This window comes from Trichosurus vulpecula, chromosome 7 (assembly GCF_011100635.1).
Source record: "Trichosurus vulpecula isolate mTriVul1 chromosome 7, mTriVul1.pri, whole genome shotgun sequence".
Classification (NCBI taxonomy): domain Eukaryota; kingdom Metazoa; phylum Chordata; class Mammalia; order Diprotodontia; family Phalangeridae; genus Trichosurus; species Trichosurus vulpecula.
The window spans coordinates 82,252,163-82,324,251 of NC_050579.1; the positions used below are offsets into that span (position 1 = coordinate 82,252,163).

Consider the following 72,089-nt stretch of genomic DNA (forward strand, 5'->3'; position numbering starts at 1 on the left):
CTTCCCTGGCCACCAATCTTCCATCTGTGTATCCCCCTATTAGAATAGAAGGTCCTTGAGAGACAGGACTGTAAGGGCTTAATAGATGCTTCTTCAGTCATGTGTTCATTCATTCATTCATTCATTCAATACCATAAAGTCATGAGAAGCAGGTAATAAAGGAAGTATTGGGTCAGTTTCACCAGGGAGACATTGAAGACTTTTATGCTTTGATAAAGCCCCCTTTTATGCTTTTATGCTATGGTAAAGCCTCCTTCCTGTTCAAAGTCAAGTTGAACCCTTTGGCCTCAGTGGCTTCTTCATTCATACTCCCCAAGACACCCATGAAACAGTAGCAGCCCACGTTTGCATAGCTCCATGAGAGTTATGGAGTACCTTTATCACAACAACCCTATGAGGTAGGTAGTCAATTATTCTTAACCTGACTTCATAGATGAGGAGGAAAAAACCATGGAACAAAGTCTAGCACTCTCCTCATTGTACCACATTGTCTCCTACCTGTCTCATGTAACCACAGCTATCCCTTCTACATCATGGCGGGGTGGGGCTTAGGGGTGTGGTTTCCCCACAATCTGGAAAAGTCAAGTAAAATTTTTTGGCCCTCCCTTTGTACCAGAGAAGAAGTCTGGATTTTTTCTTTTCCTTTTATGAGGTGTTTACAATATTAAAGTTAAAATATTTTGGTATTACACAATACTATACATATATTTTATGAATTTCTGAGTTCCTAAACTTTTTCTGTGTTATCTGCCAGTCTTCACATGTTATCTGCAGCTTCTGCAAAACTCCCCCATTTAATGTCTTATGCCAATCTGCCATATATGGAAACCATGATGGGCAAAGCTGTGATGTGGAAGGGATGACTGTAGACAGTGCCAAGTATCTCTGATGTTTCTGCGTACGTTTGCATTTGAGAGGCATCATGGCATAGTGGAAAGAATCTGGACCGGAAGTCAGGAATACCTGGCCTTCAAATCCTACTTCAAACACTTACCAGGGACACTCAGTCCCTTTGAGACTCAGTTCCTTCTCGGTGTGTCACTCACAAGGTAACTGTGAGGCTCATAGGAGACTATATGGAAGGTACTTTGTAAACTTTTAAGTGCTAATGTTAATGTCAGCCATTTCCATTGTTTATTGTGAAGAAGCCTATTACATCCTGCTTTAAAGTTTTTTTGAAACCTCTTTGTTGTTTTCTGTTGTGTCTTGCTTTTAATACAAAATACATGAACAAACAAACAGCCCACCAGTCCACATGTGCCCTTTTCTAAATTTAGTGTTCCCTTGTAACATTTGGTGCGTACTTTGCTGGAGAGCAGGGACTCGGATTTGGTCTTCCTGGCTGAAGCTACAATGCTTACCAAACTAGAATCATCTCAGTGGAGCCTGGAAGAGATCAGAGGAATGGAAAATAAGTTAAAAGAACAAAGTTGAACAACAAACATAGGAAAGATAATCTAGAAAGTCCAGGATGGATGAATGTGCTCCCTAAGGGATGTCTGGGGCCTAAAATAACAAGGTGGTTTTTGTTCCTGTAGCAGATCACATCAGTTTGCTTTACATTAATTATCCTTGCAAATTACCAGCCTTCTGGATGAGGAAAGTGATGCACTATGGTAAAGCAACCAGTCCACTGTCATGCTGTAGTCCCAATCGCAGAACCCATTGGCTAAGTACTATGTAACAATCGATTAAAATGATATTTTCCTGTTCTAATTATGATTGACAGCTCAACCAACCAGTGACACTGGTGTGACCTATAACTCACTAGAGTCTGGCTAGCTTAAATAATTTACTGGAACTATAACTAAGGTAGGAGGACCAGAATTTTTTTTCAGTGTGACAAAATTTAAAGGGTGCTCAAACTTCTTTGGCAAGCAGAAACAAGCAGCCTTAGCACTTAGTCAATAAGAATGATTAATGAAAATAGGAAATTACTTTATGGTTTGTTTTCTACTTCAGTGGATGCATCCCTGGCTGGTCCCATCTTATTTCCTCACTTGGCCACAGGCTCCCCAGCAGTGGCCTAGTTTAGGGAAGTAGTTCAGGGTCTCTCTCTCCTACTACCATGTGGCTGAGTCCTCAGATATCTCTTGTCATAGGGTCTTGTATCCTGAGGGACAAGACCTTTCCCCAAAGTCTCCCTACCCCAAATTGAACATGTGCCGGGCATCATGCTTGCTTGACACTTGTTACTCTGAGTTTCCTGACCAGACTGTGAATTCCTCGAGGACAGTGGCCCTAACACTGTACCTAGAACACTATGGGGTGTACCATAGGAGCTCATTCTTCTAGTTTCATTATTAGTTGTAGAGGCACTACCACACAGCAGAAAGAGAGATGTCTTAGAAACAGAAAGTCTGTAGGTCAAGGCCCACTTCTTGTCACCCTGGGTAAGTCTTTTGATCTCCCTGGTCTAAGGGAGCTCTCTGAGCCTGTGAATTGCAGAGAAAGTACTGATCTTCATTGGGTACCAGTAGCATGCTAATCTGCATTTGCACTGTTTAGGTTATCAGACTGATTGTCACCTGACATAGAAAAAGGCCTCAAAGATACTGGGTGAATGGAAGGGAAATGTTTGTACTAAAGGCAGATATATTTGTTAGAACTTAGGGTAGGAGTCGCCAACGTATGGCCATTGGGTTAAATCTGCCCTACCCCCTGTTTTTGTATGACCTACAAGCTAAGAATACTTTTCACATCTTAAAATACTTAATTTAATATTCCATATTAACATATCTAATTATTTTAATTATGCATAAGCTATTTTAAAATGTGAAAGTCATTCTTAGCTTGCAGGATATAAAAAAATGGTGGTAGACTGGATTTGATCTCAGGCTGTATTTGCCAACCCTTGACTTTGAACTTTGCTTACATGTGCATGCCTAGGTAGAGTACAGCTATAGGGAGTCTTGGGTAGCCAGGGATCAATCTATCAATTAATCAAAAAGCACTTATTAAGAACCTACTGTATACAACAATATTGTTTTAAGAACAATTTTGAGTGACTGAGTAATTTTGACTATTATAAATACCCAAATTAACTACAAAGAACATACGAAGGGATTTGCTATCTGCATCCAGAGAAAGAACTGATAAATGGAAGTATGTATAGAATGGTTTTACACACACACACACACACACACACACACACACATACGTTTGTGTCTAATGGTAGCCGTTTCTAGGGTAGAGGGAGAGGGAAGAAAAAGAAGGAAAAAAAGGAAGTTACATGATAACTTTATTATATATTTAAAAGGAGTAGCAAGTTATATATGCAATAGATTTGCAGTTTCATGTACAATTATCTTTTTTTCCTATTCTACTATGTCATGGAAATGTTTGTTTTATTTCCCAATTTCAGAATAAAATAAAAAAAGAACCTACCACGTACTGAGCACTGCGCTAGACCAACAACAATACTCATAATAATAATAACAGCACTTTAAAGTTTGCAAAATGCTTTTCAAATATTACTTCACTTTATTGTTACAACCTCTTTGGGAGGTAGGTGCTCTAAGGATAAAGGCACCAGAACTGAAACCATTTCTACTCTCAAGGAGTTCAGCTTCTATCAAGGGAGACAGCACATACGTCCATAAATATATATGGAATAAACATAAATAGAATAAACACAAAATAAATAAAAACTGGCTAAAAACTTTTAGTTAAGGAGGATGAATGCTAGCCATTGGCATCAGGAAAGGCTCCTGTAGGTGACAGCTGTGAAGGCTGTGTCTTGAAGGAAGAGAGGAGCTATATGAGGTAGATGGAACAGGAAGTATATTCTAAGCATGAAGGTAAGTGGTGTAAAAATGTGGACATGAGAGATGGAGGAAGGAACAGAGGAAGCATTTTGGTTGGGCCATAGAGTGTAGGAAGGGGAGTAATGTTTGATGAGGCTGGGGGGAAAAAGGTTATTAAAGGCTATTAAAATCCAAATAAACTTGTTTACATTTTTATCCTAGAGCCAATCAGGAGTCAGTGGGGTTGAGTAGGAGAGTGAAACGGTTGGCTCCCTGGCTCTCTTAATGCCAAGCTGCTGGGCAGTAATATCCCTGCCCATACTCACTTCTGGCTCTGGCAACAATAATCAAATCAAACCTACCACTTGACAATGGGGCAAAGTCGATCCATAGTCCTATGACCAGAGGTGGGCTGTAGCTACCTTTTACAGGCCTAACCCAATTGCTAAATTTTCAATGTAAGAACTTACACATGAGAAATTAGCAAACGTTACAAATCAGGGCTTGATTTATTGTTTCCTTGATTGTCTAGTCTTAATAAAATGGTAGAGAAAATGTTAAGAAAATAGATTAAACTTAAAAGTGCATCCTGGGCTATTTTTGGAAAGCTGGTTGTCAAACATTTACCAGCACACCCATGCCTTATGACTCTACTCACAGGGATACTGTGATTTCCCAGACAAAATTATCCCTTGCTGGCTCCACTTCCCCCTATATTTTGTCTTTTCCTATGACTTTCTGAAGGGATAGGGTTATTTTACTTTAATTTAGCATAGAGGAGCTGATGGTACAGTGAAGAGTATTAGGCTTGGAGTTAGGAAGACCTGAGTTCCAATCCAACCTCAGGCACTTCCTAGCTGTGTGGGTAAGTCACTGAATTTCTGTTTGTTTCTTCAACTCTAAAGTGAGCATAATAATAGCACCTACCTCTAAGTGAGGAACAAATGAGATGATATTTGTAAAAAGTTCTTAGCAAAATGCTTTGCACATAGTAGGCACTATATAAATGCTTATTCCTTTCCCTTAGCACAGGGCCAGGAATATAGTAAGCACTTAATGCTTGCCATTTTCATTCACTCATTCCAGACGAGTTGAGTGGAAGGAGTTTTCCCACTAGTAGTTCTCTAATTGATGAAATCAAAGGTCTAGACACACATTCCATCCCTCTCCAAGTACTTGTAGCATGGAAGCCATCTCTAGTCATCATGACCTACATCTTGCCATTGGACCCAGACAACTCCGGAGGAGAGAGTGAGGCTGGTGACTTTGCACAGCCCTGCCTCATTTAAATCCAATTCACTTGCAAGTCATGGCATCATCTTCCTGATGTCATGGTCCTCTTTGAGAACAAACAACTTTTAGCCTATACTACCTCTTGGCACAACAGATTTCCTGTCGATTACTGCCATGCAATGCAGCATTTTCCTCTGGTCGTTCTTAGCTTGTCTCTCTGAAGCTTCAAGGAATGATCAGTATTCCAACTAGATATGCATACGTTTTTAGATTGTGAGGATAAGCCTTACCACCTTCATCTTTGCAAAGTGACTAGTACTTATCTTTTATCTTTATCTTTCAATGGCCTCACCCCCAGCTGTGATGGGTTTATTTGTCCCTCCTTGTATTTTCTCTATCTCTGTTAAATACCTTAAGAGGTATGGTAATGAAAGCCTGTACACGGCTGCATTCCAGGTATATGTGTACATAGCAGCACCCATGTTGGAACTACTGAGAGTAAGTGTGGTGTTCTATATAAAGCACAGGACTGAGGGCCTGTGATGGTTTTGAGTCTTAGCTCTGCCATTTACAAATTGTTTCGCCTAAGTTAGTAACAGGATATAATGCTCTATACTTCGAATTTTTAAAAAAATTAATTTCTCAAGTAAGGGTGGGGGAGATGAAGCCAGACTATAATTCCTAGGAAAAATGATCTGTGGGTTTTGTAAACTGAGTAGGAATCAGCAGCGTGATGTGGAAGCCAAAAAACCTGGAGCAATATTAGGTTGCAAAAAGGATAAGTCCAGAGTGAGGGAGGCAAGAGTTCAATTATACTTGGCCCTGTCAGACCACATTTGAAATGCTGGAGACCAAATTTAAGGAAGGAAATTGTCGAAATGGAGACCAGAGGAGGGTGACAGCTGGTGAGAGGAGATTAAACCATGCCACACGTAGATGGTTGAAGAAACTGGGACTTTTTCACCTGGAGTAGAAAAGACAGAGTTCTGTTCATTTAAAACATTTGAATGATGGTCATGTAGGACAGGATCGTACTTGTTCTGCTTAGCTCCGGGAGGTGGAATGAAGACCAATGGATGAAAGTTGCAGGGACAGATTTCAGCTTACTATAAGGAAAAAACTTTTTTGAAAAGAACTGCTTCCAAATGGAATGAGCTGCCTTGGAAGGCAGCATGGTTCCCTAACATTGGAGGTCTTCAAGGAGAAACTGAATGCCTATTTATGGGGAATCCTCACAAAGGCAATTCCAGTGAAGTGTTGGATTGGCTGACCTCTGAAGTGCCTGTAAACTCTGGGATTTCATGATTTTATAATATACAAAATTTAGAGAAGCTGGGCAAAGAAAGACTGAGAGCTGAGGAGGAAATAAAGGCTGAGCAAATTGATGCCTTCCCCATGCTTTTGTCCAATTTGAGTCATTCAGAATTATTTTCTCATCCATCGGCAGCAACAAAGTGCCAGGCACTTTGATCTAAGTACAAAGAATGAAACAATCCCTACTTGAAACGAGTTTACAACCCAATAGGCAACAGAAGCACGTAAAATATATAGCAGAAATAGCAAATTAACAAATAGAAATATGTATGGTGTATACAAGATAGTTTGAAAAGGAAGGCACTAACACCTGGGAACATCAGGAAAGATTTCATTCCGAAGATAGAATTTGAGCAGTATCTTCATGGAAGAGAAGGATTCTATGAAGCAGAGGTTGGGCAGGAGTGTACTCTAGGCATTGCAAAGGTGTGGAGGCAGGAGATGTAATGTCCTGTGTGTAAGGAACAGGAAATAGGGCAGTTTGCCTGTCTAATGTGGTGAGTTACCATTCAGCCTTGACTTGAAGTAGAGCCCAGTACTTCCCAAGGTGACTGTTTCCACTTTGGGATTCCTTTGATTTTAAGGACGTTTCCCCTGTCATTAATACTAAATTTGCCTCTCAGACACACCCAAACTTTCTGCTCCTAATTCTATCTCCTGTGGAAAAGCAGAACAAGTTTAATCCCCCTTCCATATGACAGCCCTATAAATACTTGAAAACAGCTGTCACATCCTTCCTAAACCTTTTCTTCCTTAGTTCCTTCAGCTGATACTCATAAGACATGAACTTAAGGCCCTTCACCCTCCTGATTACTCTTGTCTGGGTGCCCTTTAGTCCCTCAATGTCTTTCCCAAAATGTAGGGCCCAGAATTTAACTGAGCCCGGGCTCTTATGCCTCATGAAGCAACAAGAAGCCCACCACATGAACTTCATACAGAAAACTCCGGTTTGATTGCTATTAAACAGACCACCTTATAGCTAGACTGCCCAGCAGGTACAGAGAGGTTCAGGGGAAGGAAAGGCTTTTGGTGATGTGCAAGTGAAACTCCACTGGCCAGGGGGCATCCAGCTCAGATTACAGGAATAGAAAAGTAGGCAGTTTCCTCAGGACCTGAGGTCTGGCAATTTGCCATAACCATCATTGGACTTTGACTTATGTTGGATATGATGATAAAGGTGGCATCAAAAGCTATTCTTCAGAAAGGCTTTTCTTAATACCTTCTACTCCTTGGGCCTAGCAACCTAACTTGGTGCTCCAGCCAGGTGATTACATTCAGTGCGACAATATGGCAGTATGGACACATGGAAGCTTTGCTATGATGAGTTGGGACGGTAGAGCGGAGGGAGTATCAGCCAGTGTCTTGCACATGGTAGGTGATGAAGAACTATTTGTCAGACACAAATGAAAGAATGAATGTTGTATTATGAGATAGACCTCTGACATCATATACTTCTTTACATTGTTGGTGAACTTTTTATACTTCTCTGACATATCCCCTTAAAAGTTTTATTGAAGTGCTTAAAAAAATTGTTGACAAAGGATCATTGGTTTAAAGTTGGAAAGGACCTTGCAGGCCATTTAATTCAATGTCCTCATGTTATAGATGAGGAAAGTGAGAAAGTGTCAGAGGTGGGAACTTGCACCATCTAGCCTGATTCCCTCAATTTTTAGACAAAGAAATTGAAGGCTGGGGACTTGCTCAATGTCACATAGATAGTCAGTGGCAGAGTAAGTTTATAAATCCATGTCTTCTGACTCCAAATGCAATGTTTTGTTTTTTTCCACCATATTGTATGACTGCTCATATTCCAATAAATCCCCCCAACACACACAAATATACATCAACTAAAACCCTTCCCTGTTTAAAAAAGTACAGCAAAACAAACCAACCCATTGACCATGTTCGATATATACCTCATACTACACCTGTGTTCTACCCTCTTTCTACTCAGAAGGGCCCACACACATAAATCACAATTTGTCTCTACGTTGACTTGCAGTTTATGCTTTTCAATGCTGCTGTTCTTTTTACACTCTTGTAGTCTTCCTGTGAATTACCTTCTAGGCTCTTCTTACTTGCCTCTGCCCTCAGTTCAGACAAGTCTTCCCAAGTTTCTCTGAATTTTTCACTTTACTTGTTTCTTACAAATACCTCATTTCCACATCTAGAAGGTGAGTTCCTTAGGGATAGAACTCTTCCTGAAACTAGCACAGTGTCTCAGTGATAGAAGATGTTCAACATATATTTGTTGATTGGTCATGGCAACAAATGGGAGAAAGAGGAGTAGGAGTGGACCAATCAGGACAAGGTTCAATGCCTGGAACCCTTGTTGCCAAAGAAGGAAAGAGGAAGATGCATCCCTGGGAGTCACCTTTGGAACCCCAAAGCTGTGTAGCGATGTGCTGACCTTTAAAAAATGGGAAAAGGGGAAAGTTCTGCCCCCTCTCAGGCTCTTTGCTTACTCCCTTCCCCCTCTCAACTATGGGGAGCTACTGTGTTCAGGGAAGGATCCATTACAATGCTACCAGTGGGCGAGCTCAGAACAAGACTGCCTTTAATAGCTCTGGTCATTTGTCTTTCACAACAAACTGCACATCCGCAAGAGGGTGATTGGAAAAAGGCTTGGTGTAACTGAGGGTGCAGGAATGGGGCCGCCCAGTTTCAGAGGATGCCCACATGAAAGGGAGCTTTCACAATGGGTGTACAGTAACATTTGCACGCCTGGGCCTAACCTGACAGTTATTTATGGTCCCGGGTTAGATAAAACCACCATGCAGAAAGGAATCAAGGCTTGAACTCAAGATGTGCCAAAATTCACAGATGGCCCTTTTTCTCATTCTAACTGATTTCAGGAGAACAAGCAAAGCCTCCAGAGAGGGGTTGCATAGGAATTCAATTATCAATACTTTCCATTCTGCAGCACCTGCTAGGGTGACCACCCACCCACAGGCACCTTCCTATCTGAGCCCAAGCTACCTAAGGTAACATGTGCAGACTTAGTGACCTAAGTAAGTTGGTCATGTTTAAGAAAGAAGACAAGGAGTGAAGGAAGGAGTTTGGAAGAGCTGATGGAAAAGTGGGTGGTAGTGTGCATGACTGTGGTGAGCCAGATTACTTTCGGCTTCCCTTACTTAGATGGATCTTGGACTTGGAGAAGGTCAGTCCGGGTGCAGGCCCTGAGGTTGGGGAGGCAGTGGCTGACAGTGTAAAAAGTGTTGGGCTTGGAATCAAAAGTCCTAGCTCTGCCACTAACTTCCTGACCTTGGACTTAATTTCCTTAAAATTCCTTTTCCTGAAAAATGAAGGAATGCAACCAGGTGATCATCCAACTCTAACGAGATTCTATGACTAAGGTATGGCTTAATCTCCCATCTGGGTCCCTGGCAAAAGAAAAGTAAAAACCTATTGCTAAGGAGCAACCCATGCTTGCAAAGGCATACTCCCTGACACCATGATCCTTGTACAACCTTGTAGTCTGGGTTCCTAAGAAGGAATGCACTTGTATATGTCCCTATGCTTATGCTAACTCCCTGGAACAAAAAGTGAGATTAATGTATATTGTTATTACCCTCATGCAATGTTAAAACCAGAATGTTGGGATCTCTGTAAAAGTTAGAACTTTGGTGCGACAAGGCAAATAATGTGGAATTAGTTTGGGGGCAAAACATAGGCTGTATCAAGAGCCTCTGAGCTCTCACATAGAGCCTCAGGGTAACACTGAAGCCAAAGGCACAAGTTCAAAGGAAAAAAAAAGTCTGTGTGTGTGTGTGTGTGTGTGTGTGCGCGCGCGCGTGCGCACACACACACATGCACGAGCATGCATGTGTGTACATAAATAAGAAAGCCAGCCCATTGGGTCATAATTTTAAATCACTCCAGATGTGCAGATGAAATCACCACCAGCTAATCGTAGAAGCCTGTCCCTGCCCAGCAGTTGGAGACTATTAGTACAGGAAAATAATTATTCATTATCATCTTATGCAAATCTCTTCCTCATCAAGTTACCGCCTGATGAGGGGGTAGAAAAGCCAGGATAACAATTCAGGGAATTCGCCAGAAGATCTTTTATTTTCTGAGTTCCGAGAAGTTTTCAGAAGAAATCTCTTATCTAGGGGCCTGTGAACATCTGTGGGCAGGGTTCTCTCTTTTCCTTTGTAAAGACTATTTAGTTGTCTAACAATATCACATGACCCTATTGTTTTATAACAAGCAAAGGCAAAACGCCATTGATACAAAAAGCATAAAAATTGGGATGCTTTGAAAGCTGAATGCAGTTTTTTTGCAGGCATTGATTAGCATTTGAGAGCTTTTCAACGATGCTGAGGCAGAGGATGATAGAGACATCTTGTTTCTTCTCAAAGCTGAGAGCTAGAAAGAAGATGCTTCTTGGAGCATGCTATACCATCTCATCTAAGGAAAATGGGTGATGTTCCAGAAGAGATTCCTGTGGGGTTGGGGATTGGACCAGATGAATTTTAGAGTTGCTTCTAGCTCAAAGATTTTGTAATTTGTTTCAGAAATCAGAGGTGGGGAGGGGAGGTAGGGAAGCCACTTAGAGTAATTACTGCTTTATCCTTGGGAATTATTCCAGGGAAACCAAGAAAAGCCTTTAACATGGGCAAAATCTAGAGGAAATGGGCCGTGTTTGCTGAAAAAGAAGCTGCCTTGATTTGCATAATGCACAAACAGATGTGGTCTATCTGAAAATGTAAACAGCTCTTTTTGCAGTATTTATACAATCCAGTCAGGATTTTGGATGAATCACATCAGCCGAGAACTTGGGAAGCAGCGCTTCTCTGTGTGTTCTCGGGAGATGATTGGTTGGCGGTCCCATCAGTCAATCAATGCATGTTCTATCCCTCAAGCTTTAGCTTTTATCATTAGTATGTGGGTATTAAAGAGGAGATTCCCCAATACTGGCAGGAAGTCAAGGCCAATTTGTATTCTGCAGTGCAATGCTATCTCTCAGTTGAACTACCCATGTGCTTATTGTAAAGCAACTGTTGAGATTTTAATCAGCAAGCTTTCTCAGTTTCTTCCACATTAAGTCATTTTACCTTAAAACTATGGATGTAAGGTGATTGTGTCATACCAGTTAGTGAAGGGGTAAGGGTGTCTTCTATTTATGAGATCCTGAACTAAGTTCCTTCCTTCCTTCCTTCCTTCCTTCCTTCCTTCCTTCCTTCCTTCCTTCCTTCCTTCCTTCCTTCCTTCTTTCCTTCCTTGACAACCTTTCTTTGCACTTAGTATACATGCTAGAGGAGATATATTTGCAAGACCAGCTCTGCCATTTATCACCTGTGTGACCTTGGACAAAAATCAGGTTACCTCTCTGGGCCTCAGTTTCTTCACCTGAAAAATGAAGCAGCTAGAGTATATGACCTCTACCTTTAAGTCAATGCACCTATGAAGCCAGCCCCCATGGGGCTTCCATTCTACACATACATCTATTCTGACAAACTCTTTACTAATCAAAGCAGACTTAAGATCCTCTTATTTTTTGCTTTCTTCATAAATAATAATTTCCTTTGAAGTCGGGTGCCACATTTTTTTCATTTGTGTAAGCCCTTTAAGTAAGTGCCCATTACATTGACCAGCACACACAATGTATTGGTAAGTGCATCTTGACTAAAGTGATAAAAGCTTAGGATTTTCCTTAAATCTTTGCTTATCATCTAATCCAACCAAATCCTGGTGGTTTTTTTTAGTAATGTAGAACATTAGGATTAGTAAAGACTTAAAAAGTATATACCCCCACCTCTATCCTATCTTATAGAATCTCTGCCAGATGAGCTTTCCTTGTATGTTGAAGGATGCATCACAGACTTCATTCCAATATTAATTACTGTCAAGAAATTCCTTCTTACATCCAATCTAAATCTCCTTTGCTGTAATATAAGCCATTTCCTCTTATTCTTACCTCATTGGATATATGAAAACAGCTTGCAACCATCCTCTAGGTAAACAAGTTGAGTCACTTCTTAATAACTAAGCAACATGAAACAGGAATAGCCAAAAGGACAGATGATCCATTTCTCATCTTGAAAACCCATATGTGTGGCATGGGGGGAAATGATGGCTGTGTCTATTTTACACAACAAAGACACTCTGACTCATTACTCCCAGTGTGAAGCCTTTATTTCCAGAATTCCTTACTATTCATTCTGAAGTCCACTGTGAGATTTTTGTTTTGTTTTCTTTCATTCGGGTATAATCCTGGCATTTTACCAGCAAAGGGAACTGCTAAGGTACAAACTTCTTCTACTGATGAAGATTAGTGACTACTGTGTAATTTATACTCAGTCAACCAATCATTCGAAAAGCATTTCTTAAGCACCTACTATGTGCCACACACTGGGAATATGAACAGAAATGGAAGGGCAGTCCCTGCTCTCAAGGAGCTTCCATTCTAATGGGGGAAGACAACATATGGAAAGCTGAAAAGATGTGGGAGATGGTACACAGTATGGGCAGCTAGGTTGTGCCATGGTGCATAGAGCACTGGGTCTGGAGTCAGGAAGACTCATCTTTCTGAGTTCCAATCTAGCCTTAGACACTTACTAGTTGAGTGACCCTGGGCAAGTCACTTATCCCTGCTTGCCTCAGTTTCCTCATCTGTAAAATGAGCTGGAGAAGGAAATAGCAAACCACTTCAGTATATTTGTCAAGAAAACCCCAATTAGGGTCATGAAGTGTTGGACATGACTGAAAAATGACTCAACAATAACAACAACAAAGGACGAGAAGGTATCTAATTGAGAGACAGCATAGTAGAGAAAGTCTTGTGGAAATGAGTCATCAGTACAGTCCAGATAGAGATGAAGATATCTTTGACCTGGGCCTTCTCCTGAAGTTGGAGGTACTAGGATGAACATGCCAATTAGAAGGTGAGGCCATGGAGGGAAGGATCCTTCCAATGTGAGAAGTAGTATCTGCCCTCATTTATTTCCTATTTATCCCATACATAGTTTACTTTGTACATATTTGTTTGCAGGTTTACATGTATCCTCCATTAGACTGAAGTTCCTTGAGGGCAGGCAATGTCTTTCGCCTCTTTTGGTATCCCCAGCACTTAGCAGAGTGCCTGGCACATGGTAGGTGCTTAATAAATGTTTATTGAATGATTGAAAGGAACTCACATTATAATGGGGGAGAAACATACCTATAACTAGGCATGTACAAGATGTGTACAGATCAGAAGAGAGAAGTTCAAAGGGGAAGGCATTAACATTTGAGGGCACCAGGAAAAGACTCCTTAAAGAAAGTTGGATTGGAGCTTAGAACTTCCCACTCCAGATTCAGGGCTTTTACCACTTTCCATCAATACCTGGAGTACTCAGTATAATTTCCACCCTGAGGAAATATACCAAGGATTTAGAAATGCTTCAGCAGCCCATGAGCAACAGCTCATGCTTATACAATTTGGATTCTGCTCTTCAGGGGTAACTAGCCCATTACAAACAAGCCCTGAGGGTTTCTTGTTTTTCGTTTGTTTTTGTTTTTTGAGGTGATTGGGGTGAAGTGACTTTCCCAGGGTCACAGGGCTAGTAAGTATCCATAATGGTAATTTAATTTTGAAGATCTTTCCCACTCATTAATAGGCTGCGTGACCTGCTTATGTCACAGGAAGCCTAAGTCACATGTGGTGGGAGGAGCTTGCTGAGAAGAAAAGGGAAGGGTGTCACAGGAAATGCTGAGAGAGCAGTTAGAGCGAAGGAGAGAGCAGATGTGTGCTGTGCTGTGAGTGTGTTTGTGGGAAGGCCCCAGCAGGGGGCCAGAAGGTTATGGGATGGAGCGGTTCTTTGCTATGATACTGTGTATTGAATTCTTTGCTGCTGTGATGGATTGGGCTTATCGGTTTTGGAATCTGGTTCTCTGGTGTCTGAATAAATGGTTTACTTCTTCTACCTTCTATATAGAGAGTTTCCTTTATTTTGCGATAGAGAACTACTATTGTCAATGTTGTGTTTATTGCCTTGCTACTACAGAATCTGAGGTTGGATTTGAACTCAAGTCCTCCTGACTCCACAGTTTCTAAGGGTGTAATCCAAGAAAGTCTTGATTATCTATAGTTCCTTGAATCTATTTGAAACAGTCTTGAGGGCTCTCACTATCCTGGTCATCCTTCTTGGATGCTCTCCAAATTGTCAATATCTTTCTTAAAATGTGGTTCCCCAAATGGAACACAGTAGAACATAGTATCTCCAAATGTGACGTCTGATCAGGGCAGAACACATCAAGGCTATCAGCTCCAATTTGCTGTTCACTTGGTTCCTTTTCATGTAGCCTAATAGCATATCAGGGTTTTTATTGCTTTTTTTTTAACGTATTTATATATTATATTTATTTTAGTATATAGTATATATTTTATTATATTGGTTTTCATGTCATATGGCTGATTCATGTTGAATTTGCTGTTCACCAAAGCCTACATATTTTTACATGAACTACATTGGCTAGCCATCTTTTCCTCATCTTATACTTGTCAAATTTTTAAATCAAAGTATAGCACCTTTTATTAATCTATTAAATTATATGTTATTAATTTCCATGCATTCTTTTGGAAAGTAGAGACATCTTGGATCATTTCCTTTCCAATGAACTTGTTAACTATCTCTCCATCTTTGTTCCTATAGCTACACATTTGGGAAAATGTCCTACCCATGTCATCTAAATTATTGATATAAAATATTAAACAGAATGAAAGCTGACATTGGCCCATCAATGACAACTTTTTGGGTCTGGTCATTCATGTTTTGGTGTTGCATTTTCAAAATTGCAATACCTACAAGGGTACAGGGATCTCTGCCTTCTAAAGGTAGATAAAAAGATGACCAGATCAAAACGTTGCTACATTTTGTTCTGGGAAAACTGAGATTAGATAGTCATATCTATTTTGGTAATTTTTATCTTCAGTTATAAGGAAATTGTAAAATATCAGATCTGACTTTATTTACTTATTAACTGCATGACCCTGTGCAAGTCACTTAACCTCTTTTTGCCTTAGTTTCTTCAATTGTAAAATGGAGATATTAACAACAGCTCCCTCACAGGGTTTTGTGAGGGAAAAATGAAATAATATTTGTAAAGCACCTAGCACAGTGCTTGGCACATAATAAGTACTATGTAAATGCTTATTCCCTTCTCTTTCCCTTTCTGCCACTGCTAGGACAGGATAAGAGGCAAGGAAGGGGGTGGTTTGGGGAAGGTCTTTATCATTCATGACTATGGAAGGAAAGCTGAAAACTTAGGAAATCTTGCATTCGCGTCCTTTCCAATCCAACCTTCAGGTTTGTAGCATTTTACTACTAGGTATTAGTTTATTTTTTTTTTAAAAAGGGACTCCACAGTTTCTCTGCATAACAGGAAAATCCAGTTCTGCCCCAACATACTGTCCTGTTGTTCTGTATGTTATTATAAGAACTCAAGATCTTGATCTCCTTGTTAACTGAGCTATTGTATCCAACACTTACTGATTTGGGGATTGTTTGCTCATTCTTTGCTGATTGTTAGGAAAACATCGAGGAAAAGCAAGAACTTACTGGCAAAAAGTGTCATCGTCTTAGTCATGAGTAAAGAAGGCCAGTGTTAGATTAGCAAAGTCATCAGTATGTTGCCTCAGTTTTAAAATATTATCTATGTTTTACTGTTTTTATTTATTTTGTTAGCCACATTGGGGTGTGTTGTGGGCTGCATGCAGTCCATGGGCTGCTGCTTCTTCATTACATGTTCCTCCAATAATTTCCAAATCCAGAGGTCTTGAACACAAAGTGTAGAATTGAATGAACAGCATACGGCAATCAGACTCACTATTCTTCAGCCAGGAAAAGCTGGCAAGCAAGGTGAAGAAAGGGCAACATATTGGTGTCGTGGCCACAGCATGGCAGGGCCTGAGGTTTGTTTCCCTGAGTATAGAGCAGCTCAGGCCAGTTTCCCTATTCTGAAATGAGTTTTGTAGGGGGTCAGAGTAGGAAGGAGGGGCATGGTAGTACCTTCCTTTGAACCTGCTGATTCTGTCCAGCTTATGTCAGCAGTGCTAGGAATATAATACTGAACATTGTGTTTGTGCTACCAAAGAGAACACATTGTCTGCATCAGGCTAGAAAAGAGGATATTGGGACATGAGCTGTGAGTTGTTTTTTTTTTAGATGAGATGATAGATTTGTGTTGATTGCCTTAATCACGTTCCCTTGCTTTTTCCTCACCAACTGAGGGTCAGCCACATAAGGGCTGCAGCTATGGAACAAAAAGAAGCCAACTGGCTTCTGAAGGGATCAACTTTTGACCTTGGCCTCATTAGAGCAGCATTCTGACCCACTGAACTTAACCTACTGAAACTTTAACCAATGAGAACTTATAGAATTGAAGCCATTTACATTCATATTATTATTGCAATTTTTTTATCCCTTTTGTCCTTGCCAAGGAGCCAGTGGGTGGTTTTGCCAAGGACTGGTCCCTGTATTCACTCCTGCCCTTTATGCTCCCATGCCACAACCTTTGCTTCTCATCGTAAAGAACTCCCTGATAAAAGGGATCACCAGGCTAAGTCTGCACTGTATTATTAGGGATGTGCTAGTATTTTCCACAGTGATCCATTCAATTTGAACAAATACATTCCCCCAATGGCAATTTTCCAAAGGTAAGGAAACATTTTAGTTGAAGGGACACAGCTGTTAAGGTAAGATTTGAAAAGTGAAAATCAGGGCATGGAATGAAAGAAGAAAACTTAAAGTTTTCAGAAAAATAGATCTTTCTTAATGTTTCTTGAATGGATCAAACACTGGAGCACATTCAAAAAGTTTTACCTACTCTTTCACTTGCAACCCCTAAGGGTCTTTTCTTTGGTTACTCAATGTTCTTATCTAGTTAAAAAAAAAAACAACAAAAAACTTGAGTCTCTGTTTCAGCCTGATTTCCTACCCAGCACCAGCTTACTTGTTTCATTAGAAATGCAGGAAGAAGTTGAGTGAATTTGATAAAATTAGCTGCAGTGGGGAAGTAGATTAAAATTCTTCTCAAGTTCAATTTGTGATACAATGGTTATCTTGAAGCAAAATGGTGGCTGAAGATTTCATATGGACATATCTTCTGTAATTTGTAAGGGATTTCAAAAGTTCAGGTGTGTAATGGTCCAAAGGTTAAAGTCAGGGATCTATATGAGTGTGCTGATTAAGGTCTATGGTCTTGAAAATCAGGACAATCACAAAAAGTTTTGATGTGACAAGACAATCAATGAAAAAACTGAATTAAATAACCTCTAAAGCTGTTATGTCTGATGTCCTTTGGGGAACATTAAACACTGGAGGTTCCAACTGGAGTATGGCTAGGGAGAATATCTAATAAAAACATGTTATCTCATTGCATTGCTACCACTGTTGTATACATTGTGATTCAATTTACTTGGGATTTGCTTAAACTTGAACTAAAATTTTTAAGTGCAACACCTTGCTCTATAATTGGAAATTTTATCTTCCACATCAAACTTTGTAGATGAGGTAGAGCTGAGATTAGAAAATGAGCTGTGGAATAACAGATTTCCTGCTGAGCTTGTGACACCCTCTATTGAAGCTGTGCCTGGTCCAATTGACATCTCCCAAAATGATAAAATTCCTACCAAGAAAACAACTCTCCTTCCCAGAAGACTTGTTCTTACTAATCCTATTCAATGATTTTTTTTTATTTTATAGCTTATTATATTTTTTACATTTATATTATTTTATATTAAATTTTATTTTATATTTATTTTATATTAAATTTCACACTAGTGCCATTAGTATAAATTCCATATTTTGAAGCAAAAACAAAATTTTAAAAAGCAGAAAATAGTCCCTTTGCTCCTTGTTGATTGTAATATAAATATCTTTGCTTTGATTCAGAAATCCATCCTTTCCCTCTCAACACACCCTTTCCTGGACCTCATAGCCCCAGTACAAATATGTGAATTTGACATTTTGGTGGAATGGCTGACTCAGTTTTTACCAAAAACCATAAATTTGTTTCTTTCTTTCCCTGCAGCAATAGCCTAACAACTCTAAATCTTTTTCTCCTTTTCCCTCCCACCTAATTATAGGATGAGATTTTGACTCCATCCAAACTCAAATAAGTAAGGCTCAATCAATCAATCAAAAGAATAAACTATGTGTGAACAATTCTCTCATAAATTTGGGAGATGTGAAGGGCTTTGATCATTGGATAAGACCAGAAGGATGTGCAGGAAATAGTTGTGATTGGCTGTAGAAAATTAGTTAGGCCCAGTGGGGCTATGGATAACATAGCAAATCAGTTTAAAGTCCAGCAGCAAAGAAGTCAAAGGTTGGGAGGTTTCAGGCTTGAGAACACCTTGAGCAGACAGACCCCTTTTGCCTATAGCAAAATACAACAAGGCGGAGAGAGAATTTTACTCCTTCCTTTTTTTCCACTTTCCTTTTTTTTTTTTTTTTTTTACTACTTTACTTTTTTCCTATGATCATGTTATAAAAGACTGAATGAGTAAGAGACAACACACCTGGGAGCTGAGACATGTTAAGGATAGTCAGTTTTAGGACTCTATAAGGGTCCTAAAACCTCACAGTTCAATAGCAAGTTACACCTAAGAGGAACTTTATCAGGATTTCAAGAATGGAGAAAAAAGTCTTCCAGCATCCAGAAGCTGCTAGTTTACCTTTTAGCCACATATGCTTGTTTCAACAATCCAGCTAGCAGCTTCTGTGGGGGTGTAAGATCCACCCATAGCCAGCACCCAGAAAGCTGCCAACAGCACAGGTTCTTTTGATCTGCTTAACTAAGGAAAGCAAGGTGAAGGGGTTGACAAGCTTACTTTAATTCAGCATACAAATATCATTCACTTAGTTCAGGGGAAGAAACCAGCACACTGAACTTCAGAGCAAGTTACAAATTACAAACATCAACAGACAGACCAAATACAGATTCATAGTTACCAACATCTAGGTTCAGCCCGGGAGCTCAGAACAAGGGCTGGCCCAGAGTCATACGCGCCACCATGGCTGTGGGTAAGAGTTCCAAAGAAGAGACAGCCAACCCCTGGTTTTATATCTTTTTCAGGGTCAGGGGTGAGTCACACATGCATCTCACCCATGTGACCTAGAATCGTCACAAAGAGGTGGACTTAAACCCACGTGGTCTAAAAGCCTCTGCTGTCCCAGACACATAAACTAGGCCCTCCCTGGAGTTAGCCCCACCTTGGGCCCCACCTTAGTTGCCAATCCACACCCACATAGGTTTTACACCTAATAGGGGTTTGGGCCTGGGGCTTAGCACTTAGTAAGACTCAATGAAATACACTGAATTACTCAAAGCAAACAAAAGCCAAACTCTTCAAGGGCACTTGTTGAACTAAGCACTAACGAGCCCATTTTGCTTACCAACACAATGCTAAGTTCAAGCCTATACTCCCCAAGGCACAAGTGTGCCTCTGGTTTTGGTGGGGGGGATGTTTTATACCAATTGTTCTTTAGATACATTATAAAATACCTTAATGCAGTGCCAGTAACATAATGTTTAATGAATGCTTTATTTCTTTATATACTAGGATGATAATTAGTGGGGAGCACTCTAGATGGGGGCTCTTGACTAGCACTAGAAACCTCAACTCTTAGAATCCTAAAAGGAGAAGTACTTATTATCTTTTAAGGATACAACTTGCCAGTGCTTATTGGAGTTGAGGAAGAGACCTCGAACAAGGTGCCCCTCACTAAATGTGTATATCATTGCAACATGGGAAAAATGGTTGGAGTGCTAGCTTCAAATCTAGAAACAACTGGATTTAGGTCTTGCTTCTGAAACAGGCTGTGTGACCTGGGGCAAGTCATTTCAATTCCATTTTCCTGAAGTTTTTTCAATGGATAATAAAATCATCTACCTTCCAGGGTTGTTGGGAACATTAAATGAGACAATATTTGTAGAGCACTTAATGCAACGCCTGGCACATAGTAGGAGCTATACTAATGCTAATTATTGTTATCACCCTTTCTTCATACCACATAACCAGATGCTTATATCCATAAGCATATCTATATAACTACATATTATATATCTATAATATATGCATGTATATAATATGTATGTATATGGCAGTGTAACAGTAGATATAGTGCTAAATTCAATGTCAGGAAGACCTGAGTTCAAATCTCACCTCTGACACTTAAGCATCTATGCAACAATGGACAAGTCACATAACTTCTCTCAGTCTCTGTTAATTCTCTAAGACTGGTTTACTAAGTTATAGATGGATTGTGAGCTGCGTTGTTGGAAGGAATTCCTGCACCCAGTAAAATAATAGATCTTTCATATCCGTGTATGTGTGTGTGTGTGTGTGTGTGTGAAATATGGATCTGTGTTTTCATCAAAGATTATCCTCTCTAGTGATGGGGTTCACAGCTCATTTACACATGCCAAGCCTGTGTTCCTCTTGTCCAAGCCACATGATCATAGGATCATAGATTTTGAGCTGGAAGAGATCTAGAGCACATCCAGTCATCTGTCTCATTATTAAGATGAAGAAACTCAGGTCAAGAACTTGCCTGTGGTATCACAGGTAATAATCAAGAGAGGCAAGATTTGAATCCTCTACTCCAAATACAATGCATTTTCCCACTGTTCTATGTCCTCCCTTATGTTCAACATTGATGTCATGTTCCTCTTCAAGAACGACGGACAAGCCACAACCTGTGAGCAGTCCGAGCTGCCCAAATGAGGACCCAACTGGCCAGTTTCAGTTGGGCAACTTAGCTCATCCTCTCCTCTCCTCACATGGGGTATCATGCCTTACCTGAGGGTGTTCTGCCCAAAGGAAGGTTAGTTTTGGTGGCTGAAACCTACCTAGATAACTTGGGGTTTACTGGCTAGACTTACTTCTCAAAGACTAAGCCTTAAATCCAATTCACCCTGGATCTCATCAATTGGACAACAATAGGTTGCTGCCCAAGCACCACTTAATACTTATTTTTTGGGCCCTCCTGGCTCAGAGTGAATGTAAATAGCAACTGTTTCTCTTTTGGCCAACAACCCTTGAAGGTCTTCCTTTCCCAGTTTGATTTTTTTCTATTAAAGGGGCCATCCCATGACTCAGTTTGTAAAGAGTCCTATTTACTGAATGGGTGTGGCATTACTCTAAGTGAAAACTTGAAAAGAACTTAGCTTAAAAAGGCCAGGGTCTTCCATTGCATCCTGGGCCATCTCTAGTCATCCTGATCTATATCTGGCCATGGGACCCAGATGGCTCTGGAGGAGAAAATGAGGCTGGTGACTTTGCACAGTCCTCCCTCCCTCAAATCCAATTTCATTGCAAGTCATGTCATCAACTCCCTGATGTCATGGTCCTCTTCAAGAATGAAGGACGAATCACAACCTGTTTTGGAGATGGACAATGGAGTTATCCTTGAACTCCTCTTGCAATATAACATGGAAGATTTCAGTTAGCTTTTTTATGAGCAGGGGTCTCCTTCTATCCCCCTTGCCTTGTAAATCTCAGTTGGAAAAGATACCTACTGAGTTTTCTTGCAACAAAAGCTATTCATCTTTCAGGTCTACTAGATTTTGTGTTGTCCATAGGGTGCACACATTCCATGTACCAGAGGTGAGTGGAATCATTTTTGCAATTTTTTTGTACTTTTTTTGGTGTTTTGACCACATGGTAGGATGCCTGCTGGCCGTGGTAAGCACCTCAGGGTTAGCTTGGATGATATAATTTTTAGGGTACATTTTCTAGCCCCCTCTTCACACCAGGAGGTGAGCAGTGTGGTCCTTAAAAATGCTTCTCAGAGGAGGGAATACCATACACACTCAATTGGGTATTTTACCCCACAGGAAAGAAGGAGGAAGAAGATAAAAAGGGGGAATGATAGAAGGGAGGGCAGACGGGGGGAGGAGGTAATCAAAAACAAACATTTTCGAAAAGGGACAGGGTCAAGGGAGAAAATTCAATAAAGGGGGATAGGTTAGGAAGGAGCAAAACATAGTTAATCTTTCACAACATAAGTATTGTGGAAGGGTTTTACATAATGATACGCATGTGGCCTATGTTGACTTGCTTGCCTTCTTAGGGATGGCGGATGGGGAGGGAAGAGGGGAGAGAATCTGGAACTCAAAGTTTTAAAGACAGACGTTCAAAAACAACAATAACAAAAAAAAAGTTTTTTCATGCAACTAGGAAATAAGATACACATGCAATGGGGCATAGAAATTTATCTTGCCCTACAAGAGAAAAAGGGAAAGGGGGATGGGAGGGGAGTGGGGTGACGGATGGGAGAGCTGACTGGGGAATGGGGCAACCAGAATATATGCCATCTTGGAGTGGGGGGAGGATAGAAATAGGGGAAAAAATTTGTAATTCAAACTTTCGTGAAAATCAATGCTGAAAACTAAATATATTAAATAAATTTAAAAAAAAGAAAAAAAAGAAGTGAGCAGCAACACAAAAAAAATGCTTCTCAGACACTTAGGAGGCTGCTAAATCCCTTTACGGCTTCAATCTAGTGGGAAGACAGCCTTATAGTCTATGGGCTAGGCTGTTTGTGTGCCAGGTTGTGACTACAGCTCCTAGTGTATATGTATCTGCTACTTAGCTTTGGATTTTAAGGCAGGTTAAAAAAAGTGAAATGGCATGGGTGACATCTTTTGACTCACCCATAAATTGGATTTAAATGAGGAAGAGTTGTGCAAAGTCATCTGCCTTACTCTCTCTTTCACAGTCATTGAACTCCAGTGGCAAGACAAAAGTAAAGATGACTGGTGATGGCTCAGGGATGCAGTGGATGACCTTGTCATCTTCAATGTCTACTCAAGCTCTAAGTATTCCACAGCACCTGCTTCAGCCACCTTTCTGGCCATTGGAACAAATTGTTCTCATCCACCCATTCCACTGGGCATAGACACCCTGCTAACTCACTGATGGGTTTAAGGCCTGTTGGTTACCCTCAATGTAGTTGAGTCCATATGCTGAAATGGTTTACTGAGATGTAGATAGCACATGATATAACTTCTTGCAGTCACAGGCGAGAGTTAGGTGACCAATTGAGCACCAAAAAGCAGCCTTTAAAAGGACTCAGCAGCCCTCACGCCAGAGGTAATAATCTTCCTTGAACACCTGTACACCCCAAGTTCATTTTTAGGGATCCATCCAATGAATAGGGGCCTTCCTTATTTTCTCTTCACATTCAAAGGATACCAGTGGATCACACTGTCAGTCCACTGGGTTGTCCCACATTCTTGCCACATAATCATTTCATTTTCTTTTTCTATGAAATTGCATGCCTTTAAATATAAATGCCGTGGAATTGGACTGGATTACAACATTTGATATGTCCAAGTCGCATTAACATGGCTGTACTGTACAGAAAGATCCAGGAAATTAACATCGGATATCAGATCTGATCCTTATATGGTGTTCTGGCGTGGGCCTGACTGAGCAAGTTCCCTGGTAGTTTAGGTTCTGTACTGGAACAAAATAAGACACTCACAAGTCATTCAACAGTTAGATATTCAACGAGGTCAGACATTGAGGACAACTTGAGGTGATTCAGTTGAGCAAACTTCCCTTGCTTGAGTTAGCCATTGTGACCCACCCGCCAAGCCTCAGAAACTCCTCTACCCCCAAGGTCATAATGGCTGCTTTGGACTCAGATGGTAAAAGACATCAAAAATCTTAGCTCTTAGTCCCCTAGGCCAGTGAAATCTCAAATAATGTGTCATTATCTTCTAAGAAAAAAACTTTCCAATTTGTATGGAAGTGTGGTGCTACTATATTACTCTTACCACATATGGGATTAAGAAACTCGTCCAAGAATCATATTGAGTGAATGTTTTTGTCCAACACTAAATAGGCAGCACTATGGCCAAGAGGATTAAGTGTTATACTTAGGAAGCTGTGAATTCAAATCTTGCCTCAGATACTTCCTAGATGTGGGACTCTAAGCAAGTCAATTAACCTGTCTCAGGCTGTTTCCTTCTCCATAAAATGGGGATAATAATAAAACCTATCTCATAGGGTTGTTGTAAGGGTCAAAGGAGATAACTTTTACAAAATGCTTTACAAATTTAAAGATGCTATATAAATTCTATTATTACTATTGCATATATTTAATGCTCTTCTCGCTAATTTTCCTTCTTTTTCCCAGTTTCATTAACTTAGGTTTTTATTGAACAAACAAAACCTAAGGGCTTGAAGAAGTTTTCTTTTCTGTAAACATGGATTTTCCATCCTTCATTTCTAGAAACTTTGCATTATTTATAGGAACTGATTGAGTCATGCCTTCTTTAACTTCTCTGGGGAATGGCATGAGTCCAACATTAAAATCTTCCTTGCTCATTATCTGTGAGGAAATCTCAACTACCCTATTTCTAGTTATACCAAATTAGAGATGAATTAATTTATTTGGTATGGGGTAGGGGGACTGTTTTTCAAACTAAGGACACCACGTTATTTCTCATGGTTCAGAACACAATTAATTTTGAGGAATCATAGAGCTGGAGGCAACCTTGGAGGTTACTATGTTCACCTCCTTATTTTACAGAGGTGGAAACTGAGTCTTAAAAAGCAGTAAATGATCACCCCAAGTTTGAACAGAAATAAGCACACAGAAAAGATATATTAGAGTATATATTTATCTTAAAAAGGTACAGTATATGTTTGATACTTTAAAAAAAAGCTTACATAAAATAGGCTCTAGAATTGGAAGGGGTTTTCATGTTCATCCCCCTCATTTTACAAATGAAGAAATTGAGGTCGAGAGAGGTGGAGTAAAGTAACACAATCAGAATCTGAATTCAGGTTCTTTGCTTTGAAATCGGTGCTCTTTTCACTCATTATAATAGTCAGTTGATGGAGAACTAAAAGAAGCATTTTTCTATTTCAGTGGTAAAAGAAACAAAGAAAGTAAAACAAAATAATCACAATGGTGAGGATATTTGATATTAATCTAGAACTTTATAGTTTACAAAGCTGCTTATATTTATTACAAGTGTGGCCTTCTTTAAATAACCATTATATAAACATCCAAACTCACTGAGAGAGACACACTAAAATCTTCGGTCGCTATTGTGTTGTGGTCTATTTTATGGCTCATGTGGGGTGTAGGGTGTGTTTAAGGAAGACTAGTACTTCTGCTGTGAGTGCTGCTGAGCCCTTTTCAGGGCTGCTTTCTACCCTTAGTGTCCACCTCATCCACCCAACTCTCACCTGTGACTCCAAGAATCTGTAGCACGCACAGTGGCCACACCCCAGTAAACTATTTTGGCAGACTGGCTAAACCAGGTTGAGGGTAACTGATGGTTCTCAAACCCGTCAGTGAGTTGGGGGGGGGTGTCTATCTCAAGCATGTGAAGACTTTCCCTCGTGGAATGGGCGGATGAGAACAATTTGTTCCAACAGCCATGAAGGCAGCTGAAGCAGGTGCTGTCGAGCCCTTAGAGCTTGGTTAGACATCAAAGATGCCGAGGTCACCTATTTCATCTTGAGCCATCACCAGTCACCTTGACTCTGTCTTGCCACTGGACTGTAATGACTCTGGAAGAGAGAGTGAGGCAGATGACTTTGCACAACTCTGCTTCACTTAAATCCGATTTACCCACAGATCAAAAGACATCACCCATATCATTTTATCATTTTTACCTATCTTGAAGTCCTGTGGCAACAGGCAAATGATGAAACAGCAGGTGCAGATTCGCTGGGAGCTGTGGTCACACCCTGCACACAGGCGGCCCAGTCCATAGGGTCATTTTCTCACTGCCCTCATCGGACACACTGTAACTTGACCCTAACATAGTGATATCATTTTGGTCTTCTTCAAGAATGAAGGACAACAACCATTGTCTACGTAATTCTTATAGCCCAGTTAATATTTCTTTATGAATTTAGATGCTAAGGCATTTGAAACATATAAGTTCAATATTGAAATAGGTTTGTTGTCTGTGGTTCTTTTCAGCATAACATAGTTTCCTTGTTTATCCTTTTTTATGTTTTGAATGTTTGTTTTACTTTGTCTGGTAGCATGACTTCAATTCCTGCTTTTTTTGGTTTTTCTTGGTGTACAGTAAATTTTTTCTAGCCCCTAATTTTTACTCTGCATATGTCTTGGTTTATTAAATATGTAAGCAACAGCTTGCGAGATTTTTTTTTCTTATCTAATCTGTCACTTTTTCATTTTATTGGTTTGTTTAATCCATTCACATTTAAAGTTATGGTAATTAGGTTTATATTTTCCTTTATATTTAAAGGTCTTTCTTCTGATTGTTTGTAGAATTTATTGTTTTTAAATGGAATTGTTAAATTTAACTACTATATCAGAATTTGCAACCTATTTTTTTTACCCTGGAAATGATCTATGAATTCTTTAGTTTGGCACTTTTTTCTGTGTCCAGAAGTTCTGGACAGTTTTCTTATATTATTTTTTGCATTACAGAATTCAAGCCATTTTTTTGCTCCCTGTGCTCTGCTGGGAGACCTAGAACCCTTAAATTGTCTCCTGACTTCAAGATCTTTATTCACACACACACACACACACACACACACACATGTATACACACACATACACATGCACACACACACACCCTATCTACTGTGAACAGTTCAAATTTTCCAGAACATATCTATTGTGCCTACCTCTAAAAACAAAGTCTCAACCTTGCACACTGTTGTAGGGGAAGCCATCTTGGAACTGGAGTCCTAAGACCTAGGTTTGAATCATGCCTTTGCTACTTAGTACCTATGTGACCTCCATCACTTTACCTCTTTCCTCACCTGCAATATAAAGGTGTAGGGCTAGATCTGTCAATCAATGAGTATTTGTTAAGTACTTACTATGTACCAGGCACTATACTTAATACTGTGGGTATAGATAAAAAGCAAAACAAATACTCCTTCCCTTCTAATGGGAGAGGCAACTAATGTAAATTATAACATGTAGAATAACACAGAGTAGATGGAAGGTAACTTTAAATGATGTAGCAGTAGTAGCTGAGGGATGGGGCATGAAAGATTTCCTGGAGTAGGTGGTACTTAAACTGAGTATTAAGGAAAGCAAAGGATTCCACAAGTCCGAAGTTAGGAGTTAGAGCCTTCCAGGCACGAGGAACAACCAGTGCAGAAAGACATGAGATGGAGAAACAGGAAGAAGTCTAGCGTGGCTGGATTATAAAATGTGTGAAAGGGAATGGAGTGTATGTGCTACAGTGGGTAGAGCACCAGTCCTGGAGTCAGGAAGACCTGAGCTCAAATCCATCCTTGGTTACTAGATGTGTGACCCTGGGCAAGTCACTTAAACCTCTGTTTGTTTTCTCATGTGTAAAATGGGGGTGATAACAATAGCACCTACTTCCTAAGGTTGCTGTAAGGATCAAATAAAATAATCATTGTCAAGTGCTTAGCACAGTGTGGGGTCCATAGTAAACACTATGTAAATGTTAGCTATTACTAAAATAGGAAGGGGTCAGGTTGTAAAGACCTTTAAATGCAAACCAAAAGACTGGATGTTTGATTCTGGTGATAATAGGGAGCTATTATGGAATTATGGAAATAGTCTATCTGCGGGCCATTAATGAGAACAGGGACTGTCTTACCAGCTGTTTCATGCAACCATGATATGGAATGTATTAAGAAAGGGGGGGGCATGATCAGGACTGTGCAATAGAAAAATAACTTTGGAAGCTGAAAGGAGAATAGAGAGATCTTTTTTTTTTTGGTGGCATGGACTCCTCTGACAAAGCCCATGAATATCTTCTCAATTCATCATTGAAGGAAATGCTAAATTTCAGTTAGAGGTTAATGAGAATAAAGATATATTTTTCCCATCCGTGTTAATTGATCCCTTAGGTGTCCTTGGATCTGATCTGATTCTACCTATAAATCCTGTGGAATTGACCTGAAAAATGTCATTTTTGTTTCTTTGTTTTGCATGTTTGTTCCTCTTCCTTCTCTCTACCCGGCCCCAATACTACATGTTCCCTTTAATACACTGTTGCTTCTTCTGTTTGCCATACAAGTCCCCAAAGCAACAAGTCTACAAAATATTTTGAGAATTTTGCTCATGCAGTTGAACTATCATATCGTTCGTTGAATTGAATCCTCCAACTCATTGAGAGGCCAATCCATCACTCGAAGTACACAGTGTGTATGGTTTTCCTCCCTCGGAATATTTCCCAGCAGTTAATGACTGGGGGGCACTGACCTGGGCATCTGTCAGAGACAACTGATGTATTTGGGATGAAGAACTTTATGAACATTCTATCCAAAGGCCACCATCAGTCTTGGTTGGGGGGCCCTGAGTTCTAGTTCATTCAGAGGACAACTTGAGCAGAGTTGATACTAAACTCATCTGGAACTTCTCCAGGCACTAAAATGTCAGGAAATAGCCTCTCTATGGGCCATTAAGGAGAACAGGGACTGTCTTACCAGCTGTTTCATGCAACCATGAGTATGGCAGAGAGAAGGTGCCAAAGTCTGGGTCATACTTTTGGAACATAATGTTTGAATTGGGGAAAAACCACATTGGAATGAGTGAGGATTTTCATGAAGATTTAGCTGTTGGAAAGTTATGAGGATGAAAGGCGTGGTAGACGGAAAGCCTAAAAGAAATGCAGACATGGAGCTGAAAATTAAATGAGCTTAATCAAGGAGGAGCTGACAAGAAAGAGAAAAATTTCCAACAATTGCCTAGTTTCAAATTCCTTTTTTGTATGTAGAATATTTATGTTAATGTGTATGTACTGTATATATGTGTATGTATGTATGTATATATGTATATATATTTGATGTCAGAAAATTGGAATGCTCTCTGTGGTAATTTCTCATCCTTTGCTAAAATTCTTTGCCCCATAAATATGGTCAGAGAATGATTAGTCCTTCAAAGATGAAAAGATAACTATGTTCAACATTAATCATAAAGTCAGGATAACAAGAGAACAGGGCAGAGAATCCCACAAGCACATAAAGTATTTTTGCTTATTGGAAATAGCTACAACCCTTAAGATGTATAACTGGTGTCCTATTAGGCAAGGGCTAATTTTGTGTTTTGGCAAAGTAGAACAAAGTCTATGTGGTATTATTTTTAGAGATACCAGGAAGGAATTTCACTCCCCTCTTCTCAAATTCCTCCTCCTCCCTATGTGTGATGGGGTCTGAAATTCCCCTCCTGACACCCAGGGGTAGCTAGTTGGCTCAATGGACAGAGCACAGGACCTGGAGTCAGAAAGACCTGACTTTCAATCTGCCTTCAGATACTTATTACCCTGGGCAAGTCACTTAACTGCTGTCTGCCTCAGTTTCCCCAACAATAAATTGGGGATAATAATAGCATCTACCTTTCAGAGTTGTTGTGAAGATCAAATGAGATAATATTGGCAAAGCGCTTCACATAGTGTTTTGCCCACAGTAGGTGCTTAATAATTGCTTATTTCCTTCCTTCCATAGCTAGATTGGGAGGAAGTGGGATCAGGGTTAGAAAGCCATCTATCTGCTTGTAATCAGGATACACAAAAGCTCACCTTTGGACGGGGAGAAGGGAAAACTCATTCTGTGAAGTTCATGAAGAAAAACCTAGAGTTAATAGATGGAAATTATGGGGTAAGAGATTTGGGCTCAGTATAAGGAAAATCTTCTTGAATATTAGGGCTATCTCAAAATGGAATGATCTGCTTAATGAATGAGGTGGTAATTTTCCTCAAACTGGATTTTTTCAGTAGTTCAACTAAATGTGACTTTATTATTTTAGTACATAAATCTGGATTTATGCAAGCAGTGCACAAAGCTTTGAATGACTTATATTTCCAATTGGCTGGACGTCTGCTCTTGGCCTTTAGTGCCCAGCCACTGCCTGTGAATGCTGATCTTATTTAGAATGAGGTGGCATGTACAATCTATATCCTTCGTATTTTTCTCGAGATGCTTCTGAACAGCAACAAGTGATAAAAATCCTCAGGAAGATTAGGGGCAAGTCCCTCAAACATCGAGATTCTCAGAACTTTGTTGCCAGTTACAAAATGTGCTTGTGCCACACCATGGAAATCCTTCAGCATCATGTGAACCTATGAGGGAGTCAGAGCCTTCTTGGACAGCTTGTGATTCTGCTCCATCATATGGACCATAGGGAGCCTCCTCCATGTGGACTGCTATGGTATGGCAGAGGGGCCTGAGACGGGCATGCATGCAACCTATGATGGTGATGGTTGGACAGTGAGAGAGAGAGGAAGGGAAGAAGCAGTTCAGGAAGTCACTCAAAGTCATAACTAAGTCACTCAAAGCATTATCAAAAACGCAAAATTTCTTGGGAAAGAAAGCATGTTAATCTGAAAAGAACCATGAAACATGGAATTAAGGGACTAGAATTCTAGTCACAGCTCTGCCAGGGAAGACTTGTGGTGACCCCTGGATAAGTAACTTAACCTCTCTGGGCCTCAGTTTCTCATCTAAAAAAAGGGTGGATTAGATGACTTCTGAGGTCCCTTCTATCTCTAAATCTATTTTATTGTTTTTTAGTCATTTTCAGTTGTGTCTGACTCTTCATGGCCCCATGTAGGGTTTTCTTGGCAAAGATACCGGAACAGATTGCCATTTCCTTCTCTAGCTCATTTTACAGATGAGGAAACTAAGGCAGAACTGAAACAGATGTCTTAGTCTCCTGATTCCCCACCGGTGGCTCTTTCCACAACTCCTTACACTCCTTTTGCTTCTCTTTGTCCTTGATCCCCATCTGTAATGCTCACTATCTACTCAAAGACACATTTTCAAGATTAGCAAGACCCTGATGTGATGAGAGGCTGGTTATCCTTCACACAGACTTCTAAAAAGCTTTTAGCATAACTTTCACTGATTTGCCATTAGTAAGTAGCATATGATTACATCATTTGAGTGAAGTTATAGCAGGCCTGGATGAATTGTGAGAATGCCACATGTAAAGTTATCAGCCCATTGTTTCCTCCTCTATGAAAGGAGGCGCTTAGATTAAATGGTCTCTGAGTGCCATTCCAGGTCTGGATCTTGTCCCCAGTTATTTGGAGCTGGATATGAGCTCTGTCTCAGTGAGAACTCTGAGAAAACCAAAATTCTGCCTGGGCCTCCAATGAAAGGGCGAATTAATGCTTCTCTGAAAATAAAATTTGCCTCTGTGTGAAGCAAACTAAAGCTTTTGGGTTCAGTCAGTCATTTATTATTCCAGGGGACCAGAATCCTCTTGAGTCAGCTACTTCTTTAATGATGTTGCTGTGTTTTAGTTTATTAATCAAATAATCCAAATGTTGTAAGCCTGGTTTGCTGACCTTGTATATCGGGTCATTCAATCCACCAGTGGGTCTCTTTATCAGTCTTGATTAATGCTGTCAGATGCAGAATGGGCTCAGGAGGAGAGCTAAATAGAACCTCACCCTTCTGTAATGCAGGGGTTGTGGGCCCCGAATTACATGTCAGGGAGAACCATATTAGAGTCAGGTTTTCATGGCATGGAGGGAATATGATTTTGCCCTCAGAAAATAGAAATTTAACATTTAATTTAACATTAATATAAAATTTAATTTAACATTGAATTTAGAAATCTGGCATTTAGAAATAAGAGGCACAATATCAGGGTTCACTTCAAACCTTGTGATGAAAACCTCAAGTCAGCATGTATAGCCATAGACATTTAGACCTCAGAGATAATCTAGGACAACACATTCATTTTACACATAGGAAGCTGAGGGCCAGGGAATAATTGTATAAGGGTATTAGTGGATGGAAGTAGCTTGGAGGAGAACTCTGATCTCCTTTTTCCAAATGTAATTCTCCTCCCTGGCCTGGGTGCTAGTTTTCTGCTTAGGTAAAGCTCTGAGACTATGTAAGATGCTGAATAGTTGCAGATTTGCACCAAAGGTAGAAGCTTCCTCACCTGGGCTTCCTTATATTAATGACACCACAGAGCCAGCATCTCATGCCCCCTGAAAAACGAAACAGAAGAGAAATGAAAACAATTTCTTTCTCCAATCCCACTTTGTGGCTCATTTGTTTTATCACAATGTTGTGCGCCTGTCCAGCCCCCAACTATGCAGAACAATAGCCTTATTTGTCACAAAACCAGGACATTTACAACATAACACTGGACAGTCTTCAATGGTTATGACAGCTGGGGTAGTTTTTGGAGCCAGCTTAGATTTTGAGGCCAGGGGCATCATTAAAATTAAAAGATGTATATATGTATATGTATATATATATAATATATATATGTATATGTATATATATATATTATATATATATATATATCAATATCACTGTCGACATATTGAGTGTAGAACCTTGTATATAACATAGCCTTCATGAAATGGTTTTTGAAGTCATTTCAATCTAATCCAACCTCTCCATTTTATAGATGAGGAAAACCAAGGTGGTGAGAATATGTGTCTTGTTTAGGGTTGCTCAACAGGTTGTCAGCAGACTAGCATAGTCTAGTGGTGAACACGCAGGACCAAGGTTTAGGAGACCAATATTCTATTCTAGAGTCAGAAAGACCTGAATTCAAATTCAGCCTCAGTCAATTGGTAACTGTGTGACCCTGGGCAAGTCTCTTGATCTCTGTTTGCCTCAATTTCCTTATGGGGGTAATAATAGCACCTACTACAGGGTTGTTGTGACGATCAAATCAGATATGCATAAAGCACTTGGAAAACCCTGAAACACTATATAAACGGTAGTAGTAGCAGTTGTTCTTATTGTATTCTAGCCTCCAAATCTGATGTTAGCTCATTAGGGGAGCTTGAGCAGATCTCTGGATCTCAATTTCCTCTTCTGAGAAAATCAAGTATTGATGCTTTGCAGACGCTGCCACCGGGAGTCCTTGTCTTGGTTCTGCCCACTGGACACCAATCCCCTCCACTGTCACACCCAGCTCAGGCATCTGTGGCCATGGCCAACCCCAACATGTACTTCCAGATTGCCTTTGATAACAGGCCCCTGGGCCGGATTACTTTTGAGCTCTTTGCAGACAAGATTCCAAAGACAGCAGAAAACTTCCATGCTGTGAGCACCGGAGAGAGGCGATTTGGTTACGAGGGATCCTGCTTCCACAGAAACATTCCTGAGTTCATGTGCCAGGGTGGTGATTTCATATGCCATAATGGCACTGGTGTCAAGTCCACCTATGGGGAGAAATTCGCTGATGAGAATTTCATCCTGAAGCATACTGGTCCTGGCATCTTGTCCATGGCAAATGCTGGACCCAACACAAATGGCTCCTGGTTTTTCATCTGTACTGCTAAGACTGATAGGTCGGATGGCAAGCATATGGTCTTTGGCCAAGTGAAAGAAGGCATGAACATTGTGGAAGCCATGGAGCATTTCTGTTCTCGGGGTGGCAAGACCAGCAACAAGATTACTATCGCTGACTGCGGACAGCTCTCCTAAGTTTTTCCTCTGCAGCTGGAGAGAGCACCCCCAAACCCCATCTGCTCCTATACCCCATAATCTTCGTGCTCTCACTGACTGCAATTCCCTTTGGATTTCATTTCCTTTTTCCTTCCGCAAGTCTGGCTAGACAACAGAGTTAAGTTTATGATTATGAAATAAAAGTTAAACTGCATTTTAAAAAAGAAAAGAAAAGCAAGTATTGTCTAGATCTAGATCATTGAAATGATTTTTTTTCAATCCCTTCCAGCTTAAAAATTCACTGTTTCTAGGACTGTGAAGCAGTATGGCACATTGGATAGAGGGCTGGCCTTAGCTTTAGAGTGATTTATGTCCTGGTCTTGCCTCTGATACCTACTAGCTATGTGATCGTGGACAATTTGCTTAAACTCAAAGTGCCCCAGTCAACTCTCGAAGACCCTAAGTTGCAGAAGAGTTGTGATCTGCATTGGTGAAAGGAGTTTCCACACTGGATATTCACTATACCATTTATAGGTCTGGACTTACAACTTTTCCTCCTCTCCCCTTGCCCCAGTGAGAAAAAAAAATTACACTAGAACTCAGGCCTATATAACGAGTATTTAATAAATCTGTGATTTTGTTTGATTTTTAAAAAAAATCTGAGCCTAAAAAGACTTATATTCTCTGTTCACTGATTAGTATTGCAATCACGGCACTGCAGCAGTCTATAAATGAGGAAAAAAGTCAGAAGAGGATTGCCCAGAAGAGGGAAAACATGTAATGCTCCTGTCTCCTATTGGGGGAAGGGTAGCTGAATAAGACTGAGGCATCCCTGAATAGAGATCAAGTAGGCAACTGTGAGACAAGCTTAGACCTGTGCTGTCTGTAAAGCCTGCAAACTTTCCTAAAGGAGAGGTGTGTGTGTGTGTGTGTGTGTGTGTGTGTGTGTGTGTGTGTGTGTGTGTGTGTTTTGGTGCATCAAGGAAATTAGAAATCCAAAGTTTTGGAAACTATGAAGAAAATACTTTACCCTTTAGAAACGCTTCAGTCTTGCCCTTTCTCTCCCTTTCTCTCCTCCCAAGGTCTCTGCATACATCTAGAAAACTGGTATGAACTGATTATAAAAGAAAACCAAAAGCTGGCTAACTTTTCTATAATTTCCCATTTTCTTTCAACTCCTTAAGTACTCCTGACTTCATACCCTCCCCCCAGTCAGCAGGTACATATCTTTCAGTCTTGTCCGAAGTGTCCCAAATCAGATACACAGAGACAGGCCTTTTCTTCCTCCAGGTTCTTTTCATGAATATATGATGAAGCAGGTACTTTCAACCCCATACCTTAAAGTAACATTAACCCTTTTGTCCTCTGATCTCACTTGAACATGTACTAGGGTGGATTTTGAGGTCGAGGCAAAATGACCTAGCACGTAGAATACTGGACTGGATCTCAGGAATGCCTGGTTTCAAATTCTGCTTCTGATTCCTAGATCTGTGACCCTGGACAAGTCATTTAAGCTCTCTAAGTCTCAATTTGCTTGCCTGTAAAATGGGGATAATAATAGGACCTGCCTCACATGGTTGTAATGAGGATCATATACTACAAGGTATGTAAGGAATTTTGAAAACTTCAAAGAAATATATAACTGTGAATAATAATTATTATTGTTATTTTTATTAATATAAGAAAGTTGTCATATATGTACCAGCTTAAAAATTATATTTACTTAGAAGTTGACATTTATATTCCATTTCTTTACTTTTTGTTGGTGCAAACTAAGAAAGTTATTCCAAACTCTCAAAACTAGCTCTGTTGGTTATCGGTTTCTACTAAATCTGATTTTTTAGGGTAGAATCCAACACAATCTTAAATGCCTGAATAATCATTGAGGAAGAGAATTTGGAATTCAAAATTTTAATTTTAAATTAAATACCTGAATAATCATTGTAATGAAAACCCTCCACTAGAGTTGTCCTTCAATCTCTCATCATGGCACCAAGGTGACTGGATTCTTGAAGTCTAAGACAGATGAATATGAGCTACTGCCAGTCCTAGGGAACTGGAAAGACTTTGGGGAGGGGCTTGATGAGTGATGATGTGCCTCATGCCCCAAAGGGGATGGGGGTGGTGGTGCAGGAAACTTAGCTAAATTTAGAAAGGCTCATCATCAAGCAACCTGAAGAGTGATAGAATCCTACTTCTGACACCTACTACCTGGGTAATCCACTAGAAGCCTTTTTGAGACTCAGTTTTCTCATCCATATGTGTTTATCTCACAATAGTTGCAATTTCCTACCTATTTCCCACACCAGTGTTGCTCTGATGGACTTAACTCATGCCTCAAAGTGAACACACTGTAGACCTTCATTACAAAAGTACCTCCCTACCCCATAGCTCCAGTTATTCTTTGGGTGCAATTGAAGAGGCAGAGGGATGCAGCAGAAAGCACCCTAGATTGGGAGTTACGAGACCTGGGTTTTAATTCTAGACATCATTAACTGTCACCAGGGATAAATTACTTCTCCCGTTTTTAAAGACCTTCACAATCTGGCTCCCATCTTCCTTTCCAAGTTTATTGGTGCTCGTGTTTCACTTCCACATACTCTGCTGTTCAGCCAAACTCACCTTCTTGCTGTTCTTTATACATAACTTTCCATCTTCCATCTCTGTGCTTTTGTCCAGGCTATCTTCCCTTCCTGGAAGGCCCTCTCTTTATCTTTGTCTTAGAATCTTTAGCTTCTTTCAAAGCTCAACTGGATCATGGCATGAGGCTTTCCTGATCCCTTTGCTGTCAGTGCCACCTGGCCAAAATTACCTAGTATCTAGTCATTAATAGTGACAGATAGTTAAGCACCTACTATGTGTCAGGCACTGTGGTAAAAGCATCAGCAACATAACTACAAATAAAAACAAAGAAAGTTCCTGCCCCCAAGGAGTTTACAATCTATTCTCGGTCTCTCTCTCTCTCTCTTCTCTCTCTCTCTCTTTCTCTCTCTCTTATACACACACACACACATATATATGCATACACATATGTATAATTATATGAATGTTATTTCCTCTGATACAGTACTGCCTGACATTTAATTGTAATGTAACTGCTTATTGGTTGATTCATTTCTGACTCAACCAGATTGATCATCCCTGGTTCTTCATCTGTTATAATAGAGTTAGACACAGTCATCTCTAATTAAGCTCCCTTCTAGTTCTAATATTCTATGTTCCTTGCATCTCATGGTGATATGTTACAACTGAGTCCCTAGTAGTGTGAACAATGAATTCCCCTGGAGTGGTGGCATTGTTCACATTCACACTATGTATTTCCATTGGGCTGGAACCAATTACTATATTTTACATAACTTCGAATAGTTCAAAGTCAAATGCATGCTACCACTTCAGGAGATTTGTTATTTGTGCTAATTGGAACCTGGCTGTATTATACACTATATCTCTCACATAGTTAAAGGGCCAGCCTGCATCATATGGATGGGATGCTTATCCTGGTATGTTATAATGGCATTCCAGTCTTCTTAACAGTTGCTTATAGTTCATTGTGCTTGCACCTTCGCTCCAGCCTAAGCCCTAGCCCTCTGCAGATATCCTCATATTACAAAAAAAAAGCATGGCATTAAAATAATAATAAATATCTAGCAATTATATTATTCTTTAATATATGTATGTACATACGTTAAAAGTCAACTTTGAATTTAGAAATATGGCATTTAGAAATACGTGGCACAATATCATGGTTCACTTCAATACTTGTAATGAAAACCTCAAGTCAACATTCAGAATTCAATGTATGTATAAATATAAAATATATTAAGTTATATAATGCTTTAAAGTTTATAATGCATTTTACACGTGTTTTCTCATTTACTCCTCAGTCCAGTGTGGTAGAGCCCATCGGACCGCTACAAAACTGCATTCCCCAACTACCCCTCCTGAACCCTATCAGCTCAGATCTGACCATGATGTCCCTTTGCCAATGGGGCACCCTAAGGGCACCTGGGCTGTGTCACCTTCTTAGCAGCTGAGCTCTCCTATAAGTGTTATTGACCCCAATTAGAATGTGAGCTGGTTGAGAGCAGAGACTGTATGGCTTTCAATTTGTATTCCTAGCACTTAGAACAGAGCTTGGCATACTCCATCTAATTCTCCCACCTGCTTCCTCCACAATATGTGTGATCAGTCTTTAATCTGTACCCATTGCCCTATCCCCAAACATTGGATAACTATATGCTCTTGCCAGTCAAGCCATGATTCACAGTTTCCAGGTCTTCTTGGCAAATGCATATCACCCAACCATATTTCCTTATCAATAGCCATGATTGTACACGTGTGTGGTCTACAGACCGTGTCACTCTTCAGGGATGGTGTACTTCCTCCCAGTGGCTCATTACCACCCCATTTTCCCCCTTGTCATAGCCTGTGGAAATTGCCAAGGATAAGTCTCCTCTGAAAGGAGAAGTCTAAAAGTCCATTACCATTTAAGCCTTGTGTCACATAGTGTTAGAGAAAGCAAAGAGGTCTCTAAAGGTAGACAGGTCCACCTTCCCATGTCAGTGATGTGATTATGTAGTTCTGGTCAATTCACAGGAGGCAGCACTGGCCTGCAAATTAGGATACCTGGGTTCCACTTCCAGCTGTGCACTGAGCTTCCTAATCTGTTCATTAATTATTGAAGTGCTCTTCCTAATTCTTCCTGGACTGTAACCCCTTTGAGGACAGGCACTAGGTTTTCTACTATTTTTGTATTGAACATAACATATAGCACCATGCTGAGAACACATCGATAAATGCTTATTAAATGAATTAATTCTACAGAGGGTTGACAGCTGTCAAGGTGAGGAGGGCATCTGCTCCAAATTCACTCAAGCAAAGCCTGAAGACTGAGGATTGTAGACTTTTGAGGCTAAATCCTTTGTTCCCTCTCATTCTGTTCCCTCTGACCCTTAGGCATAACACTCATGTGGTGGGAGATAATAATACTGCTCCAGCCCTCTTCTCCTTCCTATATTCCAAAGCTTTGCTGACATGTATACTGGAAAATATTAAGTAATAAGTATCTTTTTACTATCATTATCAATAATAATTAAACAATAACTATTATTTATAATTAAGGTGTATATATAAAGCATATTTATACATATATTTAATATAAGAATCAAAATGTATTTGATAATTATAAATAATATTATATTAAACATATTTAATGATTACATTAAATATAACATTTAATGATTGTATTATATATTTAACAATTATGTTGAATACAAACATGTGATGATAATATTAAACATAAATATATTTAATAATTATAACAAATGTGTTATTATAAGTACCTTTATTAATTATTTATGATAATTATCAAAACATTATTGATAATGCTGATGAGAGCCAAAAAATATTTCATGGTGGGACTAAAACAGGAAGGTACCAGAGACCTGTTTCTAATTGCAGAGTGACTGAGCCTGTGTTTTTTGACTTCACAAAAATCATGTTTTGGTCATTTTAAAGAACCATATGCCCATTTACTATGATCTACAAAGAAAGGAGTTTATTTGTTACTTTTGGTGCCTTTATAAAGAGGAGAGAAATCAGGGATGGCATGAGGGAACTATTTCTAAATGCAAAACCACTAAGCCAGAGCCAGCTGCTGGCTGCACAAAGATAGGGCAGCCCTAGCCTCTAGCAAACAAAATTCAGGGGCTTTAAACCGAGGCCTCTAAAGACGGCTATTGAGTTTATGCTCTCTGTAGCTTGAAAGCCACCAATTTTGAAAGAGCCATCTGTATTGAGCTGTGGCCGGGATCAGGTTCATTAGCTGGTTGGCTCTTAATACAGTGTCTCCCCCTCCTCTTTCCCTCCCCTCCACCACCACCATGGGCACAAAGGGGGATGCATGTCAGCTCCTACCATCAGCAGCAGGTTTGTGTAAATATTTACTGGGCTGTTCAGGCGGCTGTAATTTGAGGCTGTTGCCACATCACAAAACAAGTTAGAAAATGAGCTGGCAAGTTCCCGAAAATTTAGCATCCAAAGGGAGTTCTATAGTGGAGCTATGGTGTGGGGTAGAGAATGCCGTTCCTCATTGTCTTTTCTTCATCACTGCAAAGAGGAGGGAGGAAGTCATGGGGGTGCCATGGGCTCAGTCAAGTTTGGACAGAGCCTCCTAGATCCCAGAGTGATTGCCCCCTGGCCAGGGAAGAATTCACTTTGGTACAGAGGACAGAGTGCTGGATTCGTGGTCAGGGGATCTTGATTTAGTCTCTAGGGGACCTGAATTCAGTCTCTGTTCTGACACTTGCTACCTATGTGGCCTCAGGAACGTCACCTGACCACTTTGGGTCTCAGTTTCTTCATCTGTGAAATAAGGAGGAACTTAGCCTAGATGACCCAGTAAGCCATTACTTCCAGCCATTAATATATGAGCCTATGAATGAGTCTTGGGGAATAGGTTTTTCGATAGGACTGGCTGCTCACAGCACACAGACTGTGCCTTCAGTATCATTGCTAGTAAGGCACAGGATAGAAAAAAGCTGCCTGCCTTTATGGGTACTATTTGGTCCCCTTGCTGAGATACTAAAATTGTCCATTAACCTGAAAGTTAAGAGTACTTTGCCCCTTCCTTAAACACACTTGCCTTGATGGAAACAATGGTTTCTCTTTTGTCTTTGTAGCCCTAGCTTAACACAGTGCCTGATACATTAATAAAGGATAAGCAATATTGTAGCAATGGTCAACTGTGAAAAACTTAGCTGCTTTGATCAATACAACCCAAAACAATTCCGAAGGACTCCTGGTGGAAAATGCTATCTCCCCCACAGAGAAAGAGAACTGATGAACTTTGAACGCAGATTGAAGATACTTTTTTCACTTTCTTTTTTTTTTTTTTCTGTGTGGCAACATAGCTAATATGGAAATATATTTTGCATGACTTTACATGTATAATGAGTATCATATTGCTTGCCTTCTCAATGGGGGAAGGGGCTTGAGAGAGGGAGAGAATGGAATTCAAAATTTTGAAAAAGAATGTTAATGAATGAATTAATGATCGAATAAATAAATAAAAATTAACAAACTAATTAACTAGTTAATTTTTTAAAATAAGCAATAAGAATAGAGATCGGTACTTGATCTGTGGTTCCAACTCCCAGGTAGGGAAAATGCCTCTACTAGTGCAGATTTTCTCTGCAAATTCCGGACTAAATGGATGGCCTAGAGCACTAACAGACTAAATGATTTGCCCAGGGTCCTATGCATCTCAATACATAGCAAACAATTAATAAATGTTGTTGATTATTTATGATCAGCATTGCCTTGTGAACTTGGGCGAGTCATTTAACTTCCTGGGCATCACTTTCCTTTCTGTGAAATGATTGGGTTGGATTAGATGGCCTCTGAGGTCACTTTCAGCTCCTGATGCATGTCAGCATCCTATTAGTGAAAAATTATTTTGAAAACAGTAAGATTTTGGTAACATTGCTATTTATGCAAGGGATTCCCTTAACTGAACCTAGTACTCAATTCAATTCAACAAATATTTTTTTATTTATGTCTTGATTGTTTTTCCATTTAATAGTATTTTATTTTTTCCAATTACATGTAAAGATAGTTTTCAGCATTCATTTTTATAACATTTGGAATTCCAAATTTCTCTCCCTCCATCCCTTCCCTCCCCTCCCCAAGACAGCAAGCAATCTGATGTAGATTATATGTGTATGATCATAGTAAATGTATTTCCACATTAATCATGTTGTGAAAGAAGAATCAGAACAAAAAGGAAAAACCAAGAGAGAGAAGAACAAAAAACAAAAAAGTGAAAAGTGTATGTTGTGATCTGCATTCAGACTTGATAGTTCTTTCTCTGGATGTGGATAGCATTTTCCATCATGAGTCTTTTGGAATTGGCTTGATTATTTTATTGCTGAGAAGAGCTAAGTCTATCATAGTTGATCATTGTGCAATGTTCCTTTGGTTCTGCTCACCTCACTCAGCCTCAGTTCATGTAAGTCTTTTCAGGTTTTTCTGAAATCTACCTGCTCATCTTTTCTTATAGAACAATAGTATTCCATTACATTTATATACTACAACTTGTTCAGCCATTCCCCAGTTGATGGTCATCCCTCAATTTCTAATTCTTTGCACCACAAAAAGAGCCACTATAAATATTTTTACATGTAGGTATTTTTCCCTTTTTCATGACCTCTTTGGAATACAGACCCAGTAGTGGTATTGCTGGATCAACCCTTTAAACATAGTCCCAAATTGCTCTCCAGAATGTTTAGACCAGTTCACAACTCCACCAACAATGTATTAGTGTTTCGATTTTCCCACATCTTCTCCAGCATTTATCATTTTCCTTTTCTGTCATGTTAGCCAATATGACATGTGAAGTGGTACCTCAGAGGAAGGGGAAACAGCAGATTTCAATGTGGAGGGAGTGCAATCTAGATATAGGGGATAGCCTGTCCGATGCACACAGATAGAAGAAAGCAAAACAAGATCAGGGACGCATTAATAATTCATTTTGTTTAGAACACAGAATACAATAAGCTGGGAAAGGCAGATTGAATCCATGTGCTAAAGTGCTAGGTTAAAGAATTTTCTATTTATCTGGTAGGTAATGAAATACATTGAAGGCTTTTGAGCCAGAAAATGACATGGTTAAGTATGTGCATTAGGAAGATTATTTGGGCAGTTGTGTGAAGGATGAATTGGAGGCCAGTCAGGAAATGATTTCAATAGGCCAGGTAAAGGATAATGAGGGTCTAAAATAGTGTAGTGGGTATGTGAGTGGAGAGAAAGAGACATATATGATAGATATCAGAGATAGAATTGGCTGGGCTTGACCACTTATTGGATGTAGGAGATATGATCAAATGAAAAATTAAAGATGACATTAGGATATCAAGTTTAGGTGACAGGGAAGATGATGCTCAAGCTGCAAATGATGATCAAGAAAAATAGGGAAATTGGCAGGCAGATTTTTTTCTATCAGAAATTAGTATTTCCCTTATTCATGATTCTTACTTGGGGGGCAATAGATATACCCCCATTCTATTGTCCAGATTAGAATTATTTTCTGATAATGTTGCTAACATTTATGTTGTAAGCAAACCTCAATATAAAGCCACATTATTTAGCCAAATGTCTATTTATAATACTCACTCATAGTCATGGCTCTAGAGTTGCAAGGGACTTGAGAGGTCATCTAGTCCAACCCTACAGAGGAGAAATCTAAAGCTCATACAGAAAAAATAGCTTGCCCATGGTCACAGTGACCTGGATCCCCCGATTTCCAATTCAGAGCTTTCTACTCTATACCACATTGTTTCTCTGGACTTGCCCTTTGTAACATCATCTCACCCAGTTTCATGTTTTCCAGGAACTGATTATCGATAGGATGGTACAAAACGAACGTCGATGAATGGACAGCAGAGGCACCACCTCTCAGCTGAGCCTGCTATCAGAAGGCATCACTTGAACACTTCGGTTTGCGGTGGAGGTCATAATAGGACTATTTCTTCCTAAAAACTAGGATTATAAGGAGGCAGGCTGCTTTATTCACAAAGACCATCATGCCCCTTAGTAAAGAAGAGGCAACTTGATACATACTTGTTCTTTCCATTTCTTGTGCCAGAGAGTTTTACAAAGCTCATATGTTTTAAGCGCCAGTATTTTGCAAATTCTCAGAGCTGAAAGGGATCTCAAAAGCCAACTTATTCCTACATAAGAACCTTCTTGACAATGTACTGGACAAGTAGTTGGTGAGCTTCTACTTGAAGATTTTCAATGATAAGTGATAGACCTGACCTAGCTTCTCTAGAAGCTCATTCCATTTTTGGACAGTGCTAATTATTAGGAAGTTTGTGGGTTTTCTCCTTAAATTGATATGCAACTTTCAGCTTTCACCCATTGCCCTTAGTTTTGTGAAAGGTTGGAACAGAGCAACCGGCCTCCCCTTTTTTTGTCTCCCTTGTACTTCCAATATCAGCTAGACACATCTAGATGGTTCGGTGGACAGAGCTCTGGACCTAGAGTTAGGAAGACCTGAGTTCAAATCCAGCCTCAGATGTTAATTATCTCCATGTCCTTAGGTAAGTCACTTAACCACTGTATGCCTTAGTTTCCTCATCTGTAAAATCGGGATAACAGTAGTACCTGCCTCTCAGGTTTCTTGTGAGGATAAAATGAGAACATTTGTAAAACACTTCACAAACCTTAAAGCACTAAATAATTGCTAGCTATGATTACTTTTATTTATCTTTAGAAAACATAGTTAGAAGGTACGGAAAAAGGAAAAATACCATCTCTTCATCTGTGAAACAGTATTTTTTTTGTCCTCACTTGTGGAAATACAGAACAAAGTATGTGCTCATGGTTCTCAGACCCTCTTGATCTTAGTTGACTTCAGGTTTTGTCACCATACCATGATGGGAGAAAAGACTGGTAGTAGTGTAGTGTATCAGAAAGACAACTGGGAATCAGGATGCCTGGGTTAGAGTCTCAGCTCTGATACAAACTTGGTTTTCAATATTGGGCTAATCACAACTCTTCTTACCATCCATTTCCTTACCCGTAAAATGAGAAGGTTGGATAAGAGGTTCTCTGTGGTCCCTTCTAGTCATAAACTTTTGTGAGTTTATTTGTGGGGCTTCCTAGGCCTCTAGGTTTCCAAGCATCCTTTTTCATTTCAACAAAGTGTTTTGGGGTCTTATCACATATTGATTTGATTTACCTTTGAATTTTTTGTTGATTCAGTGACAGTTGATTTGAATATATGTCTTAATTTCTATTTTAAATATAAATCCTGAGGATCAAAGGTGGGTTTTATAAATGGAGAAGAGCCTGGACCCCATCTTTGAAATGTTTATAAACTGGAGGTGGGAATTACCTCCACCCTCTTTTCTTGGCACACATCCTAAAGTGGACAAAAGCAAAAGAAGGCTGATGCCAAGAAACGGGCTCTCTTGTTGAATTCTCAGCTGTTTACTTTGTTTGTAAAGGCTCCTCAGAGCCAAGGCCATGACTCAAAACTAATGGAGAGATGCTGCCTTGTGATAATGTACACAATAGAGCTAGGCACTGTAGTGGGCCTTCAGCTGATCAGATGAAAGGGTCAGAGTCTACGCACGCATAGGTGCCAAGTACTGATGACCCAGCCTCATTATCTTACCCCAGTCAAGTTCGCATCTTTATGCCTTCCTGACAGCTGTGGGCTGGTGAACTTTGAGAAGACACTATTCATCCAGGCATCTTCACTGCAACTAAAATTGCTCAGTGATAGGGACGGGCAGTGAGTTAAGTCTAGATCCTGAGCATCTCTTGGTCTGGGCACCTGGTTCCTTCTGGTTAGGTGCCAGGGATTCATTTAGAGGCATTGTAGTAAATCTACCTGCTTTTCTTATTTCTTTGAGAGGCGCTGTGGCAGAATGGGAAGAGTACAGGATTTGAAGGATTTGGGATCAGAACCTGGGAAAATCTGGGTTCGGAACCCAGATCCTACACTTTCTGTGTCCCTGGCAAGTGACTTAACTTGATTTTTTAAAGCCTTTGTCTCTTGATCTTCAAAATGACAGAATTGGACTAATCGATCAACCAACATCCCTGCCAGAACACACACACATACACACACACACACACACACACACACACACACACACACACACACACACCAATTCCAGTTAGAGCATATACATTACAATGGTTCCCAGTCTTACATACACCTACACCAAACATTGCGATTTGAATCTTTATTTGACTTTGACAAAAAAGTAATCAGATTCAATATCACATATCATATCATATATATCGTCATCAAATATAGAAAATAAATGATAATAAAATTTATATAGGTAACTAGATGGCTCAGTGGGTAGGGCGCTGTTATTATTTATTGAATCAAACTGATTCATGTATTTTTCTCAGCAATGGAAACTATAGTATATAAGCACTATCATGTGCTTATATGGAGCTGTCTATGAAGTTTTGGGATGTTAAAAAGGGGTCTTCATACTTGGGAAGGTTAGGCACTGCTAGGGTAGTAGAAAGGTTATCAGTTCGGAGTCAGAAGACCTGGTTTATTTGTTTGCTTGTTTTTTGAGACTGGGTCTCCCTGTCTCACCCAGGCTGGCAGTGCACTAACCACCGAAGGTTTCAGTACCACCTCTGATTAGCACAGGAGCTTTGTTGTGCTCTGGTTTGTACCAGGGTCAGTCTGTCCCTCCTTCGGCATCCTGGTGGGCCCGTCTTCCACAGGAGAACTCTATATTAATGCCAACCTTATTACAAGCTGCCCAGATGAGCTTCCGTCACTGCAGCTAAGAACACCTGAGCTCAAGAGATCTGCCAGTCTCAGCTTCTCTTGGCAGCAGGGATTGCAGGCATGTGCCACTACTTCCAGTATCAGAAAAGCAGTTAGGCAGTGCAGTGGATAGAACACTAGGCCTGGAGTTGAGCCTGAATTCAAATCCAGCCTCAGACACGTCCACAGTCTCTATAACTTTGGGTAAGTCACTAAATTTCTGTTTGCTTCAGTTTCCTTGTCTGTAAAATGGGCATAATGATATTAGCACTCACCTCACAGGGTTTTTGTGAGGATCAAATGAGATAAATTTTGTAAAGTGATTAGGTCAGTGCCTGGCACTTAGTACTGATACCATGTATGCATAGTATATATGTATTTATATGTTATATGTATATGTACTATATGTGATATCTATATATACTATATGGGGGTGTATGGCTGTAGAGGGAGGACTACATCTCAGGTGTGAGGGCTTGCCAAGCCTTTTTCAAGCCTGCTCATCCGCCTTTTGGTGTCCACATGGCACTCAGTTCTCACCTATGACTCTAAGAAGCTGTAGCATGCATGGTGGACATGACCCAGTAAACCATCTCTGCAGAGGGGCTAAACCAGGTGGAGGGTAATCAAGGAACCTCAAACCAGTCAGTGAGTTAGTAGAGTGTCTACCCCAAGAATGTGAAGTCTTCTCTAGTGGAACGGGCAGATGAGAATAATTGTTCCAACAGCCATGAAGGCGGCTGAAGCAGGAGCTGTGCATTGCTTAGAGCTTGGTCAGACATTGAAGATGTCAAGGTCAACCACTGCATCCTGAGCCACTGCCAATTGTCTTGACTTTTGTCTTGCCATTGGATATCAATGCTTCTGAAAAAGAGAGTGAGGCTATGACTTTGTGTGTCCTTTTCAAGAACAAAGGACAAACAGCAGTGATATGCTGTATGTATGTATTTAGCACATGCATTTGTATGTGCTATATGTATATTTAGTACATAGGGTATGTAAATGCCAGCTATTATTATTATGGTTTTTATTATTATTTTAAATCCTAGGTCTGATGTACTTGTATAACCTTTTGGTAAATCATTGCCTCTCTTTACTTATTTTTCACATGTTTGTATGCAAAATATGTGTGTATTTACATGTGAATTTGTTGTCTTCTACCACTAGAATAATAAAGTCTTTGAGTGAGGAACTGGTTTTTTTGTTTTCCCAGCACCAGAGCCTGGCACTTAGGAGAAACATGATAAATGCTTGTTGACTGATATGTAAAATGGAGGGGGTTAAAGACTCATTTCTAAAGTCCCTTCCAGATCTATCAGCCAATATGGGTCTTATTGGCAGCAAGTCAACAGGGCTGACTTAGTGTATGAAGGACCAACTAAAACATATATAATGTGGTAATGTATGTAAAAATTTTTAAAACTTGTATTTATTTTATTTCTAATTTATGGAATAAAACAAGCATTTCCACCACACAGTATAATAAAAAAAAAGACTATTGCACATGAAACTGCAAATCTGATATGTACAACTTGCTATTCCTTTTAAATATATAATAGTTGTATAAATTTCTTCTTTTTCTTTTTTTCTTCCCTCACCCAAAAACTATTTTTAAAAGTGTAAACTACCTCATACATGTAAGGCAGTATAATATTATTATTGAAATTATATACCTATGTATAGAATATATGGTACATATTATATTGAATATATCTGTACTCATGGACAGGGGTGGGGAACCTGTGGCCTTCTAAGTCCTCAAGTGCAGTCCTGTGATTGAATCCAAACTTCACAGAACATTGTGGCCCTCTAGGTCCTCAAGTGTGGCCTTTTGACTGAATGCAAACTTCACTCAAGTGGGGCCCTTTGACTGAATGCATCTGCATTCAGTCAAAGGGCTGCACTTGAGAACCTAGCAGGCTACATTTGGCCGTAAGGCCACAGGTTCCCCACCCCTGCTCATACATAAGCTCACATTTAGAAAGTTTAAAAGTTGGGCATCAATTGGGTTTATTCCAGGCTCAGTCACCATGGTGCCTCCCACCCCCTTCTCTACAGTCATAACTGCACGTACACAGTCACCCAGTCACACATTCGCTTGAACAGGCAAGTTGAAGGGACCAGGTGTTTGGGTCTATGTGTCTATCTTTATAGAGTTCAACCTCACAGGGATGACTAAGCTGCCAGGCCCTCCAAGGAGCCTGGGGTGCAGGAAGAAGCAAGGGAGGGGAGACTTGGGAACAGTCCTGGGCACGAGTGCTTGTTTTGATTGGGAAAGGCCTTTACACAGTCAGAAATACTTTGGTAGTGACTGTCACTGTACAAAAGATGCCCTGATCTTTCCTGATCTCTCAGTGAAGTTTGACCTAATCCAATTATGAAAGCGAAAAAGTGAATATCGCTCCAGGATGAGATAAGCTAGCTTCTCTGTAGTGCTCCAAAGCAACTTGGAGGAGGTGAAAATCAAGATGGAGGGGGTACTCCCTTCTATTCTACTGACAATCTAAACATCACAAGTAGAGGTACAAGCCCAAATTCAGACCTCGTGCTTTTAAAGTCAGGCCCAGAAGCAGAAGCTCTGATTTTCTAATTTGTACACAAATAGTTAGCCTTGTTTTTCCTTTTTTAGGATTATAGATTTGGATCTAGTAGGGACCTTGCACATCATCTAATCTAAATCTCTCATTTTCCAGAATACGGAACTGGAACCCAATTTTTTATCTTACTCAAAGGTTAAGTGACTTACCCAAATTCACAGAGAGATTGGGAGTACTGGGATTTGAAACCAGGTCCCCTGATGCCAAGCCCAAGCCCTTTCTTCCCTGTGCTATGCCAAGTCATCTCTCTCTCTCTCTCTCTCTCTCTCTCTCTCTCACTCTCTCTCCCTTCTCTCTTTCCTTCCTTCCTTTCTTCCTTCCTCCATTTTTCTCTTTCTCCTCTCTTTTTCTCTCTTTCATTCCTACAGGGATCTGAGAGGGTTGTCCTTGGGTTCTCAGAATGGGTGCTTTGGAGCACTTGGAGGATCCTACACCCATATACATAACTGGGGCTATGAGTCATCTTTTGTATTGCTGAAATGGGACCTGGAGCCAACTCTGCAGCCTCACACAGTCTTTGGTGCTTTGACTACAGAAGGCAGGTAATTTCCATTGAGGTGGATCTTGCCATTCAGCAGGCACAACTCGGCCAACTGTGTAAACATACAGTGCCTGCTATTAGTATTCATCAACAGCTCAGCCATTATTATACCAGCTTTCAGAAAATAGAACCACACTGCCTGAGCCAGCATTTTGAACATGGGATGAATGGTATCTATTAGGTTACCCTCCCTCCAAGGCAGACAAAAAAAAACCAAAAAATAAAAACCAAGTTCTCAGGAATTCTGGTCTTCCAAGGTTTTTTTCTCTCATCATGGGGTCAGACAGGATTGAATCAAACCATCAGCTTGTACTGCCCTGCAGGCCCCTTGCTGGCATATACACCAAGCTGTCTAAGAACAATGCTCTGACTGTAGGGAGAAAACCTTTTTCTCAGCCAGTGCCTCTGTCAAATATTGTGTCCATACTGGGCTCATTAGAATGTAAGCTTTTTGTGAGCAGCGACTGTTTTTACTTTTCTTTGTATATGTAGGACTTTGTACTGTGCCTAGCATACAACAAATGCCTAATAAATGCTTATTGATGGGCTGACTGACATACGATGGATGGAAGAAATATACATAGAACAATGTCTTCCCTGGAAAGGAAAGCCTTTTGTAGGAAATTACTTGAAGAATGAGCCCCTGTTATTTTTTACTCTTCTGTGACAGAGATAGATAGATAGATACACAGATAGATAGATGGATGGATGGATGGATAGTTGGATAGATAGGTGGATAAATGGATAGATGGATGGATGGATGGATGGATGGATAAATAGATAGATAGATAGATAGATAGATAGATAGATAGATAGATAGATAGATGGATGGATAGATTGATTGATTGATTGATTAATAGAAGGATGGATGGATGGATGGATGGATGGATAGGTGGATAGATGGATGGATGAATGAATGGATGGATGGATAGATAGATAGATAGATGGATGGATGGATGAGAGATGATGATGATGATGATGATGATGATGAAGACAGACAAATGATAAATAGATGATGATATATAGATGGATGATATAGATAGATGACAGATGATAGATGATGATGATAGGTAGAAGATAGATGATAGATAGACAATAGATAGACAGGTGATGATATATATATGATAGATAGATAAAGATAGATAAATAGATAGCATATTTTGCAGCTAGATGGCACAGTGGATAAAGCACTGGTTCTAGAATCAAGAAGGCTTGAGTTCAAATCCAGCCTTGGATACTTCCTATCTGTGTGACACTAGTCTCTGCTTGCTTCAGTTTCCTCAACTGCGAAAGAAAGATAACAACACCATCAACCTCACAGAGTTGTTGAGAGGATCAAATGAGATAATACTTTAAAGTGCTCAGCACAGTGCCTTGCACATAATAGGTGCCTCATAAATGCTTATTTTCTTCTCCCTTCTCTTTTTTTTGGAGGGGGGAAGGCAGAGCAATTGGGGTTAATTGCCCAAGGTCACACAGCTCGTGTGTCAAGTGTCTGAGGCTGGATTTGAACTCAGGTCCTCCTGACTCCAGGGCTGGTGCTCTACTCACTGCACCACCTAGATGCCCCTTCTCCCTTCTCACCTGAGTTTCTAAACAAATACCTATCCCTTCTCCATAACTATCCTTTTAAAAAGAAAGAGAGAGAAGAAAACATTTCGATGAAAGTAAGCAGCAAGTTGACACCATTAGACAGCATATACAATGTACCATTTCCATGGTATCCCCTACCCCTGCAAGAAGATACACTCACATTTAATATTTTAGCTGTCTCCCTGGTATACTCTTAGTTAGCACTTTAACCTAGCAGTAAGGGAGAGTGCATTGTTAAAGGCACAATTGCCTTCCAGTTTGGGGATTGCTCATCTCTAGAGCATATACGAGGGCTTCTCTAGGTATAGGTATGTTGTTTTCATTTGCAGTCATGATGGTGATGGTAAAACAGTGGACACTTTAAATAGTAGAAGAGGGACATCATTTCATGTGAGCTGCCAACAAAGGCCACAAGGTAGTTTCCTAAACTTGGCATTTCCCGAGGATAGGAACTTGATGTTGTAACAACAATGCTTCTTGCAGCTACCTGGAACTGTGTAAGGACAATAACACCAGCACACAGGAGAGCTGCTAGCACAGATTCTTTGATCTGGTTTTCTAAGGAAAGGAACTTTAAGGGGTTTACAAATCTCACTTTAATTAAACATACAAAGATCACTCAGTTCGGGGGAAAATGTCAGCACACTGAACTTCAGAGCAAATACAAACAGAAACTACAAGCAGAAATTATATAAACAGAGCAAATAAACACAAATCAACAGACAGGGCTTCTAGTTGCCTAAGATATTACATACACAGTTACCAGAGAGAGAAGCACCAACATCTGGGTTTTTCAAAGCTGGCGGGCTGGGCTCCTTAATGGCTACCCAGGGTCTCGTCTGGTTAAATCACATGACTCTCTTCCAATGAGTGAGCTCCCAAACAAAATGCTCACCTTAGAGTACATATACATGTCTTCCCAGTCAGAGTGCTTCACACCTCTTGAGGGTTTCACATCTCTCCTTACCTAACTAGCAAAAGGGTGTGGGCTGTCCTTCAAAAAAAGGCAAGACTCAATCAAAGGCACTTGATTACCTTAGTGCTGAGAAGCTATCCAAAACAAGAGACAACAAAAAGTCTCACTTTGCTTGCCATTACAGATGTCATGTTCCCTAGGGTTAGGTTTGTTTGATCCCAACTTTTGATTTTGTACAGAGAAGGATTTCCCAGGGAGGAAACTCCCTCCAGGCCATCAAGTGATTTGCAAAGAATCACAAAGGCACCATGTATCAGAGGTAGGCCTTGAAACCAGGTCTTACCAACTTCAAAGCCTACTCTGTAGCCATTATACAATACTGACTCTTGCTTCCTAATTATTCATCCTAAAACAGAACAGGTTGTTGGGCATGGTGATGCACACCTATGATCCCAGCTACCAGGGAGGCTGAGGCTATTGGACCTTTTGAGTTCAGGAGTTCTGACCTGCAGTGGGATAAGCCAACTGATTACTTTAAGCTTGGCATCAATAGGGTGAGCATGAGATCACCAGGTTGGCTAAGGAGGGTAGAAATGGTTCAGGTCAAAATGAAAAAGGTGAAAGAGGTGGGATCAATTCTATGAATAGCCTCTGCACTTCCAGCCTAGGTGAGACAGGGAGAAGTTTCAAAACAAACACATAGAAGAGGCATATTACCTGTATGTTTTTACACAAGTTAGAAAGTTGGGCTACCACTTGTTTCCTAAACCTAATATCTCATCTTCTGACTCCATAGGTTTGCACAAATATCCCTCTGTTCTCCACCACTCCTTTCCCAGAATGCACTCTTCTCATTTTCATAGTTGGGTCTTTAATTAATTAATTTTTTTTTAATTTATGGAATAAAACAAGCATTTCCATAACATAGTATAATAAAAAGATGATTACCCATGAAACTGTAAATCTATTATGTACAAGCTGTCTTTAATTTCAAGTCACAGCTCAGGTCGCACCTGCTCTATGACACTTTTTTTCTGATCCCTCCAGTTCTTGTTATCTTCCTCCTCAATTTTCTTTGTATTATTTGTGCTCATGTTATATTCTCTCTTTATGATATAAGTTCTTGAGGGCAGAAATTTTTATTATTTTTGTAGCTAGAACAGTGCCTTGCTCATAATAGGCATGATGTTTATTGAATTAAACTGACCTTAGTGCCCATTCTCTGGTGGAATGATTTTGGGGTCTGACAAACCATTTACCCATAGAACTCTTGGTGTTCATCTCGCACTGTGACCTAGGGTCTAATCATCACACAGGGCAGACCGTCCTCATCAAGACCCAAGTACAGGGGTACTCTGCTTCCTCAGTATTCTAATCCCATAGCTGTTCCATCACATTTAGTTACGGTTGGTGCTTTCCCACCCCCTTCACCACTGATATAGTCTCTCTTTTTTCTTAATAGCACACCAGCAAATACTTAAGAAGACACATATCCTTTTCACTCATAATGATTAAAAAAACCAAACAAGAAAAAAATAACCCAAAAGAATGCTTAGCTTTGACTTTCCAGTGACTCTTTTACCTGAGAACCAGAAGGGAGGAAAAATGAGGACTTTTTTTTAGAGAATAAAAAGTCATACTTTAGGTTATTATTCATTTTTGATGTTTGATTCTCAAGAGGTTTATCTGAGTAGGATTTGCTTCCAAAATTCAATTATGTCATCAAACAAGAATTTTATAATTTTTCTTTGTTCTGTAATTCTGGTCCCATAAGAGAACCCAACTGCATTTGAATGCTTTCCATGAGAATTGATAGTAATAGGTTGATCACTAATGAGAAAGAAAGCAGGATGGGTAATTTCAGAGGCATGCTTGGGTTCATCTTCACTTCATGGAGGTATAGGAACTCTAGTTTAACTACTAACAACTAAGATCTCCACCAGCTAGACATTTGCCATCCTATGATCCTATTTCCCTCCTTTATTGAACAGGGAAGTCTCATTTTAATTAGTATAATAATTGTATATAAATAGACGGTGCTAAGATCAGTTGAGTTCAGCTGTTGATAATGAGCTTGGACTTAGATTTCTGGGATTGTGTTTTGCAGAATCCTCAAAGAGAAGTGAGAAAAGGACAATTGGTTTTCCATGTTGGGGCCATATTGAAGGGTCAGGGTGCCTGGCCCCTTGATGTCTGGGCCTTACACTCTCCTAAAACTTTGGTGGTTTGCCCCTTTAGGGCAAAGTGATCAGATTGGTGGGGTGCCAAAGACTTCTGAGAGCTTAGAGTGGCAGTTGATGAGACAACACAAACATAGACCTTTCCATTTCCTCACCACCTCCACATCAGGGGAGGGAGCAGCTCCCACTGACTATCCAATTCCTTTAAAAGGAGATGATTCTGCCTCTGCATCCATTATTATGAGGTCTAGCTTTTTCCTGTCCAAACTTTCCCCCATTGCTCAATGTCCTTTCTATGTTATCATTTTATCCCACCCCACCCTCATTACATGAAAGAAAAATTGTTAGCTTCCAGTCCTTGTTTTGTGATTAATGCTGGCACAAGTAAAGATTTGGGAAAAGGTTTGGATTTTTGTAGATAGAAGGATGGCTTCAGCAAAGCCGAGGCATGGGAGATACATCACATACACATATTCATATGATATATATCCCTCATTATGAATGAATATGTGTACATGTTATATATGTATGTAAGTATACATACATATATACATATGTGTGTGCATGTCAGGTAGCTGGTCCACCTCTTTTTTTTCCATAAATCTTCCTCGACAGAAGATGTTAAAACATGGGACCTGAGAGATTTTTCTGAATTTCTCATCTTCTTTGGACACTTACACATGTAGTATGTCCTTTTCACCCTCCCTCTTCTACCTCTTCAACCTTAATTAATTAAAATTCAACCCCTTGCAAACATGTCTCGTATCATTTTTTCTCAATTTTCTGCTTTCCTTCTAATCTTGGTTACATTTGATTTTATTTGTACAAAACCTTTTAAATTTAATTGAAATTATCCATTTTACCCCTCACATTTTCTGTGTCTTGTTTTTCATAAATTATTCTCCTATCCATAAGTCAGATAGGTAATATGTAATAATCATTTTGAACCATCCTCTGGTAAGAGAAGTTTCTTTATATCAGTCCCAATTATTACTTATTTCAGTTGCCAGCAATTAATGCTTCAGATGCATAAAACATTTCATAATTATGGTATTAGAAATTCCCTCCACAAAGCCTCAGAGGTATCACCATTTTACAGATCAGAATTGGGCTACAGGCAAATTTATATATTTTTCCTCACATCAGTGAACATGCCAAAAAAGAAAGGAAGGAAGGAAAGAAGGAAGGAAGGAAGGGAGGGAGGAAGGGAGGGAGGAAAGAAAAGAGGGAGGGAGGGAGGAAGGAAGGAAGGAAAGAAGGAATGAAGGAAAGAAGGAAGGAAGGAAGGAAGGAAGGAAGGAAGGAAGGAAGGAAGGAAGGAAGGAAGGAAGGAAGGAAGGAAGGAAGGAAGGAAGGAAGGAAGGAAGGAAATAGGATGATATAGTTTGTGTAGTGGCATAACTATAATTTCTACCTTTCTTTTATTTTCTTATCTAACAAAGTTAGCTTGGGGTAGAGAACAGATGTCTCCCTTGATTAAATGAAATGTGGTGACTACAAAGTTTAACTTTCTGTGTTTGTAGCATTAGCTGTCACATGCAGCGGTAGGTAGGAGTATTGTAATAAATCCCGTAAACTTCTGTTTTCATAGTTTTCCTTCAGATTATTCCTTTGAACATCGCTACACCTGTGCTGTGGAATCTTCAGGGCCCTATCGTGTCCCTGATAGTGGTCACCCTACTTGACCCTGAAACAGGACAGTTTCAATAAAGTGAGTGCAGCTTAGCTGAAAGACTGAGTCATGAAATCTGGTGCCCTAGCTCTACTAAAAATTTACAATTGCGACCTCAGAAGAGTATCTGAGCCTCTTTCAGTTTTGTTTTCACCATTTATAAATAAGAAAGAAAGAGAGAGAAAGAGAAAAAGAAAGAAATATTTACCCTTTCTATTTCAAAAGATTATTAGGATAAAAAGCAAACCATGTGCTTTGCAAAGGCAGGAGATCTCTTCAAATATAAGGTTTATTATTAAACAAATAATTGTCTTAATGTAAGGATTTGTTCATGAAGAATACAGCATCTTTAACAAGTCCCTTTGTGATTCTTTGTCATTTATGTGGTTCCTTGATCTCAATGCACACTCTTAGCTGAGAGTGCTAGGTTTTATCTTGCTTTATTTGATATCTTCATTTGAGTTTCTACTCCCCCAAGAAAGCAAAGGGACACACATCTGTTTTCCTGTCTGTATGAGTCACAATTAATTTGAAACTTCATGAACCCAATGTATATTCAGCAGGGCTGAACCAGCTGAAACAAGGTAGTATGATGAAAACAGGGCATTGGGCCTTTGAGGGGGTTTCCAAAAAACCCAGAATTGGTGAGCAAGAACAGAATGGATTAAATCCTCATTTGGCAACATTGTGCTTTCCAGCTTTGGTGCGAAGGAATGAACTTTATTATTTGGCAAATGGCAAGGTCAGTTCTCAAAGTACATCGTCTTAATTCTTGGACCTGTTCTCACCTTAAAGCAGTGGTCCACCAGCTTTTGGGGGGAGATGGATATTACTAAATGGTTTTTATTAATATATTGAATATTATTTTCCTTGAAAAGTCAATTCAATAGGTATTTATAAATGTCCGATGCAGAATCAAGTGCCTATTACATATGCTAGACATTTGGGTAAGTGCAAAGATTAGATAAGATATGATCCCTACATGACTCTCTGCCTTCATACTGACTGTTCCCCATATGTGGAATGTTTTCCCTCCTCACTCACATCTCTTGAAATCTCTGCTTTCCATCAAAACTGAGATAAAATGTCACCTTCTACATGACTTTTCCTGATCTCCAAGTTTCTAGCTGCCTTCTCTCCCCAAACTACTTTGTATTTACTTTATATGTATATTCACATATACATGGGTGTGTACATATGTGTGTACATATACATATATGTATATATTGTACGCATATATGTGTATATATTATACCTATGTGTATATATTGTGCATATACACATATATGTATTTATACATACAGAGAGAGAGTCTCTCACTAGAATGTAAACTCTTAGGGCAGAGATGGTTTCATTTTTTTCTTTGTATCTCTAGAGCTTAGCACAGGGCCTGGCACATAGTAAGTACTTAATAAATGCAATTTAATAAGAGACAAAGAGGATTTATACACAAATAACTATAATCCAAACCTTCCCACCCCCCTCCCCAGTGGGATAGGAGTAAAAGAGAAATACAAAGAATTATTTTAAGATCTGAAGATCATATCAAGCAGAGTTTCATGAAAGACTTTTGAGTCAGGAAGACCTAAGTTTTCAATTCCTTCCTCAGATATTTAATAGCTGTTTGATCCTGGACAAGTCACAACCCAACCTCTCTCAGTTTCAGTTTCCTCCTTTGTAAAATGAAGATAATAATAACATATACCTCACAGGGTTGTTGTGAAGCTCAAATGCAATAACATATATAAAGAACTTTGCAAACCTTAAAGGACTATATAAATGCTATGAGGAGGAGGAGGAGGAAAAGAAGGAAGAGGAGGAAGAAGAGGAGGAGGAGGATATGGTCCTTGAGCTGAGTTTGAATGGTAAATGGCACTGTTTAGTAACTCTAAATTCTGAGGTACCATATCCCTTGATCTCCATGGTCTCCAAGCCAATTTCAGTCTCTGAGTCTCTGACCTCAAAGATCCGTTAGAAGTGATCCATAATTACCTGCTTCCTTTTTTCTTGGCCACTTTTCTAATTTTCAAGAACCGTGACATAAGACCCTTTTGTCACTGAAATAGCTTTATAATGAGGTCTTCTTAGTATTTCAGCAGAACTACAGTATTTCCTTTAATGGTGTCCATGACGGACCCAACTACCTTATGCCAAAAACAACTCAATAGGAAAAGAGACTCCAATGCCTTATATTGCAACCTTTCTTTCTCTGCTCTGTAACCAATGCACAAAATTGTAATTATTAAACCCTAGAAAGCTAAAATTATCCAAACTTATCTTCTATGACCTTAAAGAACTTTCACTTAGAGGGTTTCTCAAGTCTTGGTGCAGTTTGATCCTTCAATAACACTTAATAAATGTCTGTGAGGAAAGGCAGTAGTCCAGAAAAAGGGGATCAGGTAAGATTTAACTTCACTAAGACTTCTGGATAGTAATCTCATGAAATAACTAGAATCATGGACTATTGTCTTTAATTAGTATTAATTTGTATATAATAATGTTATATATTCATATATAATTAATATATAATACATAATAATAATTGTCTTTAATAATATTAGCTAACCTTACTAGAGCACTTTCCCATTCCAAAGCAAACTCACATAGATGCCTTCATTTGATCATTACAACTCTGTGAGGTTAGGCAGTGCCATAATTTTTCTTTCCATTTTACAAATGAGGAAACTGAGGTTCTGATAGGTTAAGTGACTTCACAGAATCTGAACCCCTCAGGAGCCATCTAGTCCAACTCACATCTCATTGCTCTCCAACATGCCCAGATGGTCATCTGATCTGCCCTTCAGGACTTCAAGTGAGGGAGACCTCGCTACCTCCTAAGGCAGCACATTACACATTTAAACAACTCTAATCATCAGGATACAAATGTCTTTCTGCAAGTTCTATCCTTTGCTTCTAGTTCTCCCTTATGGGACAATTTCACTAAGAAGGATTGGAATTTATTGTTTTATAATTCTCCCCTATGGGACAAGCAGAAGACATCTAATTATTTTTCTTTATGAAATATTTCAAAGACTGCTATCATTTCTCTAAGGTTTTGCTACACATTACCAGTCTCTGCATCATTCCTTGTGTGGTATGATCTTAAACCTCCTGGCTATGCTAGTCAAAGCTAACCCTACTCCCTGCTCTAGACTACCTCCAGTTTATAGATGGCTTTCTTAAACTATGGTTCCAAGAACTGAGCTCATTACCAGATATAGTCTAACCAGGCCAGGGGGGTGCTAGGGCCATCACCTCCTACATCTAGAACTGCCTTAGGTCTAAGTCCTGTTGAAAACTTCATTATCCCAAGAAATCATCTCCTTCTCAGAGATATTTTCTTACTTTATTCCAATTTGCAGTCTGAGGTACCATATCCCTTGATCTTCACAGTCTCCAAGCTAGTTTTGGTCTTTGACCTCAAAGATCCATTAGGTGTGATCCATAATTACTTGCTTCCATTTTTCTTGGCCACTGCCCTTCCTGGCTCCAATCAATCCACAAGCATTGATTAAGAGCTTGCTATGTTGTTGTTGTCGTTTGCCCTTCATTCTTGAAGAGGATCTTGGGATCAGATAGGTGATGCTATGACATACATATGAATTGGATTTAAATGAGGGAGGACTGTGCAAAGTCACCAACCTCACTTTCTCCTCCAGAGCCATCTGGGTTCAGTGCAAGATATAAATCAGGACAACTGGCCCTGGATACAGTTGGAGACCTTGGCCTTTTTAAGTTAAATAGTCTTTCCCAAGCCTCAGTTTGACTGAGACAAAGCCCATTCAGTGATTAAGGTTAGGGAAAAAATGAGGCAGAGAATGACCATTTTTACCTAATCAAAAAAAAAATCAATCTGGGAGGGGAAGACCCTCAGTGTTTCTGGCCAAAAGAGAAACAATTGCTATTTACACTCATTCTAAGCTAATCAGGGCCCAAACATTGACCAAGTGGGGCTTGGCCTAGGACCTATTTTTGGCCAATCAAAGAGAGCCAGTGATTTGAGTTTAAGGCATAGCACTAAAAGAAGAACTACCCCCATAAAGTCTCAGGGAAAATTTAAAAAAGATAAAAATCAGATTAATAAACTGGAATAAAGCTCAAGCAAATCTTCTCAGAAAGAAAAAACAGAAAAAACAAAACAAGCTCAAATAGAAAACTGAAACAAGTGACTGGTATTTTAGTGATAGTATGGATTAAGAAGACTGGTAGAGCTTTGTGAGAAAATCCTAAAATTAAGAGTCATATGGAGTTTCTTGGAACAAGGTAATCTCTCAAAATCAACATTCACCCATTAGATCAAAATGTGAAACATATTTTGAAGATTTAAGACAGAACTCAAGACAACAAAGCAAGTGGACTACAGTATACATACATGTGTATTATATATGTATACATGCATGTATACATAGGTGCATATTCATATAGCTATGTGGCCAAGGACTAGACCTGTGATTTCATTGTTTGGTATTGAGTATTCCTGGATAAGAAGTTTTTCTCTACAAACCCAGGTCAGCAACTTCTCTGCAAACACACACATAATAATACATGTGCATATATATACATATGTAGTTGTGTATATGCATATATACATATGTGTGAATACACACACATGCACAACCATCAATATGAGCCAACAATATTTAAATTTGATACTAGACATATTAAACATATTTGTATTTATTTACAAATAGTTAAATACAATCCAAAGTATATTGTTGTTACATATGTAAAAGAATTTAAAAACTATACAACAAATAATGATTTCTTTTTAACCTTTACATTTTTTTCAATAGTGCCATTTTCAGTGTTCGACTTGGTAAGATACAAGAGCAAAACACAGAAAAGACAATAGTCATTACAGACTGGGTAATTTTATCTTAAACTATCTAAAGTCCTGGGATGAATCCTGAGCCTGTGCAGTTTCCCTCTGGGACCTCAAAGCACCTTCTTCCTTGGTGGATCCAATAAAGAGAATACTCTTCTCATACCACCTCCCGTTGATTTGGGACTGGTTCACTTGTGCACTTGGAAGAATGTTGGTTTGCCTGTTCTATGAAGACAGTCTCACTCTCAGCCAATCATTGAGCCTCATGATTGTTGGCAGGTTTTTAATGTTTAATCTATGCATTCTCAGTTCAAGCCATCTCTTTCTCAGTTCAAGAGGAGAGGAGGAAGAGACCTCATGCCAATTCCCATCCATCAAAAAAATTCAAACTGAAATCCATTTCATCCTCAAAATTCACAACACATGCCTTTTTCCTCCCATAGTCTGACCTTCTCCCCCACTGTGAGAACCAATGGAAGGCACCTCTCTATGGCTTAATGCAAGCCAGCTCTTCAACCCCCTGGAGCTTGGCTAAAAACGCTCTTCACTAGATAAGTTTTCAAAATGTTTCAGTACATGTTTTATTCAAACGGGTAAAGCTACCCTTTCCTGCCATGGCTTTGGATGTTCCAGTTATCTTAGTGATCACAGGTCAGGGGAACCTCCCTCCAATGTGGAGCTGCTGAGTGAGATTGTGTTCTGGGAAGTGTTGCTTTGCCCTGTGACCTCCAATCCAGTGTACTGGGATCTGCCAGCACAGGACACTAATGATGACATCACCACAGATGTCCGAAATGAACCTGGGATGAAGTCTGCTGCTGGCTCATCCCTCTTTTCTGCTGATTCAACTTGGCTTTTTTCCCTACTGCATATCCTGGCTTCTGGGGGGCATGACCTAGACAGCAAGCTGCTGCACAAATGGGCTTAACCCTATGCCGTCAATTTATTCATCCATACTGGAAACAATAGGAATGAATGAATGAATAACTATTAAGCACTTACTACGTACAAAGTACTATGCTCTAAGTTCTGGGATACAAATAGAAAATTGGAGATAGTCCTTGCTCTCAAAGATCTCATGTTCTAATGGGGAGATAACACACAAAGGAGTTTTTGGCTAAAAATCAGATGGAAAGGTCCCATGGTCCATACTATGTGGAAGCAAAGCAGACAGTAAGGCATCTTTAATATCATTTCTACAGGAAGAGCCATATCCATTTTTTAATACTGAAACATTTGACAGCGCCAAGGACTTTGACATGAGAGTCTTCTTTTCTGGGTTTTCAGTAGCTGTGAATGATGAAGTAGAGTTTTTAGGATATGCAGGAAAAGTTGCCAGTAGAATGTGTGTAGTGGCTGCCATCCTAGTTGGTGGCTATGTTGCTGTTTGTCCTCTGTTCTTGAAGAAGACCATGACATCAGGGAGGTGATGCCATGACATGCTATGAGGGCTGGGCTGGAAGCAAGGCCAGTGGTCTTGGGAACGGGTACTATTCAAAGGACTCTTGGTCTTGTATTCAGTTGTTTTTCAGTCATCTGATTCTTTATGATTCTATCTAGAATTTTCTTGGCAAAGATACTGGAATGGTTTGGCATTTCCTTCTCTAGCTCATTTTAGAAATGAGGAAACTGAGGCAAACAGGGTTAAGCAACTTGTCCAGGGTCACGTAGACAGTAAATGTCTGGATTTGAACTCAAGAAGATGAGTCTTCCCAACTCCAGGCCAGGCATTCTATCCATTGCCCCTCCCCTCAGTTGCCCATCCTTATATTCATAGGATCGTAGATTTAGATACATAGATTAGAGCTGCAAGAGAACATGGAAGCCATCAAATACAAACCTCTCATTTTACAGATGAGAAAACTGAGGCATAAACAGGCTTAGTGACTTGTTCATAGTCATCCAGCTAATGAGTATCTAAGATGGGATTTGAACTCAAGTTTTCCTGACTCCAAATTTGGTAGATGATTCAGGTTAGAGGCAGGTTAGAGGAATCGTGAGAAAATTATAATCCAACTCATATTTGTGGGAGTTGAGAATATAGGTCAAATATGTTAGGACCACCATAAAATGAGAATAACAATAGATGACTGGCCTAAAGCCTGCACCCAGTTCTAGATTCCCTAAGTTCTAGATTCTAAGTTTTATAGTTCCATATGTTATTCTCTCTCTCTCTCTCTCTCTCTCTCTCTCTCTCTCTCTCTCTCTCTCTCTCTCTTTTTCTCTCTCTCTCTTTTTCACTCTCTCTCTCTCTCTCTTTTTCACTCTCTCTCTGTCTCTCTCTTTCTCTTATATATACATAATTTTATATATGCTATATATTTTACATATATCTATATGTCTAATATATATGTATACACACATATATTTTAAAGGTGAAACACACTTAAATCCTGGAGATAAAAATCTAAGCAGCCTCAGTATCCCACAGAACCCAAGAAATGAAGGGAATACGTCTCCATTGCAGAGACTTAGAGAATGATTATTTTGGTGTTCACAGTCAAAGGCGTCTTTTCCAAATGTTTCCTAGAAGGTAGCATGACATAGAAGAGAGAGAGTTGGCCTTAGAGTCAGGAACTGAGGAAATCCTTGATTCAAGTCCCAGTGCTGGCACATTCTGACAGTGTGACCATGTACAAGTCACTTAAACTCTCAGCTCACAGGCAAATAAATCTCTAAGATTCCACGTTGCCAAGCATGTGCCAATCTGATTTGATAGAGAAAGTCACCTCACTGAGAGTTCTCTATATGAAATCACAGGTCTGGCTAAAAAAATGCAATTGTTACTTACCAGAACTTAAGCTCATGACACTGAGAGCTTAGCGCAGTGCCTAGAACCTAGAAGGCACTTAATAAATGTTTGTTGATTGACGACTAACACCGATCACCTCTTCGATCCATCCAGCCAAACAACAGATAGCTTGAATGTGACACCAGCAATGTCATCATTTGCTAGAAGGTTAACATTATTACTCTCATTTTGTAAGTGGAAAATGTCCAATTTGAAGAGTGCATCACACTTACTAGTTGTAAGAGGAAGGAATCTGTAACAGGACTAGGATTATAACTCAGAGATCCTGCCACTTACTTGTTTTGTTTTGTTTTTCCTGATTGGCCAAACTCACAAGCTGCCCAGCACTAACACAAGCAGTTAGCTGGACTGATTCCATTGGTATCCATAATCTTTAATTCTATGGCCTGTTTATAAAATGTCCATTTCCTACCGTGTAAGGCACCCTGGAGGAGTGATTATTCCTTTGCTAATCCTAACACCTTGATACTAGTGAATGCCTGAGAATCAGATGCACTCATTTGTTCAAGAGGTAAAGAAACCTCACAAAGATGCTACGCTATGTGCCCACAGACACTAAGAAAGGGGAATCTACTCCTAATGTTTACTGATCTCTTAGATCAGTGGTATCTGTGAACACTTTTGGAGGTAATGATGCTTTCCTACTTTGTATGTCTTAAACCAGAATGTTGAGAGTAGAAAGACCAGGAAATTACTTGAATATGGTCATGGTAAAGAAAGAAATGTAGAGAGTCACAACCTGAACTAGTGTAGTAGTTGCGTGAATGGAAAGGTTGGGATGTATTTTGAGATATGAGAATGGAGAATTGTAGAATTTTTGTATTCCACAAACTACAAATAGTTCTTATGTTCAACCCCATGTAAGCAGCTCATGACTCTTCAAATCACTGCGTGGTAAGCAATCTTACCTTGAAAAGGGAATGTATGTAGCATGTCATTGGCTAAAGATCCATCCAGTTTATTTAAATCTGCATTCCTACTATCTAGTCAGCTATGGAAGTAGATGAGACAGCCTCTTACATCTAATTTTGTTCTCTCTTTCCCTACCTTCAGTTTCAACACTCAGTGGTAACATCAAACACATTAGCTGTAGCCACATTTTTTATGATAATGAATTCATTTCATATTCTACTTACCCAGGGTCTTTCCAGGAAAGAACTGCAAGCATTAACTAATTAATACTTATCACCTACAATACCTTAGAGTGGAAAGGGGTTATCATATTCTCAATCTTATAGATAAGAGAACTTGGGCAGAGATGGGAAATGACCTGATTAGTTCTGTAGAAGATTTCAGTTAGAAACTGGGTTTCCGGATTCTTGATACAACATGAGAACCTTGTGGAAAGAACTTTTGTGCTTCAGTAGCGTTAGTACAAGTGCTCACTGCTAGGCTGAATCAATTGACATTGGTAGCCTGTTTCAATAATGCGGTATCTACATAAAGTGGGACAGCAGGCTATGATAAAGCAAGGATAGCACTTTGAGTCAGAGAACCCAGATGTGAATTCTACCCTTATTACTACCTGAGTGATCGCGAGCAAATTACTCAATGTCTCATATGCTCAGTTTTCTATAAAATGGAGAATTTGGAGTAGATGACCTTTAAAATTCTATCCAGCTCTAAGTTGAAGATTCTCATGAGAACTTCAGTTAAACTCTATAGGTTTGAAAAACTGTCTGATGCATGTTCTTGTGGAGATTTTAACTGAGTTTTTTTCATTTTCATCCAAATGCATGTAATCATGTAGATAATTCCCCAACTAGAGTTTGGCAACAATTCCAGAGCATCATGAAATAAATAAATAGAGCTCTGAACCAATTTGTTTTCATCTGACTTTAATGTATTTTAATGACTATATGACAATCCTTCACTGTTATAAGGATTATGAAACAAAAAGAAATAAAGCTCGGGTGTCATAGTTTTAAAAAGATTGAGAATCACTTGTGTAGATGCTGCCTAAGGCCCTTGGCCCCAAAAGAGAACATTAGGAAATCCCCCTTTTTATCTCTCTTCTGGGAACAAAGACCTGCCATTGACAACAGTCTCTCAGTTCTTCCCTCCTTTCCTATCCTCAATCTCTCAAGAGGCTGTGATGAACTTTTTGCAAGGAAAAAAAAGTGTAAAACATTGTTTCTCTTCCCATTTCAGTCACATGAAGTTGCCCGGTCTTTTGCACAGGTCTTACTTGCTCTTCCTGATTGGCAAAAGGCAGTGTATTGTTTGTCCCTCTGCCAGCGGCAAATTAGCAATGTCCTCTTGAGAGACGTGCATGGAAAGGGAGTAACTTCCTCCGTTAGGAAGGCCTCCTTTATAACTCATAGTGCCTTATGCCTGCTCTCTTGATCTCTCCCTACAGACTTTTCATGGTTCATAACTTCCTGATTTGCTCAACTGTCCATTCAGCGAGATGGTTGCACCCCTTTCCCTTAGCAACGCGCAAGTCAGGGTTTCTATAGAAAAGGAATCACTCGTGTTCCCTGTAGGAAAATCATAGAATCATAGATTTAGAGCTGGAAAGGACGTCAGAGGCCACCAAGTCGAATCTGTTCATTTTCCAGATGAGCAAATGGAATGAGGCCAAATGATTTGCCCAAGGTCACTTAAGTAGTTAGCATCAGAGAGGGAATTTAAGTCCAGGTCCTCTGACCCCAAAGCTAATGGTCTTTCCACTATGCCACTCTGCGGTGAGGTTTGTTGGCCAGACTTCATTATTCTTATCTAGAGGAAAAAGCTCATTGATGAATAAGGAATTTCACCTTCCCTTTTCTATACTACTGCATGGGAAAATATATGTACAAGAATATTGAATCAGAGAGTTGGAATGAGCTTTCCAGTCCATCTTTCTATCTTCGAGCAGGAACCTGTTGTAACTACGCCCCAAATATAAGATGAAACCTCTAGAAAACAAAAATTTTAAAACTCCCTCATTAACCCATTCCAATACTAAATTCCCCTAAAAGGCAGGAAATTATTTCTCAAATAAACATATTTTGCATACCACAGCCTAATGTCCATTTCCTCTCTTCAGAAGAACAGAGGATTAATATTTTTCATGATAATTCTTTGTGTAGGACAACTTAAGTCATTACTCATATGATTCAGTTATTTCAGTTAAATAAATACTTATTAAGTATCTTTTTGGCACAAGGCTCTATACTAACTATTGGTGATACAGAAAAAGAGAAGAGAATCTTTGTTTCAGAAGAGCTTACAGTCTAATGAGGAGGAAAAGATATGTATGTAAATAGGTATAATACCAAAAAGGCATGAGGTAAGTACAATGGAGATGTTCTGACAAAGTTCTAGGAAGAATTTGAAGAGCAAGAGATCCCTTTCTGGAAAGAAGGGTTCAACTCAATCCAATAAGTACTTATTAAGTGTATGTATTACTATGTGCGAGTACTTGGGGACAAAAAGATAAAGTGAAAAACAATTTCTTCACTCAAGGAACTTACATTCTATTGGGGATAGAAGGATACAAGATGTAAAGAAGTAACTATATACATGATCATTTGGGGAAATAAAGAGCACTAAAAACTAGGCTAAGGGACAGAGGGTAGTTTCCAATAGAAAGTGGCACCCAAGCTGCCCCTTCAAGGAAGGTTGGGATTCTAACAGGTGGAGGTGATGGGGAAATGTATTTCAGGCATGGGGAAGAGTCTATCAAATGGTTTGGAGTCAGGGGATGGAATATCACATTCATAAAACAGAAAATAGGACAACCCCTCCTTTCTTATTTTTGGAGTTTAAAGGGGAGTATTGTGAAATTGGCCTGGAAAGGTGGATTTGAGTCAGACTACGAAAGGAAATCTTCAAGTACCAGTAGTACCTGAAATGTCCTTTTGAAGGACTTCAATTAGTACTGATTAGTAGGAGGAGTCCAATTTTAGACAAAGGAAATAATTGTGACCAGGAAGGTTGAGGTATCTCCATTTATGTATCATAGATTTAGAACTGGGAGACACTTAGAGATCTTCTACTCTAAATTTCTTTTTTTTGTAGAAGAAGAAACTGAGAGTCAGAGAAATAAGGTATTTTGCCCAAGATCAAAGGGATAGTAAAACTGTATTTGAACCCAAGTCCTCTGACTCCAAAATTACTGCTCTTTCCCTAGAGCCTAGAAATCCAAAAATAGGAAACAGGTTTAAAGTAGATATTTGGGACGCTAGCAAAAAAATTTTTGAGGTATTTAGCAGAGCCCCTGATGACTCAATAGAGCTCATGATTGATACCAATCTGAATCCCTAATTGGTGAGAACTTCCCATTCAATGAGGAGAGGAAGAGTTAGGTTGTATTGCAGTTTTAGGAAGTTAGAAGCGATTCTTCAGAGCACCATGACTTCTGAGTATAGAAGGCTCAATTTGTCAACTGTGAACTGATCCAAGTCTGAGAATTACAACTTGTTTCCTGGTGACAAGTATCGACACATTACTTTTAAAATTAATTTTGGATATAGGTTATGAAAAGTCCTTCATATTAAGTAGGTATTGCCAAAAAAGTTGGGTAGATTGCTACCTAGAACATAAGAACAACCCAAGCTGTAATGTCTGAATAATAAATCACACATACCATTGTACATATATAATGTGTATGTGCCTGCATAGAGTGTACAGAAAATAGAACTTTAGTAGTACATAGATCCAGCCATCTGTGGGGTTGGAGAAGAACATTGCCAGGAAGAGAGGCTTTCTCAGCTATAAAGAAAATATTTGTGGCCTGCTTTCTCATACCAAAATCATCCTAGTTGGAAATGACTTTTGGAATATTAGTGAGACTCACTGGCAAGATGTCAACTAAGTGTCTACTGCAGCTGAATGCATGCTAGTCCAAACGTAGGCAAAGAACTCCATGCTCTGATCGAGTTTTTCTCTTCCTCTCCTCCAAGTGTTGTTTCAAAAGCTTCAGAATTTGCACAGAATCAAATTGAGAGGACATTTTCTAATGGATCAACTTAGCTTCATAGAATGGGGGTAGCCCCAGACATTTCTGTAATATTCTTCCAGAAAACCTTGGGGAAGGAAATTTGGAGATAAAACCCATCAAAAGAACGCTGGAAGTCAGGATAAGCAAAAACAACCTCTACCTCCATCTCCAGGGCTGTTGGATTTGGGAAGAAAATAATTAGTCAGGCCTAAATGATGATGAACTATCCTCTCCTCATTTTGCGAAGGACTAAGTAGGTAAACTGAAAGCCAGGGAGCTTAAGGTATTTGCTGAAGGTCACAAAGGGAGTAAGTATCAGCATTGGGATCCCCAAAATAGAACTGCTAGAAATCAAAGTAGTGTATTGTACTGAAATGGGTAAGTCAGAACACCTGAGTTTGATGCTAGTCTCCCCCACTTCCCAGCTGGGTGACCTATATATCCCACATTAGAAGTTAAAATTGATAAAATTTAAATATATTTATCTATTAATTCATTTAAAGATAACAATAATAAACCATTTACATGTTAATATAAATAACGTTTTGATAAAAAAACTACATTTTTTAAAAGAAAAAATTAGTGAGGAGAGTGGCCTTTTTTACATATTTTCGCAAATCTCTTTAATGTCTGGCTTAATTGAAAGACAGCTGGATTCTCATTTATGCTTCTGCATTCAATCTGTTGTGATATTTTGTTTTGGTTGAGATATGTGAAGAAGATCCAGTCTCACATAGATGTGTAGTTGGAAAGGGGAGGAGTATTTAAATAGGGAAATACCGTCTTAGTGTTATTATGAAAATAGTTTTGAGATCACACTTTGAGAACCATTGCATTGCACTGGGCTGCTTACTTATAAACCTTAAAGTAACGATAAAATGTGAATAATTATTATAAATCATTTTTACCTGTAAATTATTATGTAATTGTAAATTATTATTGGCCAAGGTCTTCTGTTAAAATCCTACTGGCCCAATATTAGTATGAGTCCTGGACTCAGGCTATATATGTGGTCTGACTATAAAGTAAGGAGCTAAGTTTTCTTATGAGGCAAACGGAAGCAAGTTTCTTTTATTTCTAGTCCTAGCAGGTATATGAAAGCACAGTATTCTATCCTGGCTCTCCAAGGCTGCCTTCTAGGAAGCTTGTTGAAGGCAAGGACTGTTTTGTCCTTTCTTGTAGTCCCAGCACCTAGCACAGTGCCTGGTATATGTGTAGTTTTTAGTAAGTAAGTGCTTGTTGAGTTGAGTTGAAATGAATTGAATGAATAGTATATTAAGGATTAGGTTTCTCTCATACTTTGAAAAACCACCCAACTGCTTCTACAAATGTTATTCCCTGTTTAGAAACTTCCCATGAATCAAGTCTGGTCTCCCAGCCTATCTAAGATGCTGTGGAGTTGCCTGCTTTTGAGCACATCCAAGGGCTCTCTTGGTGATTTGGCCAGGCAGAGCAAATGAGCATTTTCGTATCATAATATGCATGGCGTGCACACACATTAGGAGATTAAAAAAAAGGCTGGGTAGAAACACAGGCTCTGCCTCATGCTGAAGCTTAATAAGCGGTAATCATTGAAAGAGGACGACTGAAGGATAGCAGCTCATTATCCCTTTAAGAAGAAGGGGGAGGGGTGGCTTTACTCATCTAGTTACATAAAGAAATCATCTGGGCAATTTTGAAGGTAACCTGGGTGAATCATTACAAACAACATCTATTTTAGGTATAAAACCTTGCTATTTAGCTACAAGTCAGAGCAAAGATCTCCAAGATGGTTCTTTTAAAAAGAAGTTATCTTCCTTGTCTAACAAAGCGATGGAAGGGGGAAAATATGGAATATACCCCCAGTTGGTTAGTCTCTTTGTCATGATAATATTCGAGCAGCTTTTCAAGTGTTTCACCTGAGGCATTCTCACATGCCAAAGGCTGTTATTTAATAGAGATGCCAACCTGGAGGTATCCTAGGTAACTCTTGGAATTGTGTACTAATCCCATAATGCATTGCTAGATTTGGGGGCTAGGACTCATTAAAACACCTGGCAGATTGACTTGGTTGTGACCATCTGCTTGTCACACTCATAAAATTTTGATTTCTAAAAATATAGCATACATAGAATTCACAAGATGATGTTGGTTTTTTTTTCCTCCTCAAACCTCACAAACAATTTAGAGTTAAAGCTCTTTCTCTCAGTCTAGGTTTCATACAGAATTCCCAAAACACAATTTTCTTATATTACTTCTCTATTAAAACAACTTTTAGTTGCCTCATTGCAAACCCACCAAGAAGACAGAGCTAGATCAGATTGTGAATCTGATGCGATGGTTATGTAGATACACTTTGGGATGCATTTGGCCAGTATAGATATGATTTCTAAGGACATTGTCTACAGCCTTGCATTAAAATGTCCTTGCTCCCATTTCCTTCAAAATCATATTTTGTGTGTGTATGTATTTCTCTGTTTTGATCCCAGATCAACTACATATAGTTATGCTCCTCAAGGCAGAGAGAAGAAAAATGGGAATGATCTGTTCAATCTTGTTGTAGTAGTCCAGTTAGAGAGACAATTTCTGTTAAGGGTTGATTTAATTTATTTTGATGCATGTATGTCTCTTGGGTGAAGGGCAGGCTAGGGAAATATTTTGGAGTCTTAGTAAGTTTTCTTTTCTTGGCCATCCTGTTCTAAATTACTGCCTTTCTGTGTTCTAGTAGATTTCCTTGAAGCAATGTCAGCTTTTTGTGGTCCAGACCTGTGATTTCATTGGTTTGGGCAGCTCCAAACATGAAAATTCCCTCCACAGATACAAATCAGCAACTCTGTAATTTATAATCTTAGAGAGTTGTCTGGGGGCATTAAAAGAGTAAGTGAATAGTGGAGGGGAAAATGGTGGGGGGAGAGGGCAATGCTTGAACCTTACTCTCATTAGAATTGGTTCAAAAAGGGAGGAATACACACACACACACACACACACACACACACTGTTGGATATAGAAATAATCTATTATGCTTTAGCTGAAGTAAAAAAAAGGCAGGGGTAGCAATCATAATCAGACAAAGCAAAAGCAAAACCAAACCTAATTAAAGAGATAATCAGGGAAATTACATTTTGCTATGTAGTTTGCTATTACAATTGCTATTACAATGAAGCCACGTAAAAATTTTTTTACAAGTTTTTCTGATAAAGGCCTCATTTCTCGAATATACGGGGATCTGAGTCAAATTTATAAATGTACGAGCCATTCCCCAGTTGATAAATGGTTAAAAGTTATGAACAGGCAGTTTCAGAGGGAAAAATCAAAGCTATCTATAGTCATCTGAAAAAAAATGCTCGAAATTGCTATTAATTAGAGAAAAGTAAATTAAAACAACCCTGAAGTACCACCTTACACCTATTAGAAATGACAAATGCTAGAGGAGATTAAAGAAAATAGGCATATTAATAAGCTATTGGTAGATTAGTGAATTGATCCAACCATTCTGGACAACAATCTGGAAGTCTTCCCAAAGGGCTCTAAAAGTGTACATATCCTTTGATCCAGCAATACTACTATGAGGTTTCTACTCCAGAGATCAAAACAAAAGGAAAAGGTCCTATCTGTACAAAAATATTTATAGCAGCTCTTTTTTGTGGTGGCAAAGAGTTAGAAATTGAGAGAATTCTCATTGATTGGAGAATGGTTAAACAGGCTGTAAAATATGATTGTGGTGGAGTACTACTGTAAGAAATGATGAAGGGGATGGTGTCAGAGGGATGTGGCAAGACCTATATGGCTGTTGCAGAATACAATGATAGCAATGTTGTGACCAAAATCAACTGTGAAAGACTTGGCTGCTTTGATCAATTTTGTTGTTTAGTTGTTCCGTTGTGTCTGACTCTTTGCGACCCTCTGGACAGTAGCACACCAGGCCCCTGGTTGTGGGGTTTTCTTGGCAAAGATACTGGAGGGGTTTGCCATTTCCTTTTCCAGTGTATCACCTTTTGTCAGAACTCTCCACTATGACCTTTGCATCTTGGGTAACCCTGCATAGCATAGCTCAGTTTCATTGAGCTATGTAAGTCCTTCCACCACAATAAGAATCTCTGATC

General features: G+C 39.5%; 1 protein-coding gene across 1 annotated transcript; it reads left to right on the plus strand.

The window, feature by feature from the left end:
* Positions 1–32,644: 32,644 nt before the first annotated feature.
* Positions 32,645–33,675, plus strand: LOC118858036 (peptidyl-prolyl cis-trans isomerase A-like). The gene is made up of 2 exons (XM_036768463.1): positions 32,645–32,686; positions 33,166–33,675. The coding sequence occupies exons 1-2, from the start codon at positions 32,645–32,647 to the stop codon at positions 33,673–33,675; spliced, it is 552 nt and encodes a 183-aa protein (XP_036624358.1).
* The last annotated feature ends 38,414 nt before the right edge of the window (positions 33,676–72,089 follow it).

Excerpts from the sequence above, each read along its gene's own strand:
- LOC118858036 (XM_036768463.1), top strand. The coding sequence starts at position 32,645 with ATGAGGAAAACCAAGGTGGTGAGAATATGTGTCTTGTTTAGG. Across the intron at positions 32,687-33,165 it reads GAATATGTGTCTTGTTTAGG|GCATCTGTGGCCATGGCCAA; the intron begins GTTGCTCAACAG and ends CACCCAGCTCAG.